Here is a 71,546-nt window from a genome sequence, read left to right on the forward strand (position 1 = left end):
CTCTAACATTCTTCTTTTCCTTCTGATGGTACAGAAACCTCCAGAAGCGCTAGAGCTCTACTAAAAAATATACAACTTTCCCACCCCAAGAAAACAGTTTGAAACTTAGTGGAAAAATTCAGATTGAAGGCAAATGATACATTTATATCAACACTTTGTTCTTATCCCTCTGAAGCAGTAAGGCAAATATTTACCCATTTCATTGGGAGATATGACTGAGACTAAAGCAAAATTGATTCCTTGTCTATCTATCTGTCAGAGAGATAAATTATAAAAGAGTAAATTGACAGGAACGTTGGGAACTTTGTAAACATTTGGAATAGAAGGTTATTTTTCTTACACAACATTCTTAGTTGGAGGACAGGGAGATTTCAAACGGCATAGAAAATAATTTTAAACATCTGGTGAAAAAATGGAAATGTCTACGGTAAATGATTATCTTGTGTGATTTACACATGACTCCCCCGCACAAAATACTGACCTAATCCAAAATATTTGCAGCCACAACAGTGTGACGCACCTGCAGAGGGCAGGGAAGAAAAAGACCTTATGCCCTTGAGCCGTTCTTCATCCTTGGCAACTTCCAGGAGTTGCCAGTTCTCGCTTTGAGTACATCCCGTATGAACTAAGCAGGCTGGGCACATTCATCTCCAGAGCCCTTCTCGGAACTCGGGGTTCAGAGGGGACAGAAGGTCGGGTCCCATGTGGGATGTTTTCAGGAGGTGAAAGGGGTTCACTGGTAGACTGGCTGGGAGAGAGTGTGGCAAAGAAGAACAAGCAATTGAAGTGGGTCCCCAGGATGGTGATGGGGACCAGGGGATCAGAGAAAGGAAAGGCCCCCGAGAGGAAGAAGGGTCCTGCCTGGTGTGTAAGACTAGGAAAGACTCCTGGTGCCTGTAGCCGTTCCTCAAGTCGAGTTCCACTGTGTGTGCAGTGACAAGCATTAGCACAGCATTTGGAAATGTGCGATTCTCCACCCTTCAGTTGATCATGGACGGGTCCTTGCCGCTCATGTTTGTTCACTGTCTTCATCACATTTCTTGTTCCTGGGACAAAATACCCAACTACTTCAACTGAAAGGAGGAGAGCTTGATTTTGGCTCATGTTTTCAATGCTTCGTTGGCTGTCTCCAAGGCAGGAAGGCCTGGTGGAAGAGCCAGGATGATGGAAAGTTGTTCCTGTCATGGTGGCCAGGAAGCAGAGAGAGAAGGGAGATGCACTCTTTCTGATCAGACCCCACTTACTAAAGCAAGTCAGCTATAGCTCCCATATTTCATTCACTTTCCAAGCACACGAGTCTCTTCCAAGCACATAACTCTCCATACCATTCTTGTGTCCATAGACCAGCCAGATGGGTGCCTGCAGATATTTAACTATTAAAGTCACACTAATGCAACTCTATGCCATCAGCAGAGGAATAAAGAGGAAGGGGATTCTATCCACCACCCACTTAACCAACACAGAATGCGACTGGACCAAGCTGGGGCTGCCAGCTCTAGGCACTCTCACACTACAAGGTGTCTTGTGCCTAGGGAAACCAGTATCCAGGTAACCGGGACACTGTTTTGGGGTTGCTCTGAACCTCGTCTCCCAGGGACAAGCTGTAGGAAAGGAAGACAAAGCTCCCAAACCTGCAGAAGCTGATTTTTTAAGGACTGGAAAAGCAAAACTGCTTCAAGAAGGACACTGTCAGTGATTGAGTTCTCCCAGGGAGGTTTGAAAAGGTGGTGGTATTCATTCAAAGAGACCTGAGTCTTCATTTTCAGACTGAGCACCGGAAGTTGAAAACCTGAAGGTTGTCGTCCTGACTGAAGGACGGGTGGAGATGTTTTTATCTCAGAGGAAATGACAGCTGTTGTTTGGGGGTTGTCAATGATGGGGTTCAACAAATGTGGAAAATGCAAAGTTAACCAAAAAGGAGGCCTGGAAGAGCACTTGAGAGGAGAGATGAGTGTATTGTGATGGAAAGCAAGCTTCACAGAGGCTAAATCAGAATCATAACTGCATCTGCTTCCCCTGGCTGTGAGGAAATCACTTAAAGGAGGAAGGTATTCCTTCTGGCTCTTGGCTTCAGAGGCTTCAGTCCAGGGTCAGGTGGCCTTGCTGCCTTTGGGCCTACATAAGCCGAACATCATGGCGAGGGAGTGGCAGACCCAAGCTGCTCACCTCAAGGTGGCTGGGAAGCAGAGGACAGGGAGGGGTGGGTCCCCTGGCCTCTAAGCCACACCCCTAATGACTTCACTTCCTGTTCCAGGCCTGACTCTTAAAGGCTCCACCATCTCCCACAGCACCATAGGCTGGCCACCAAGTCTTTAGCATACGAATCTTCAGGGGACATTTAAAATCTGAACCATAACATTAACAGATTTAGGTTGTGGGAGAAAAAATGAACAAAGTATGGGAGAAAAGTATGAACATTTTCCAACAAGCTTGATAGTCATTGATTGAACTTACTACGTATATTTCTTTAAAAATCAGATTTCTGGCCTAAACTAAAATCTGAATATAATATCAAGACAAAGCAAATTATTCAGAAGCAAAGATTCTCTATGGCACTTCAAATTCGTACCGGGTAAGAGACATGGAAGGTCCAGTTCCTGACATCAGCAAGTCTTTTCTTCCTGGAAAAAATGCAAAACCAAACTTGGACTGAATGGTATGGACAGAAACAGAGAGGGTTGTCCGTCGTGGGAATACTGGCCCTGCCACTGGCTGTGCAGATGACACCGGGTGAGTTTTCAGCTGCTCCGTGCCTGTTTCCTCATCCCATTTCATAATAAAAATAAATGTTGCTCACCTCTCTCATGGAGCTGTGAGGATTACATGAGATGTACTTACACCAGTGTCTGGCACATAGTAGGTGCTCAGTAATTTTCAATATTATTGTATCAGTGGTACTAATTAGAGGTACTAATTAATACAATATTATAGTATTAGTGGTAGCCTTAGAGACATAATCACTGTTTTGGACATACTAAGTACATATTTCTGCACTCTGGAATAGCATCTTTTGGGACATAAACAGAGGAACTGTGCTCTGTGTAGACTTTTCATAATAATCAGAGTTAGAATAGTGATACTGCATATCAGGAACTGTGGTGAGCACAGCACCTCCACTGTCTTACCTTACTGGATGCTCATAACCACTTCCCAGTGAACTTGTGTGGTTTAGTGGAGGCTTGGACAGGTTAAACCCTTGTGGACAGCCACAGAGTGAGGGAGTGGGGATGCTGGGGTTCGAGCCATGTTGTGGCCTCATTGCAGTCTGGTGACCACAGGCTTTCTGAGATAAGGCAGTGGTCATACATCCATCATTTCTCAGATTTTTAAAATTATAATCACAAGGGCAGAAAAGCTAAGTATGAAGGCCAGACAGGGAAGACACAATCTACTGGTGAGACTGAGATCTGGCTTAAGGGATGCATGTGCTTGAGAAAAGAATGTTCTTCGCTGGTTACCAGGGGTGCCGAGCAGAAGCACTTGCAGCTTGGCCTGGCCCTAAGCGGGTTCCAGATGTCTCTTGGGGATCGGGGCTGCAGTTTCCAGGAAGAGTGGAGCCTGCTGTTGACATTTTATTCTCTGGCCCTTCACATCAGGAAGTCTTTAGTCAGTCAGTCATCTGGGAAACTCAGTTAGATGGACTTTTTTTTTTTCTATAACACCAACAGTGCACAAAAGCAAGCCTGGCTATCCAAATTAAACAACAAGATAAAATACATTTTCTCCTAGTAGGTTTTGTTCAAAATATTTCTTTTGCTTGAAATTAGCAGTGCTCACACTTGCTAGTCTCAGGACCCCTTGATTTATTAAAACTCAGAGCTTTTGGATATTTAAGTTATTGTTTTGACATGCTTGTATTTATCAATATTAACTTTATTAGAAATTAAATTGGAAGAAGACTTAGTTGCAATGGATTTATTTCATTTTCAATGGCAATAATAAACCTATTACCTGTTGATAAAAATAATACTTTTAGGAAGAATAACTATGCTTTTCAAAACAAGAAACAAAGAAACAAGTCTGTTGCTTTACAATTTTGCAAACAACTTCAATGTCTTCAAAGGAAAACAGCTGAATTTTTTCATGTGTTCATATACATATATATTTATCCCTCTGTATCTCCAGGGGACTAATTCAAGGGCCTCCATAGATATCAAGATCAATGAATGCTTAAATCTCGTGTTTTCATATGACCTGTGCTCCAGTTCTCCTATACTTTAAATCCTCTGTAGATTGCTTTCAATACCTGAGACAATGTAAATGCCATGTGAGTAGTTGTTACACTGTGTCCAGAGAATAATGACAATAAAAAAAAGTTGGTAGTCTTCATCAAGATACAAATTTCTTTTCTCAGGTACTTTTGCCCCTAGGTTGGTTAAAGCCACACATGCAGAGAGGTGGATGTGATAGGAGGGCTGAAGGTTGATCGGTGCCGATATCACACATCCTGAAGCCACTGGAAAGCTTCAGAGTACACACATGAGAAACTGAGAGTGGAAAAAGCAAGTTATAGGGCCGGGATTTAGCTCAGTGGTTCCGGCGCCTGCCTCACAAGTGCAAGGTGCTGAGTTCGATCCCCAGTACCAAAAAAAGAAAAAAAAAAAAGCAAGTTATATTTTATCATCAGGATGAAAATAGTTCTGACCTCTCAGACTCCCTCGAGGACTCCTGGTAGTTTCTGAACCATACTCGGAAGCCTCTGGTGACTCAGCCAGCCTGGGTACATTCATCTCCGGGTCCTTGCATGCACAGAGTGTAGGCCTGCTCTGGGTAGCAGATCCTAAGAGGCTCCCTCGGTCTCTACTCTTGGAGGATGCTGCTGGGATGAAGTCATTTCACATGGAACAAAGGACTTTACCCATCTAATCAAAGTCACTAATCAGTTGACCATAAGATAGAATCTAACCATCCGGGCCTCTTAAAAGCAGAGAGTTTCCCTTAGATGAAAACAGAAGTCAGAGAGATCTGAATGTGAGAAGAAGGCTTTTATCTTTGCTCAGAAAGTCTGTCGTTATTTTTGTTTGCTTATTTGTTTTCCTTTAGTATAGCTCCTAAACTTACAGGGCAAAAATTTAGTTACATGTATCATATGATAAGCCATCATAATTAAAACTTTTAGGAAATGATAGAAATATAGAGTACCAACTTAACTCGTTTAAAATATAAAATAAAAAATAGTTTTTACAAATTAAAATTTAGTTTTAAATACAGGGGTTTTTTTTCATTAGAATAAAGGCAAAGATACATCCTAAGAGAAAAAATATAGACGAGGAAAAGAAAACTCAAAGACCCAAATGAAGAAGGAGGAGGCGGAAGGAAGCCCTAGAAAAGCACAGAGCAAAAATCACTCAGACAGGGGTTGGGGATTTAGCTCAGTGGTTTCGTCGCCTGCTGCGCAAGCACAAGGACCCAAGTTCAATTCCCGGTACCTCCCCCCTCCAAAAAAAATCACTCAGACATTAAGAGACAGAGCAGAGGAGAATCTGGAAAAAAAATTCTTAGCGAGTTTTGAAACAAGTGTTAATACACTAAGGAAAATTGCATTGGTAAGACTTTTCATTTCCTTGGCTTATATTCTTCTGAGATCCTTTTGAAATCCTTTCTAGCCAGTTAGCCATAGAATGGCTTTTCAGAGTTGCTCTTAACTGCAAGCTTTTTAAGGATCCCTGTCTCAGTTGGAGGCCAACCGGGAAGGTCACTGGATTCCTGTGTCTCGAGCTTTGACTGGGGTTTGATCGCATAAATGACTGATTTCCTGTGAGGCTGACCATTAATCTTCAATATCTCTAGAAACCAAGCTGATAACCTTGGTCTCCAGGCAGAGTGGATACCACATGATTCAAAGCCCATCAGAGGGCCGGGGATTTAGCTCAGTGGTTCTGGCGCCTGCCTTGCAAGCCCAAGGTCCTGAGTTCAATCCCTGGTACCAAAAACAAAAAACAAAGCCCATCAGAAATTGAAATGTTAGGTGACTGGGTGTGGCCCAAGGCCCCCAGGTAAACAGACACCTGCAAGCAGGACATCCCTAGGCCTGGAGGTCATCTTCAGTACCCAAGGACAATGGCCAGGTCACTCTTTGGATAAGATTAATTCTTTACTGTGAAGCCCTGAAATGAAGGATTGGCTATATCAATTTAGTATAACAACATAATGGAACACCATAGCCATTAAAATTATGTTTCAAATAGGGAAATTTGTTGAGCATAGTCTTGTGTATACCGTTTAAATTATGTGAGTTTGTCTGGGTGAGAGTCTCTAGGGTAACCAATGGTATATTTACGTTCTTCTACTTTAACATATTTTGTTTCTGTTTTTCATTTGCCCACAGTGTGTTTCCCCTGCTCCCTCCAATGCTATTATTTTCTTACAGAACAACAGCTTTTGCCTTCTTTCTTATTGCTTTGAGGCTGAAACCAAGCTTCGTGGCTGTGTTAGTTACTTTTCTTTCATTGCTGAGACAAAATACCTGGCACGAAAAGTTAGAGGGGAAGGGATTTATTTGGCTCACAGTTTGTAGAGGTTTCGGTCCATAATCAGCTGGCTCCAAGGCAGGGATGATGAACAGGCCACACAGAGGAGAAACAACATGGTGCGCACAAGGTAGTGAAGGTAACAAGAGGCCTTCATCGTGTCTTTCTGCCTCCTTTATCCCATCCAGACTACCAGGATTAGGGCGGTGCTCAACCACTCACTCACGTGTAGCGGTTTAGTAATTACACGCCCTTAATCCCAGCATCACACATTCAGATTCAGCTATCTCTGACCGAATGAGGCTTTGGGGGGACATCCAGACCAAACCATAACGGTGGCAATAGTTAAAGTCAAAGAATGGAAATCCTCCCTGGAGAGAGCTCCGTGGAAAATCATGCAGAGAGAAGAGAGTTTCTCAACAAGGCCTCTCTGGCTCCTCTGCCCATTAAACTGGGTCTCCTACTCCTTCCTTCCTTCTCTTGCCTCCTTCCTTCCTTGTGCACCCAGGGCTAAGATGTGGGCTGTGTTGATGAGTCAGCTGAGTGGTCCTCCACTGTCAGGGCTTGATCTGCTGATAGAAAGACATGCAAAGGACCAGCTGCCATGTAACAGGGGAGTCCTTCTCCTCCTCCTGTGGATCCCAGACCTGCCGTGTTCCAGAGCACTCACTAGAACCCTGGGGCAGGGAGGTATCAATAGAAGAACCCTCCCTCCTTAGGGGTCCTTCTTTCCAGGCCAAGAGCAGATCATGGCGTGTGGAATTAGGAGGGGGATTCGGTACTTGCCACCTTACTGATCCACAATCCCAATTCTCTTTCTTTCCACTCATTTTGGCCACTTAGTCCCCTTTCAACCCTCAGACTCAAAAGCACAGGTCACTGCTATTTGAGGCATTGGGATAGCAGTGAAGCTACATCCAGGATCTGCAGATCATCTTTGACTCCGTTTCTAATGACCACTGCACACCACATATAGAATCAATCAGCTGTTCCCATGCTGTGTGAGATCCTTTCTCACGCGCTCCACAAGTCAGCATTATTATGACAGAGCTAAAGACCAAGCTCAGCTTCTCAGCTCCACTTTCCCAGCTCCACTGAAAGCCCAGGGGTAGAGAAACCTCATCACAAGCAAGCAGGGGACACATAAGATTACACTCACACATACACACATGCAAGTTCACACTCCAATCGGGCTCCAAGAACACACATTCACATACCAAACAACCTGCAAGAAGGAAGGGTGTCTCGTTTTGGCCTGTCCAAAAAGGTTTGACAACCAAGCAAGAGCATGGAGGTAGAAGAATGTCAAAAAGCCACTCAAGAGCCCGCAAGTGTGTTTCAAGAAAGTCGGGGAGTTGTGAGGGGCTCTGGGTGGGTGTGCTGAGGGGACACACAGTCACACTACATGAATGGCCTGCACTTTCCTGTCTCTTCCACTCATATTTTCCTTGTCTCTCCCAGAGCTACTTTTCCTTAAGCCAGACTTTAAAATGAATGATATTGAAAGCAAAATTGTTTTCACCAGCTTGATGCTCATTTTTGAAATTTTGTTAAGTGGAGACGTCTGGCAACAACTTACTACTTAGGACTATGGTGGTCCAAGAATTAGTTGGTTAGTGTGGAGAAAATGCAGGTCAACATCTGTCAGCTTTTTCTCTAACCTTGAGCATCTAGATGAGACCAGCTCTTATCCAATCATCCCACCGTCCTATATGTAGACAACTTAAAGATAACACAGAAGGTGTCCAAAGTGAGTTAAAGCCAACCCTCCTCTTTAGAGGCCAGACATAATTCACTCCACACACATTCACAAAGGCACAGGCGTACAAACACACGGTGACTTCAGGCAACCAAGCCCGAGAATTACAACAGGAGGATATTTCTTTATTTCAAAATTATTCAGTTGATTCTTGACCTTTCCTGGATCATTTTTGGAAAACTGAAGTTCCTTGAGGACAAACACTGTGTTTTCAACTTCCTTTCTCTCCTCCACAGCACCATATCATTTGGGACAGAATGGGAACCCAGAATATGTTAACTGGCTATACATAAGGGAATCGGTACATAACTCAATTATTAGAAGTTTGTTAATTAGCAGATGAACAGGCCCATTTCAAACATATCTGTGCTGGTGTCTGGTGCCAGTGAACTGGCAAGGAGTGACCATACAGGTGGTAAAATGAGGCAAAAAAGCAGCAAGCAAGCGATGCCAAAGTTCCACAGCAGCTCCCCAAGTGCTCCACGGCTCAGAGGAGAGGACCTGATGGGCAGGAGTGGGCAGGAAAGGCTCCCTATGGGACACGTGGTGCCACCTGCCTCTTAAGGAGCAGTAGTAAGACCTGTGAAAGGAGAAGCATTGAGGAAAACAATATGGCAGGCAGTAAGTTCTCCTGCCAGACTGGAGCACAATGGCAGATGAGTTCTGAACTGTTTACTGGTGAGGCCTGTGGACTCCAAATCAGTAAAAATCAGCACCTTGGAAGACAGCAGAGGTTAAGAGAAAGCAAGAAAATACAGAGCAGACAAGTGTGGAAGCTGTAGCATGTGATGGGTTTGTAACCGCATGGGTACATGATGGGTGACTGACACCATGAAGACAGGCTCCATCTCCCCTTCATCTTGGTCACCACCAGACTCCCAGTGCCTAGAAGCGTGCCTGGCTCAGAGTAAGTGCCCAACCATTTTCTGTCAAATGAATGAATCTTGGAATACTGTTTGTAAGGCTCAGTGTGAAAACAAATCCATACAAGGCCAGGCAGAACCAAATCTTGAAGATGCAGTTAGTGCTGTGTTTACCTAAGTGAGTGAATGGGACATCAGTGGTGTTTGCCATTTTGCCATTAGAGGAAAGGTGAATGAACTCAAGGACTGTCCTCTTCCCTCCAGAAGCACAAGAAGGTAAGTGTCCTTTCTGACCAAATCTGCAACACATCCAAGCCCAGAAGTATGCGATCTGAGGGCTCATCCCTAAGCTTGTGTGACGTCCAACTTCATAGGTCATGAAGACACTCGGCCCTTTCCCAACAAGCTGGTCATTTTGTTGTTTCATCTGCGTGGCCTGAGAATTGGGTACATGTAGTGGAGCTTGCCATGAGTAATGGACTCAATCCCTTATTCAGCCTCAACTAAAGGCAGAAGAAAAATCTCTACCGAAGTTAACAGGACCCATTCAAGGGAAGGGAATGCTGCAGCCAAGGAGTGAGTTGAGCCATCACTTAGAGGGAGGTACAGAGGACGCCATGTGTCTTATCCTAAAATGAGGGACCACCTTGTGGTCTCTACCACCATCCCTGTGGCTCGTGTCTCATCCACACACGTCCTGGCAAGCACAGTTGTGACTGTGACATTTCAGGGCTTTCTGCAAAGGGCTGCTTTCCTCTCATGCTCCTCCCTTCCACCTTGACCTTTTGCTTCTGACAAACAGAAAATCAGAAAGAGCTTTTCCTCTGTATGCACCTCCCTTTCTTTGTGCCATGTCTTCAGCCCTTTGGGAAGGAATCAAGAGCCACTGTGTCTTCCAGGCTGCGGGCTCCATGGCTGCACTTTGTTGTCCTTCTAGGAATAGAAAACCCATCAGAACTTCTCACCACAGACTTGTAATGTCTGCAAGAATATCACTGACTTATTCTTCCTCCTCACACCCACATGCTGCCCAGTATGTTAAAAAGGTCTGTGTGTGTGTGTGTGTGTGTGTGTGTGTGTGTGTGCGCGCACTTTCTTTTTTTATTTGCTTGTCTATTGGACAGGTCTCCCCTGCTCCCATCTCCCCAGGGAGATGAGCTGAGAATGAAAGTGGAGGATTTCCTAGGGCACTTCACAGGCCACGTGTTCCCTGGCACAGAAAAAGCAACAGCTTCCTTCCCCTTGAGAAATCCAGCCTGTAATCCCACCACTGGGAGGCTGAGGCAGGAGGGTCATCTTGAGTCCAAGTGAGACCCTGTCTGAGAGAAAGGAAGAGAGAAACAGACAGACACACAGAGAGACAGACTGACAGAGATAGACAGAGAGAGACGTAGAAAGATGGAAAGAGAAATTCAGTCCTTTCTTCCTCTTTTCTTTTCTTTCTTTGTCTTCCTTTCTTTCCCCCTTTTTTCTCCTTCCTTCCTTCCTTCCTTCCTTCCTCCATCCTACCTTCCTTTTTTCAGCAATACTGGGGATTGAACCCAGGGCCTTCACATTGAGCTCTCCAGGCATCCCCAGGAAGCCAGCTTTCCTGAAGGTGTGTGTGTGCATTCTCTCTTTGGAGATTATCATTCTTCTTGATATTCTTGTCCCTGGGCATGAAGATCAGCAAGGATTGGCGACTTGGTGCTGAGGAGCTGCACAGAATACAGATGTGTCCAACAGGAAAGCCCCAGCCGGAACCCAGCCAGGATTCTTGTGGCCAACCCAGGGCCCTCTTGGAAGAGCTCCATGACCAAGCCGAGAGGACTCCGCTCACCCAAGTCAAAGGCAGTGGATCCAGGAAATCCTTCCCTCACAGCTGTCAGTGCTTCTTGCTTTTGGGGCACAAAGAACATGGACCTTGGAGTGCTGGGTCTTGGGTTTGAGTCCCATTTTTGTCACTATTCAGTGAACCTGGTCTCTACTTGCTCACCTGCAGGACTGAGAGGGGGCTGTAAGAATCTGGTGGCTCTACCCTGCAGAGAACCCACCCTTGATTCCATCACCAGGACATAGAGATTTGTACAGGCTCGTGAGCCCAAAAGGTGCAGCCATCTCCCAGGGAGGGGCTCAAGCCCATCCCATTCCTAGCAGCTCTGTGGTCTGACAGCAGACGCCTCTCCTCACACCATTCCCAAGATGTTCCTGACTGCAGCGGAGGCTCAGAGAGGCCCTGGCAGTGGAAAGTGAAGTCCTCTCCAACCCCGCTCCCACAGAAGAGAAGCTCCTGAGCCCCGTGAGCCCCAGGCTGCAAGCCTCGGGCTCCTACACGCCCTCTCTCCATCCTCTGGATCAGTCAGTGGTTCTGACATTAGAGCAGGCATCAGAGGTACCCGGAGGCCCTGTGAAAAGACAGGTTCCTGGGCCCCTTCTGAGTTCCGGGGTGTGAGAGTGGACCTTCCACTCGGGTGTGTGGGGGACCTGGTGTTACTGGTGGGAGGACATACCTCGAGGATCATTCTCCAGCCTGAGAGAAAGCAGGTTGTGAGCATCTCATGTGGTTGTGGATTTTAATACATAAGCAATTGCCAACATAAATTCTGGAAGGGATGCCATTTGTGTAACTTATTTATTCTTTTGCAAATGAGTTGGTGGGGATGGAGGTATTGCGTACATTTCCCACAATCAGGTGATAAAGACAGCAGATGGGGCAGATGCTCCTGCCTGGCCCAGTTCAGGAAACCAAGTCACTTTATCACCAGCACCAGCCGAGGTTCTCACCCTGCAGAGTTATCCTTGGCAGTGCCCACGGCGCGTAGTCATGGAATTTGAAGCTGCCGTGCCCAGGCCCTGTGGAGGGACTCGGCTGGGATCTAAGGACCAGGAAGCCTTATCCACAGAGCCCGTGTGTGCATTGGCAGCACATCACACCCAGGAGCCCCTCGGCTCCAGCTCCCAGCGCCGGGTCAGACCTCCACAGGGTGTTCCCTCCCGTTCGGCTGGCATGGCCTGCCTGTTGGCGATGCTTTATCTGCAATTCCTACCCAGCAAGATAAGGTCTTGCCAAGCCACATGCTCTGGATTCTCCTCTCCCGGGTGGGACCTTGGGGTTATCTCATGAACAGCCTGTGTGTGCACAGATGGGAAGCTGCAAACCAGAAATGGCGGGGCTGAGTGGGACCCAGGCCACCCTGGCCCAGAGGGGAGCCTGGACACCACTTCAGGGCACCAGGCAGGAAAGGAGCCTGGCACACTGGTCAGGGCGAAGCCAAGGGAGACGCAGTGCATTGTGGGAGAATTAGTGGTAATCAGGAACTGTGGGACTCTTCCCCACTACTTCCTTCCCCTTTGGTTTCTTTTTCCGGCAGTTCCAGCCCATCTCATCCCTGGTTATGAGGAGAATCTTCATCACAGACCATGGAAAGGTCACCTTATGTTAGGAATGGCGTTCTTTTCAAGATAATCTCAGAGTCTATTTTCCCAGGAATCTCTGTTGATTCACTCTGGTATGTTACTGCTGCCAGGAGGGGAGGCCGCAGGGAGGTTTGTGGAACCAGAAAAGGAGCTTGCTCCAGTGGCCCTGGGCCACGTGCCAGGCTGAAAAGGTAACACAAAGCTGCCCTGGTTGCTCAGGATCAAGCCTGGAGAGACTAGAAAATCCCAGGGATGCATGCAAGTCACTCTTTTGGGTTTGTTTTATTTTGTTCCTTCTACCCCTAAGACCTTGGTGCAAGAGAAGCTGGGGACAGTGATGCATTCCTGTAATCTCAGATACTCAGGAGGCTGAGGCTGGAGGCCAGGACAACCCTAGCCTGGGCAACTTAGCAAGGGCCTGTGTCAAAATACAAAATAAATAAAAGGAGCTGGAGATGCGGCTCAGTAGTAGGGCATCCTTGGGTTCAATCCTCTATACCACCGAAGCAAACAAACTAATGAAAATGAGAGAGAGAGAGGGAGAGAGGGAGAGAGAGAGAGAGAGAGAGAGAGAGAGAGAGAGAGAGAGAGAGAGAGAGAACAGGGTCACTCATCCCCAGAAGTGTGATGCAAGCCTGACACCTGTATAAATTTTTCAAAGAGAAAAGAGGTGAATTCAAAAAGCATAAGATATCTGAACCTGTTTTACTTGAGTTAACCCTGCACTTGCTCAAGGTGCCAAGGTATATATGCCACTAATGCCACTGAAATATAAGACAGGTGTGTTAGTCTTCCAGCAGGTGGAAATTGCTGCTGACCACGGCTAATTCCTGCTTTGCCTGGAAGCCGAGTAGACTGTTTATCAGCACCCTGAGCTGAAACCCAGGAAACAGGCCTGTGCACCAGGAAGCAGGGCTATTATGTTATTAGCTTCCTAATCTCTTTTATTATACACAGCACAGCAGCAACCATCAAATGGCTCCTAATTAGGGTAGTGGGATGAAAATGCTTTTCACACCCGATTTCCAGTGGTCCTCGGGTGTCTGAGCACCAAGCCGGCTGGCCAGCATCTGCTTCCTGGTCAGAGGCTGCCACCTGTAGCTGGATACAGGTAAGTGCAGCTCAGCTCCACCGCCTCCTCTTCCTCCACACAAGAACTCCTTGGCAGGAAGACACTGGGGCTTTTCCCAGAATTCATATCATGTGAGAACAACTCTGGGTGCTGCAGAGTGACTGCTTCTCAGACTTTTTGTTTGTTCTGGAAGCAGCTGAGAAACAGAAAATGAATCTTCCTAAAATAGCTTCCTAAAAGAGCTGAGAAGGCTCATGTAGGGCCATGCAAAGTCACACGCGGTTCCATCGTATGTGTTCAGCGGGATTTCTACTCTGAGGCCCTTTAGGGTCCAGACCCCAAATTTCAGACCCCAGGGTCATGTGGGGCCTGGCCCTGAGTCGGCAGTGCTGATCTCCTTGAGTCTGTGCTGAGCACTTGGATCCCTGGACAAGCTCCCCTGCACCCCGGGACAGGATGGCCCTGGGTCTCCTCTCACTCACAGGGAGCTCCTTCTCCCTCCTTTCCTGGATCCTCCCCTCCCATCCCCTGTGGGGTACACAGCTGGCTTTGCCCTGGTCAACGTGCCAGGCTCCCTTCCTGGCCTGGCTCTGGGAGGTGGTGTGCAGGCTCCCTGCTGGGTCTGGGCTCCTGAGGAAGCCTGGGCCTGCTCAGCCCTGCAGTCTCTGCATTTCAGTTTACCACCTGTGCACTCACAGACTGTGCTCACAAGAAAAACTCAAAGGTCCCGCCCAGCCCTGACTCCGTGGTGCTGGTGGCCACCCAGGACCTCCTCTTTTGTCCCCAGTGCCTGCCAGGTGATCCCATCTGGCCAGGGCTGGGCTAATGACCCTAAAGGGGGCCTCAGCCCACACCTTCCCTGAACAGTCGATTAGCAGCCACGCACGCACTCCATGTGCTGGGTTCCGTAGAAGGCGATGATAAGGTCCTTTCCCCATGCTGGCGGTGGGTCAGGCATCCCCCTTCTGTCACCATAGAAGATGGGATGAGGAGGCTTGCAGAGCAGCTGTGTCCGAGGCTACCTTTCTCATTAAATTCTCTTCTGGTTCTTGGATACATTCATGGGACATCTCACTTGACATTTCATCCATGCTGCTCCTTGGTGCTTTGCGGAAATTTGAACTCAAATTTTCTCTACATGTGCTTGTTTAACCCATGCCCATTAGTAGAAGTTCCCTGCAGTATCTTTATCTGCCTATCGTGAAGGCTTTGAGTGTTAGAAACTAACGGACACTCTTAGCACAGTAGCTTTCAAAACAGGCAGTGGACTCTGAAGCTTGGATCTTCTAGGCACTAAAGTGAGGGCTGATGCTGGGTTGAGCTCAAAGTGACAGAGTTATGGGAGGCAAGTGCAGCTTCTTAGCATTCCCTCACTTGCTGCTCTGTCCCTCGTCCTAAAGCAGCTCTGGCTATATATGCAAATAACTTCCAAAAAGCATCTTCAGGTGTGACAGAGACAATCGAGATGTTGCAGGCACAACCCTGGAAGCTGATAACCAAACTGTCCTTCCACTCCCCTCTCACATAGATAGAATCAGGGGAACCAACAATAAACCATGCATCGAATCTCATAAAGATTTCTTAGGGTTGTATACAGCATTCGAGGCTGTCATGGAGCTGCAGGCATGTGCTAGGACCCAAGTCCTAAAGTAACCCTGATTCTGCTGTACTGGCTTTGCTTTGGTGAATGACTTCACTTTCCTTATCTCTGCCCAAATTCCACCTGGTCACTTCAGTTTCTGGGTTGGAGACCACGTGAAAATACACTGTAAACTGTAAAATGCTCCGTTTCACATCAAATCACATTATTGTCCTTCCTCATAAATGGCTACAAAGCTATCGAAATGGAAATTTTTATTTTACCTCAGCTTAACTTTCAAAGTGAAGGGATTGAACCCATGAAGAAAAAAAAAAAAAAAAAAAAAAAAAAAAGAAGCATAAAGTCCAACTGGAAAATTTGGAAGGAAAATGCCTTTTCTTTAGGAAATACGCACTGAGAACCTTTTGAAAAGAAAGTCAACTCAGTCACTGAAGGTGAGCTTGTGAAGTTTCCTTATTCCAGTCCATGATTGGAAAGGCTGTGTGGACAAGGTCATTTTATGAAAAAGGAAAGCACATCTTGTGGTCATGAGAAGAAGGAGCAACTGACAAGATTTCCATCAAAACCAATTCTTTTGCATTTAGGGTGCAATGTGTTACACTCAAACCACATTGAAATAAATCTTCCATGAATTCAAGATAAAGGAGGCAATGATAAAGCTGCTGTGACCACCTTGTTCTGCTCCTGGGTCAGAATATCTCATCTGATATGAAGTATACTTTCTTCTCTGACATTTACCTCTAAATGTCAAGTTGCTCCAAACAGTGTTCTTTGATTTTATGATTCCTGGCCTTACTCGGTTGATAGAAACTGAGTTAACGTGATGTTGCTGGAAGAATCTCCAGTATGAGAAAGTGTATACTTGCCTGAGGGGGAGAAGGAAGATAAGAATTATTGTCACTATGTTGGAATCAAGCATGAGACCAAAATGAAAATCATCCTATGGACTTTCTTACAACCGGGGATAAATTTAGGAGACGTGAGGCCAAGATATATCGTGTGGTTGGTCAAAAGGGACAGCATTTCATTGATACCATAGAAACTGGCATTTGCCAGGCATCACTAGTTGGAGATGAAATACTGTGATTTTCAGAAGTTGCTGGGAAGTGAGATAAAGTAGATGTAGTATCACAGCTTGTTTTCACTGGAAGGAACCTTAGTGATCTCCTAGATTTTCATTTTACTAACAAGGAACACACGTCTAGAAAGGTAAAGAGATGTATAAAAGGCACCCAGGTTGTTTGGTGGCAGAGACAGCAGGGCTGAAGAGTTCTGGATGAGCACATTCTCCAAGCACCTAAACTTTATGTGAAATTTAAATGATTTTGATGGGATTGCCCATTTCCCAATCTTCATGATGATGTTCACATAATCCAATGTGAAATGGGCCTTGGGCTCTTAGTTATAACTTCGATCTAACTGGCCATGTAATGTGTCCTCCTCCCCTCCCACACGCCACCCTTCCCTCTAAGGGGACTGTGACTGTTCCCAGTGTTTAAATACTGGCCTTCCAGTAGCTGAACAGCATGGAGTCCAGTATCCTCCAATACAGGAACATGGGACCTATGGGGACAATGGTCTTCCACCTTTAGCAGGTGTGGCCCCTCCCTCCTCCGGGACACAGCACATGGCAGCAGTAAGGACAGGACTGGTATTGATGGTAACCATCTTCCTCCACCCATACCTGGATGACCAATGCCACAAACGTAGACCAAGTCTTCTAACTTAGCTGGGCTGAAGTTGCATAATGACACCCACTACCCTCAAAGCACCAGGCTCTGACACTGTTGTCCTTGAGCACAGTCCAGGTAAACTCTGGAGCCACAGTGGGCTAACATGGTCACACTTCTCACCTGGAATTTTTTAGGAGTTGTCACTGAATTTTATTCCTGTCCTGTATTTATTTGCCCTCTTCCCATCTTGTATAGCACTCGTGTTTATTGTAACTCACCTTTGTCTTTCAGTGGATGGAAGGAGTTTAAATATTTGGGTTTGGCAAATACATCTGACGAATTTTGCTGCACAAAAGAAAATCAAGTCATTTGACGTGAATAGTATTCTTCTGGTGACTGTCTGGGCTTCCTGGCCTCTTGATGTCATTAACAAAATGTTATTTCATCTACACATGGTGTGACTCTCTTTTCAAGAACTTAGAGTAATCACTCCTTTATTCCTGCTTCTATTACAATCCATTTGAAGTGCTTAAGAATTTATTTCTAAATGAATTTGCATTCCTATGTATTTTTACAATCTAACTAGAAAATGCTTTTATGGGAGACATTATCCTTTTTTATATCTGTGCTGACATTTCTTTGGTTCATACATCTGTCACCAGAAAAACTCATGGAAAATGAATATTCCCAATAAAAATGGTCTCTTTTAGATTGTCCTTTACTATCTGTTAACATTCAACTCTCTTTGTGAATTATCCTTTAGTTATTAGTGTAACAGAAGAAAACTAAATTATCAAACTCATTAAAAGCTGAATTATCGGGCCGGGGATTTAGCTCAGTGGTTTTGCCGCCTGCCTCGCAAGCGCAAGGACCCGAGTTCGATCCCTGGTACCAAAAAAACCCCCAAAACAAAACCGAATTATCAAACTGATATAAGATGTTTAAAACAAAGGTTAAACACTTATTGGAAAAGTGATTAGATACATCCTATTCCACTCATGAATTTGTCTTTAATTTAGTCATTAATTTAACCTCTCATATTGCTTGACTGTGTATGCCAGGCACTGTTTCAGGCACCAGGAATCCTGGAAGGAATAATTTCCAATTCCTGCTTTGGTCCGTGTCATAAGGAAGCTAAATCAAGATGGGAGGAAAAGGTTCTTATCACAAGCACTAGGTAGACCACTGAGAGATTCCCAGTTTTCACTGAAATATATATGTGCCTACCTCATTTTGATTCTCAAAAAAAATTGCATATAGGTAAAAATGACAAAGGCCTAAAACTTTCAAAGCAAAAGAATCGATTTTCCCAAATTCAAGACTCGTGTAGTGATATAACCCTAAACAGAATCTTAAGAGAACATTGCTTTTCAAACCGCAGCCTGCCCCTGTGGAGAGAGTAATCTTGGGTTGCAGAATACCCACGAGCTCTGTGTGCTCTTGGAAGAAGCAGCCTTCCCAGGCTGTAAAGTTGTCTGGATCTACATTGTCAAGCCACAGGATCTGAGTTCCCTGTTGGAACTAAGAAGTAGCTCTGGAAATTCAGTCTTTGTTCAGGAATGTCTACAGGAGTCCTTAAGATGGAGAGATTTTGAGGGCTGGGGATTTAGCTCAGTGGTTCTGGCGCCTGCCCCCCAAGTGCAAGGTCCCGAGTTCGATCCCCAGTACCAAAAAACAAAAACAAAAACAAAAAAGAAAAATACAAGTGCATTAACTGAAAAAAAAAAATTCTAAAGACAAACAGAAAAGATCTTCGGGGATTTAGCTCAGTGGTTTCGCTGCCTGCTGCACAAGCGCAAAGACCGGAGTTTGATCTCCAGTACCAAAAAAAAAAAAAAAAAGATGGAGAGATTTTGAGAGAAACCACTCTTGGGGTCCACACAGAGTTTGTGGCTTGAGGGATGGTCTTTGCTGAGAACATAGCTGGCTTCCGATTGGCTGAACACCATCTGTTCATGAATCTTTCCAAGATCCCTACCTCATCACCCCTTTGCTATCCCTTAATGGACTCTGAGCTTTGACCTGTGCACATTGCTGTGTGTCAGCTTGATACTTTGCGTGTTGAGAGAAGAGGCTAATCCCCATCTTCAGGACAGCGACTGACTATCTTCCCTGGAGTCCTCCCATGTCTATTTTGTTCTTATTTTCCCATCCATATGTTTCTAACCTCTGTCTTGGCTAACTCAGCCTTCCCAACACATGGCCTTGCTCACATCCTGGCAACCTAAGTCTCCTTCACTCCTGGTCCTGTGTCTCGTTCTCTTCCTCACTCCCTTCACTACCAAGTGATTTCTTAACAGTAATGTTGGTGTCCATATTTTCTCACCATCCATAAATTGGGTCCTTGCTTTTTCATTCAGCTTTTCATTCCTCAGACAATTACAAACACTCTCATCTTTTCCTGTGCAAAATGGATTTTTATTTTTAAAGCAAATGAGTCACTTAGCCAGATAACAAAATCTCATTTTTATCACCCAACTTGAAAACAAGACTGGGGAGGCAGCGTAAGAATCCAAACTAGCAAAGACCTCCTTGACCACTCTGTTTTCTGAAAAAAGTCCACCCCACCTTAGAAACAGGGAGAAGCACTGCCAAGGATTTTTGCTTCTGTTGTGATTTCACTGTGGGGTGTTTTTTTCTTTTTGATTTTTCAAATGAGAACAATTTTGACTTCCTGCTCTACAGGGTGGAGAGTATCCTGTCTTATTTTATTTACCAAAGGCTTTTCTTTTCTGTAACTTCCTCCTTTTCTTAAGAGTAGATAATTTCACATTTTCTAGTTCAAAAGATTTTAGTTCTTGAAAACATAAAGTCTCAGAATGTTAGAACTTCTTTGAGTTACCAGTTCAACACTTAATTTTTATGACTGAGGAAATTGAAACTCAAAGAGATGAAGGAACTTTCCTAAGATCACTCAGCTGCCTGGGGGTGAAGTCAGAATCCCAGGCAGGTCTGCTGGCCCCAGCCACCACTCCCTCCCTCTCAGCAGTCCTGTCTGCTATGGATGCAGACCTGGAAGACTTCGTTATACAGAGGACAATTTCCTCATCGACTTTTATTTCAAAAGCTTATATTGTTGTTGTAAAATCCTCTAAACACCCAGATTTGGATGCAGTTAAGTCAGTTGGCTAGTTATCAATACAGAAATCTCTACTTTAGAAGCTCGGTCTTGCTGAAAGACAAAAGTCTAAATCAACAGTGAAAACAGAAAACACACATGCAAGTACCTTTGCCTTGAACTCTACTATCCTCATGTGGATGTGCACTTCTGTGGCAAAGAATGAGACTGAAATCTACTCCCATACAAACTTGCCCAATCGTAGGTTGTAGAGTTAAGGGCTAAAGTTGCAAGAGACTAAAGCAAAAAAAAGCCTCACTCCCCTTGAGACCCACACACCTCGACCCTGAGGCCTGCTGTCAGCTCCATGCCTCCACATTCACCCACTCAGAGCACTGACTGTGCCAGGCACCCGGCCAGACCTCAGGAATAGGATAGCGACAGAAACGCCAGGGCCATGCACAGAAACAGGTCTGCAGCAAGACTGCGCATAGAAAAGTGCCAAGCTGAATCTTCATGCGCTGCAATAGGCAATAATTAATTACCTTTGATGTTTGCTTCCAATGGCTTAACAGAGACAACTTGTTGATCAGAAGTCGCCGCAGCTATAAGGACAACACAGAAATGTTGAAGAGATACACATATACAGTCACACATAAATGTGCTGAGACAAAACTGCAGGTTGAAATTGGTATTTAATAGCATTGTTTCCTAGAAGCACTTGATAAACCACGGGCATAAATAGTTGATAAAAGATTGTTTTCTTATCATCTTTACCCATAAACAAAACTGGAATTAAACAATAACCCAATCTATAGACATTAGTAATTGACAGTAATTGGAGTTTATCTGAAATGAAGGATTCCCTAAGCATGTAAGTGACAGAAGCCAGGCAATTATTTAGTGCAATTAGAGTGGCAAATTGCTTCTGCCTAAAGAGGATACTGTGATGTGTGCCACAGTTGTTGTAATTAGGAAATAGTCTCATTTCCTTATTAAAACAGTGACTCTGCACCTATGACCTTACTGCTTGCTTCTCTCAATGGAATTGCTCAAAGCTGGGGGGTGGGGGGGGGATAAAACAAATTTTTTTTAATTTTTTTAATTATATTTCACTTCAACTGAAAGTAGGAATTTTATTTAATGTGAAATGCTATTAATATTTAGTATATAAAACTGTAAAAATAAAGAATAGACATACTTTCAGCATATTCTAAATATTTAGATAAAGCAGGTGTGGTAGTACATGCCTTGAATCCCAGTACTCTGGGAAGCTGAAGCAGGAGGATTGCAAGTTGAACCACAGCCTGGGCAACTTAGTGAGTCTCTGTCTCAAAATAAAAAATAAAGAAGGGGTTGGGGATGTAGTTCAGGGTGAAGGCCCTAGGTTTTATCCCACTACCACACACACACAGAAATTTAAAAAAAAAAAACCAATTATGAGATCAAAAGGGAATTTACCCCTTAGGAAAGTGATTTTCCTCTTGAGTCACTGTCGAATCATAATTTAAATCAGGAAAATTAAATGTAAAAAGGATTCCCTTATTTTTCTATAATGTTCACATTGCATGTCAAAGTGAATTTTTATGGCTCTACCAGCAGGGACCTTGAGCTCCTCTGCCTCTGGATGACACTGCCTCCGGTAAAAGGATAGAATTTACTACAAAGTGCCTGTGGTCCAACCTGTACTACATGAAAAAGGCCTCAGAATGGAAGGATGAGGCTTTAGAGAGAGGAGAATGTAACCCACCTTGTTATCCAGGAGTATTCCAAAGCAGAAGATGAAAAACCCCTTTAACGAGAAAAGAAAGTCAGTCACATTTATGGTATTTTTCTTTTCCAGAAAAGAAAGTGTCCATAAGAGGCATTACCTGCTGTACCACCCAGCACTGGCCTTGCTTTCTGCTCCATCTCCCTGCAGGTAGGAGCCTCTGCATGGCCGCCACAACACAAGGACTCAAAGGTTTTTATACACAAAATGCATAAAGAAGCAGCGCTCAAGAGGACAACATTTCTAACACACACGGAGCTTCATTCTCCCCACTGGGTCAACCCAGGCCCCAGACAAATAGCTTCCTTTGGTGTCTGCAGGGTAGTTGTTCATACAGCAGGCATTTAGTAAGTGTCCTCTCTGCATCTCTGGTGGAGCCAGCACTGGGCCCACCCTACGGCCCTACAGAGGGAGCTGTCCTCTCTGGAAACCCTGCGAGCGGCACCTTCAACCTGGAGCTGCGACTCCCTTCACAGAGCCCTGTCTGGTACCTGTTCTGATGGTTCCCCCCCTCCACCCCAACGGGCACTCCCTGACCTGTGCCCAGGACACAGGCCTTGAGCTGTGACTGCTGTTGTACACCTCACATGTAACCAGTGGGCACAGATGTGTGCCAATAGAACTTTATTTACAAAAACAGACCACCAGTGGCAGGTTGCCAGCCAATGCTCCTCATACTGAAAGAATTTCCTTTGTGCCTTTCAGTGTCAACAGTACTTTTGATGGATTCCCCTTTCTTGGTGCTTTTTCAGAAGTCTGCCCAAGAGAAAGGGTATGGAGCCAATAGCAAGAGGGATCAGCCTGAGCTATGTGCACTCTAGCAGATTTAAAGCCCACCGGCTGGTGAACTCCTGGAGAAGCCCAATACTCTGCTTCACTAAATGTTGGAGAAGATGGATTTTTTTCCCCCCTTCTCATTGTTTCTATGCACTTTTCCTGACAGTCCTGCAGCAGCCAGGGAGATGAGACACCTCTGGAGTAGTTTACCACCCCGAGTTCTCTGTCACGACTCCAGTGACACAAGAGTGTAATAAAGCACACTCCCCAGTCTCACCTGGAATGCATTGAACAGTGCGAAGAGAACATGCCAGGCCGGGTTCTGGCTGTTGGCCATGGTTCCGATGCCAAAGCCCCAGGTAAGCCCCAGCAGAGGCGCCAGGATGAGGAGGCTCTTCCCCATGCGGATGACGGTGGCTTTGTCATTCTGGGTCACCCTCTCTCCAATGACTGGCCTCCAGAGTTTTGTGAGCACTAAGAGCACCACCACCAGGTTCACAGCCACAATAGCGAGCGCAGGAACAGCAAAAGCCAAGAGAGGTTTGCTCCCATCCGACCAGTTGAGCCAACACACATCCTTCCTGCTGTAGCTGTTGCTAGGTTGTGTGACCACAATGGTGACTATGGCTATGACCAGGGGGCACCCATAGCCCAAGCAGAATCCGATGGCCATCATCGAAGGCATGGCCATGTGGTGGAACACGAAGACGATTCGGTAAGACAGCAGGACACCAAGCACCAGCATCCAAAATAACAAGGAGAGGTAAAAAAAATGAGTGAAGAAGATGGCGGCTACACAGACTCCAGAGGGGCCGGCGGTGGTGTCTACAGTGACAGCGGTAACGAACCAGACATCAGCAATCAAGAGGGACAGGGCTATGTTCATCATGCAAATGTGGCGAGTGTGTGAGATCTGAGTGTTCCTGAGCTGCTTCCAAAACAGAGCCTCGATGATCAGGCATAAGACGAGACTTCCAATGGAGATGGCCAGGCCCACATAGGTGATCCATCTCACCGCAGGGACAATCACAGCGGGGACAGAGGGTGACATCAGTATGGAGAAGGAGGTCAGGTGAGTGCACCGACACAGCACTGCGTCTGGAGTCTCATTCACCAGGTGGCAACCAGCACTGGTCCAGCGCAGGTGACTGAAACTCCAAAACACACAGTGGGGCTGGCTCAGGTTTGCCTCGATCTTGGAGAAGCCCAGGAAGATTTCATTTATGGAATAGTTTGGGATAACTGTGGATATCAAGGGCCCGTTGACCCGAGCATTGTCACCCTGGGTCTTGGGTAAGATGTGCCCGAAGGTCACAGAGGCCATGCTGATGATAGTTTCTGGAGCAGAGACCTGGAATTCGTCTGGCCTAATAAAAGCGTGGCCTCTGATGGGAAGGGCGCGACCCTCTTGGAACAACTCAATCTGGTAGCTGTAACTGTGATTGCTGTGGGTTTGGGTCCATGGAATCCCTTGCCAGTTAATAAATTCCAGAGAAAAATTCAGAGGCAGAGCAGAGGGAGGTACCAGAAGGGTGATGTTTTCCAGTGTCTCTAGTAACTGGGAGCTGGCCTGCTCTTCCTCTTGCAATAAAATCGTCCAGTTCGTTATGGATGAGGAATTTAGGATGTGGTCAGCTATGCTGATGACATCCTGAAACACAAGGGTGCAAGTCAGTTTGCTTTCAGTGAAAGCTTACAGGACTAAGAGAGGAGGGTTGTTTGTATTAAGTGTAGAGAAAGTGCTCAAAAAATTGGCTCCGGGGAGGAACCCAGTAAAACTCATCAACTAATGTCACTTCTGTTTCACTGTACAGAAGCTTTGAGCAAAGAACTTGGGTCCAGGCTGATCCCCCAAGGCATTCAGATGCATCGTGGAGTTTTGGCACAGATAAATAAGCACCCTGCCAGGCAAGAGTGCACATTTCCTTCTGCCTGAGACCACAAAGCAACCAAGCGACTATGCATTCATACTCAGGTGGAGGCTCAGAGATGGGCATGCTACTTGGAACAGCTTTCTCATTGTATGTTCCTTCCTTAACATCAAAAGTCATAAAGACGTGTCATGGATATTCAAGTTTTAACTCATGTTTTGTGTTTGTTTCTCTACTACAGGAGAATACAGAACAATCCTTAAAAACTAGACCTAGAAAGAAACAGAAGCAGTCTTAGGCCTGGTCTGAAGATCCCTGTCCTAAGCTACCTCTTTCTGCCCCAGCCCGGGCACTCGGTTGTGGCTCTGGGTACCTGGTGCCCTTGCTGGGCCTGTGCCTTCCCACCTCGTCCCTCCACCCCCAGAACCTCCGCTTTCTTGGGCTACATGTTGCTGCTCTAGGTTCACTTTCCATTTCGTATCTTTTCTTTTCACTCTAGTCGGCTTCTTGTAAACAGCATGTGAACAATGAACCTTAACATCTTTTCTTTAATTCAGCTTTAATGTCATCTTTGACATAATGTTCACTCCAGGTAGTAAAGTATAAACATAAAATCGTGGAATTTATACTGCATAGTCCAATGTTGTGAAGTATTGGGACTTTAAAATATAAAATGGACTCTTCCAAACCATTAGGAAGGCCCCTGAGGGAGCAGGCACTGCACCTGTCCCAAGGAGACACCTGGGTATGGGTGTCAGCTGTTCTAGGATGGTGAGATTAGAGCTCTCTTACTTCTCCTTTTTTTTATTTGTATTTCTAATAGTGATTGTATATTACTGGTGTCCTGTTTAAGTGAATTTTTAAACATCCAAACTAAACCATGATCTCCCAGTTGAAAGAAGAGAGGTTTTGGCCCGACACTTGGGAGGCTGAGGCAGGAGGATCACCGCAGGTTCAAGGCCAGCCTGGGCTACAGAGTGAGTTCAAGGCCAGCCTGAGCGCCACAGTGAGATCCTGTCTCACAAAAAGGAGGTTTTGGGGTGCACACTGCTAAGGCAGAGCTCATGGCTGCAGAAGGGAACAATTGCAGACAGCAAGCAGGAGTTGAAATGTTGGGGTGCAGAAGCTCACCCCTCCTCCCAGCAGCCCAGAGGAGCTTCCTCTCCCTGTGGACCCACACTATGGAGCCCATGGCTCCTTGCACCCTGCAGAGAATGCAGCATTGCCCACAGGGGGACTGTAACAGGCTCCTCTGTCTTTTTCAAGACCCCCTAGTCATCTAGGCTTCATTCCTCCTCCAAAAGACACCATTCACAGTGAGCTGGGCCGGCCCCCAGGCCATACCTCCAGGGTCGAATCTGACACCATGAAACCCTTCTCCAGGGACAGGGATGAAACTGAGCTCAGAAGTGACACCACTGAAGCCAGGCTCCCTGCTGTGGTGGCCGGGCTCTGCTTCAGGATGCCCGAGAGCTCTCGCACCACGGACGACACGTCCGCCTGGGTGGCACTGTCTGCGATTGCACTGAAGTTCTAGAAATAAAGATGGTTATGTTTTAGAAAACAGAAACTGCTCAGCCAGGCTGGGAGCGGATGTCTTGGCCAGCATTTGCATGGTGCCGTAGATCGTGGGACAATTAAGTAGCAATGATGGCAGTGGTAGCCATGATTCAGCGTTTGCCTGTCCAAGACTGAGCTAAGTGCTTTCCCTGGAGTCGTTGGTTCAATCCTTTAAGCACATTGCAAGGAAGTGCTATAATTATTGTCATTTGTAGCTAAGGAAACTGGAACTGGAAAAGATTTGTTTAAAAACACTTTCATGTAAATCATCATCCTAATGATCCAGAAATGACATCACTTGGGGAGGTTTGGGGACCTTCCCAAGAGTGCTGAGCGAAGTGTCATAGCCCTGATCCTGGGTTAGATCCCCACAGGCTACTGACCTGAGTCCACTCCTCCCATGCTGCTGGATTCGGAGTGTCACCCATTCCTAGGGTCCCCTCGCTTCTGTGTGCTGGGCTGAGCTGGGAGCTGCAGGGGTGGGGGGGCTGTTCCCACCGCTCAGCTCAGGACCCCAGACCCACCCACTCACTTCATCCTTCTGGGTGGCTGTTGCTGCTCTCTGCCACCCTCAAACTCTGGGGTGAACAAGCTCCAACCCTGGCCCTGTCAGAACTCGGCTGAAGAAGATGAGAGCAAGAACAGACCACAGCGGCCACCTGGTGCTGTTCCTCTCCCCAGTCTACAGATGAGGAAACTGAGGCCCAGAAAGGGAGAATTGAACTGATCAGTGCCACCCGGGATCTCTACTGTGACAGCAAGGGCTCTGTGTGGACACAAGTTCAGCTCCGGGTGGAGATGGGCTCCAGGCTGTGTCCGGGCACTGGTCCCGGAGGCGGGGGGCACTGGTCCCGGTGTCCTTCTTTTCTGGGACTCCAGTCCTGATGTTCATATCCTTCTTCCAACCTTCCTTGTCCCAATACTTGAATGTTGCTGAGAGAGCAAGCATAGGGGCCACGGCATGGGGCGGAGCCCATGTGACTGTGTTTCCAGATCCACACCTTTGCTCACAGTGGGACCCTGGCTCCCAGTCCACAGAGGGAGCCTGGGAAAGGGTGACCCTCGGCCCCACTGCAGGTTTGTCGGTCTGCACAGCACCCTGCCTGGCCAGCCCTGTCCCAGCCCCGATATGTGCAGACCCTCCCTCACCCTCACTTGCATCTTCAATACCCAGGCCTCTGGGCTCCGAAGGCAGCCTGGCTGCTGTTCTGCCATGTGTCGAAGGCCTCAGGTTGGCTCTGGCCTCAGCAGCACCCCTCCCGGACAGGACAGATCCATCAACCTGGATGCTGTCACCTCCCCAGCTGTCCCTGCCAGTCCTGCCCACCCTCCTGGGCCCACTGGAGATGTGCACAGTAGAAACACATCACCTGCAGCAGCTCCTGCAGCTGGGAGAGCACACAGGACTCTCGCACCACCTGCCACCCCGAGGGCTGGCACCGGGCTGTGACATTTCCAGTGTAGCCGCTGCTGCAGGGCAGGGTGCACTCGCTGTCCTCAGCACCGAACCCAAAGGCCACGCTGTGACATGGGGCTGGAAGAGAATGGAAACAGAGGGAAGGGACCCAGGAGATCCCAGCCCTTGCATTAACCCTGTCCCAGGGGTTGGATGTTTTAGAAATCATAGGCAGTGAGCCATTCCTAAATTTACACTCAGAGATGAGATCTGCTCACCACCAGAGAAGACTTGCAAACATCAGCTGACACTGACTTTTATTGTGGTAGGGGGACAACTGCCTATTTCCGCTGAGAACACTTCTCTCCCGGAAGCACCTCCCCTCTATTCCTGAAGATAGGAGCAGCAGCAAGCTACTAACTAGAGGGCTCCCCGGTCGATCTGAGGGTGGGACCCAGGGTTACCTTTTGAGAATACCCTGAAGGAGCCAGCTTCCAGGGGAAAGAGGCTACTGAGCGCTGCTTGGACCGCAGCAGACTCCTGCTGAAGGGCGGCCAGCAGCTGGGAAGTGCTGCTGGAGCCGATGACTTCGAAGCCCGTGATGATGCTGCCAGCCCTGCAAGGAAGATGTGGACAGAAGGTGAACCAACTTTCCAGCCCTATAAGCATCCGAGGTCCAGTCTGCATGTACACAGCATCCAGTCCAAAGGAACAAACCAGATTTGGGACCTGGGCTGGTCAGAGAAGCTTCTCTATGCGAGAGGTCTTTAAAACCAATGCCTGAATGGCGTGAAGAACAGGCCCAGTGATGAAAAGAATATTGGTCTAACATTCCAGCATGTGCAAAGGTCCTGGGGTAGGGGGTGTGAGTCTAACTTAAAGTCTGGCTTGACCATCATTCGATGAGCAAGACAGAAAGAAGCAGGAGGTAACACTGGAGAAGCAGCCAGGAGCCAGATCCTTAGGGTTTGAGTTTCCTTCTTTATCAACAGCTTTATTCTGTATTGAAAGGGAACAGCAGGATCATGCTTACTGTCTAAGGTCATCACTCTGGAAATAAACTGAAAGGAGGCAGACATGGAAGCAGGAAGACCAGTCAGGAAGGAATGGAGTGGCTTGGACTAGTTGGGTAGCAGTGCGTGTGCGAGAAGGTGTTAAACCTGTGCTGTACGTGAGGAAAAAGCTGTCAGAATTGCTTGGTGCAGAGGACTGTAACACTGATCATGCCCAAAGCAGGCTGTGAAGAGCTAACCCCACAACTGGCTTGTTCACAGGCCTGAGTCTGGCCGAAGCCTACATGCCAAGGTCAGAGTCACTCGCACCCAAATTCTGTCCCCATAACTAAAACCTTCAGACTAGAAGGACAGTGTTCTAATTACAATAATATATTTTGTTGATTCTGTTCCTAATTCGAGACTGCTTTGCCTTGTCCTTTCTGAGCCTTGTTTACATTAATTTCCAAGAAACCACACATCGCCTTTACCCCAGTTGATTGCCAATAAAAGTCAGTGCCTGCGACTGGCCAGAGCCTTTGTCGGTTGCACTGGCGTTGGTCGTCCTGGCCCCTGCTTTCTCTCTCTTAGTTCTGTCTCTTAGTGTACTTTTTTCTCAGGCCTGTGTCGCACACTGGGCAGGTGGGTACTGGAACCTGACTACAGGCACTCAGGAAGCAGGTTGGGTGTGAGAGAAAGAAACCAGTCAAGAATGACTTCGAGGCCTGGAAGCGCAAATCTGAGGGTGTCACACAATGGAATATTACTGGGCAGTCGAAAGGGAGGAGCCGCAGTGCTCTGGAAACCATGGATCCATCTCAGAGATATTGTGCTGAGTTGAGAACCCAGGTTACAAAGCCAATGCCCCGTGACTGCATTTGCAGGAATTCTAGCCTACAGTGACGCAGCCAGGCCAGGGGGTGTGGCAGAGCACAGCAGGTGGACATGGAATCCTCTAGGAAGGAGCCAGGGATGGGAGTGTGTTGCCTCGGCCCAGAGGGCTGGTGCAGGCATTGGTCAAAGAGGGCTGAGCCGAGCCCTTAGGGTGTGAGCACAGCGCTGCATATAAATCTAAATATAAAACAAGGATGCTTCGAGGTTGGAGACTGCACAGGAACAGCAACAGGAGGGAGGGGGAGACAGTGAGGAATTCGGCCTGGGTTTCAAGTGGAGCATCCAGGTGGCCACACCGGAAGCTGGCAGCCAGGTAGCCAGGTCTGGCATTCCGGGAAGAGGCCACGCTCAGGTGAAGAGAGAGAAGCCAGCAGCCCTCAGATGGCACTGGAGCATAAAGAGCAAGCGAATTTCTGTATTGTCCAGCAAGTTAATCCTGCAATTACCCCATGACATCACCACTGCCTTATCCCCGCCTTAGAGATAAGGGAAATGAGACCCAAGGAGCAGTTGGGTCAGGAAATTGCCAGCTGCTAATTCACAGGTTAGAGCTGAGACTCCAAAGCTAAAGCTCTCGGCTCCTCCTTGAACTTCTGCTCACAACAGGAGTGTGAATCCAGAACTCTTTGCGTAGGGAGGGTCACAGTGCCTTCGCACCTATAAGGCTCTTCTGTTTGTTCACAAAACCCTTCCTGCCTGTTAGTGCATTTGACTTAAGGAGGATTAGACAGGCTCACAGCTGTGAGCTGTCCTGTTGGACAGATAAGTAAATTGGGACAATGAGAAATTAAGGTTTGTTTTAAATCATGTGCATAAGGAGGAAAACTTAATAAATCGTCTTTCCAGCCTTATGCCTACTTTGACTGTGATTGTGTACACGAATTACTGGGGACAGTTTTATAAGACATGCAGGATAAAATGTAAGTTGGAAATATAAATAGAAGACCAGGGAAAAGAAAAATATGAGTATTAAATATAAAAATGAGTGTGACTGTCAATTTTGTCCAGGAGATCTTACAACAAAGCCATTCAGGGAAATATGATCAATTACATACACACTATATAAGAAAACTGCATTGAAAACTAGCATTGAATTTTGAAGGAAAACATTCATGTGGAACTTTAGAGAATAAACACATAGGAAGACTTAAAGGACACGGCCAGGACAACATATTTATAGCAAATGTGACTGAAATTTTCCTGTGGCTGGTTTTAACTGCGAGTAATAATAATAATAATGATAATGATGATGGTGATAATAAGTCAAGTTCTCTGACCTCTAAGCTACTTCCTCCATCAAGCCGACTATGAATATGGAAATCAGGGTACACATGGTTAACTAACCAAGTAACTTTTGGAATTAAAACAAGAGTTTGAAACAACTCTTTATTTGCTGCAGATAATAACTACTGCATTTGGAACCATGGTACATGCATAAGATCTACACAAAAAGGTAATAATTCACCCAAGGCTCCCCGTTCTGGCTTCAAGTTATACAATATCACGTACTCTGGCTGTGAGGGAAAAACTTCACCCCTCTACGCCCCAACCTCCATCCCATGTGTTGCCCCTCCCCACACATCTACACCACGATCGCCTGCTTCCTTCCAGGATTCTGCCTTTGCAGGTTCTGTCTCATCCACAGCTTTGAGAATGTTCTTCACGCTCTAGGCTCTGAAACTCATCTCAATAAGAATCCAGGCTTTCGTCTTCATTCTTTTAAAGCATCATGCTTAGTAAGGGTCCTACGACAAACACTAGACTGCCCTGTTTTCTGCCAAGGTTGCCCCAGGGAACATGCTCAGAATTCTGCCGGGCACAACCCTGGAGATGACCTTCTAAGGCCATGGTGTTACTTACCGAAATTGGGTGACATGAACTGACTCAAAATCTTGAATTCTTTTGTATACTTCTTTGAGCTGAGGAAGAAAATAAAGAACATGCATTAATCTTTGTTCTCACACTTCAGAAAGACATTTGCAAAAAAAAAAAAAGATAAAAGAAGGATGAAGACAATAAATAAACCAACCATAGCAAACAGGCAAAGGAAAGGGATACTGCTAGAAGTAGTCACAATGCCATATAAATGCAGCTAAAATAGCAACTGGGAATGTACACATACGTCTGCATGCACACATATACAGAGTTTGGTTTTGAGGTTGCTAATAAAGATTGAATAACAACAGTTTAGAATCGAGGATATATTTGGTACTGGGTAATGTAATAAATTCACTCCAATCTACTTTCTTCTTATCCAAACCAAGCCGTTAATCTTGACAAGCACTCAACCACACCCATACCATCATCCTGGCAGAGGTGCTGATGGATCTGGTGCTTTTGTGACTTCATGACGAAGGCCAGGGCTTTGCTGGGTACCTGCCTTCAGCCTCTAACCAGGTAATCTTCTGAATGAAACAGATCAAAATGCTAAAAATGGAGTATAGGTACAAAAGCTTTCTTTTGGCAAATAAAAATCAGAAAATAATCCAGAGTCCTTAGCATAATAGTCAATAGATGACCAAAACGAAGCACAAAGGATATGGAAAGTCAGCTGATAAACTTTCCTAGAAAATTGTCCAAGGAATGTGAGTTGTGGATACAGCAAGTAAATTCTCCATAGAACTCAATGAGAATAAAAATGGTTAAGAATTTGTATTAAGTATCCACGCTGAATTGAAAACATCAGAACCCGTGTTTAGCCAATGACTCCCTAGCTAAGAAATAGAAATTTCTTACTTGTTTTTCACTTTCCGATGCATATTGAGAGTATTTAGCAGAAGATGAATTCAAAAGGTCTTTTGCAAAGGTTTCCTTAATCTTGAAAGTGCCCCAAACCTCTGTGGGAAACAGAAAGAAGTTTTGAGATGCAATACCTTTGTAACATGATTTTATTAGCAGGATAAAACGAAGAGAAATATAATTCAGTGCCCAGATATTCAACAGTGGTATTTCCACTTTCTGCATAATAAACATTCATCTAGAATAATACAGGAAGCACATATCCAGCCAGAATTTTCAGCTATAGATTTGCAACAGTGACGGGTAGAGCCGGTAACCGTGACAACCCTCCAAGTACAGAAACACGCGGCCGTGCTGTCAATGACTACGAACACGCAGCTCACCTAGGTGTGAAGCTTAAGCCTTGTCTTTCTTAGTTTCCAGCAGCAACATGCTCCTTGCTGACCTATCCACTGCCAGCGCCCCTCTGCATGGGAAAGGACCCTAGTGCATCTTTCTTTCGGGACCTGGTTAACTGTCATCCCTTCTGTCAGCCCCTCTCTGGTCCCCAGACGCAGTCTTTCCTGCTTTTGCATGTCTCCCATGCTTTACCTCTACCTCCCTACAGCCTCTTCGGCCTAAACATCTGTCTGTGCGGGGGTGACCAGGACGTGTTCCTGCAGTCCTGTGGGGAGCACCTTGCCAGTGTCACCCTGTCTGATCTGCTTTGTATCTTCTCCAGATGAACCAGGCATGAGCCATCTTTGTAAAGAAAGCCTTTCCTTTATATTTGTTGGTGAAATTACAATGTTTTCTTTCTTGTATTACAGCCCAGCCTCTGCAGCAAGCCTGGGAACTCATATATGACAACAATAAAATTGGTTCCGCATGTTCTCCTAGAATTTAGCTCAGCACTGGGTGTAGAGACGGTGCTTGGTAAACATAGGTTGCCATGCCCTGAATGGCTGAGGTCGTGGAAGGGGAGCCAGGGACACCAGTAGGCTGACCCATGCCAAGCTCCCTTCACGTCTTCCTCAGCTCCACTAACATCCACAGCTTCGAGAAAACTAGGGTTGCCTTCACAGAAGCTTTGCAGTCCCTCAAGCCCTGGCGTCTGTGTCATCGGCTGACCTCAAGGTTCACAGAGCACAAACCTAAGTCAGCAGTAGCTCCCTCCGCTGCCTCTGGTTTCCTAAGCTGGAACTTTAACATCTGCCTCGTTGTCTTTACTTCTCAGTGATGCCCTAGTGCTGTATGTGCTGCCACATCAGAGCGGCTCTCTCAGTGTCATCAGAGCACAACCCTCCTGCATTCACACCTCCAGCACTGACCTGGGCCATGAGTGAGAAGGGAGCGGGAGGAAGTGTTGCTAACTCAAACAGTCACCTGCTTGGGACTTGAGCGAATCTCTCTACCTCTCCGCTTGACATCAGATAAGTGCAGAGCTGGGCTGGGGGTCTCTAGAATTTGCAATGGCACCTGAATGCTCATTGCCTATCTGGGTCTTTTGTGCATGCGAAGTCCATGCTGAGTCTATACAAGCCTAGAGGGTTCGTGGTCACCGCCCTGCACCTCCCTTGCAGGCATCAGCCTCCCTTATGGGGGCTGTGGGCCAGGGAAACCTCCCTGTGGCCTATGGGGTGAGGATGCCCCCACCGGTGGCCTCACTGCTTACTCGCTCTCTCGCAGAAGCTGGCACTCTGGCTGAGGTTGCTGGGACGGCAGTCGCAGCTTGGGTGGGATCCGGCTGAGTTCAGGTGACAGTGCTGGGGATCGAGGCAGGAGGGGGGGAACCAGGTGTAGGTGTCCTCACAGACACAGCGCAGGGCCCCGTCCTGACCGTGGCAATCTGCACAAAGACAGAACCTGCTCTCATGGAGCCCGATTCTAAGCTGACCCCACAGAGCTCAGTCCTCAGCACGGACACAAAACCTGAACTTCATATTTTTCAGTAAGAGCTAGAAGTATGAGTTAGGACACAAAACTAAACAGCCAGGCTTAGGACCCAGGAAGGACATGTGTCCCCAAGATGACACTACAGCCGGAGAGAGGAGCAGAGGCCTTTCCAACACTGGAGCTGTTTAAAGCATACTAGAGGACATTGGCCACCACCTTGTTGGAGTCTCCCCATCTACCCTCCAAGAGAGACTCTAAGCACAAGATGGCATGGAAACCTTTGGGGATTCCTGGCATGATAAGAAGCTCTGTGAACCATCTTGTATGTTCATTCTTTCACATTCTTTTGCACTGGACCTGAAACTCCCCCAGGAAGCCATTGCTTTTCAGAGGACAAAGCAATGCGGCAAAGTCGCCAGACGGCTTTGTGAAAATACCCATGGCCGTGAACAGTGAGCAGTTCCCCAACTTTACCACTCCTCAGACACCCTGGAATTTGGGATCTGGTGAGTCCGAAAGAGTTCCAGCATCTGCGTTTCTGTGAAACTCCCACTGCCCCTGCTGTGGCCTGAGCATCACTGGTGTAGGCGGAACATCACACCACTCTAAATTCCAGCTCTGTGGTTGTCAGTGCCCTTGGCCAAGCCCTTCCTGCTGCTGTCCTGGCCCATGGCAAGAGTGCGAATCAGGCTTCTGGGGCCTGGTGTCATTTCTGGCCGCTACACTGTGAGCAGAACTAGTGCCTTTGAGAGGCCAGCTGCCCCTGTGTGAACCCTGACAGGGTTCTACTTGCTTATGACCCAGGATCTTGCATTTGGCATGGGGTGTGGTCATCAGCCTGGGACACGGTGACTACCACAGACACAGCCTCTCTGCCCTCGGCAATGAACAAGCAGCATGGAAGGGAAACAAAACCTTTGCTTGTTTTGCAGTGCTGGGATGGGACTCAGGGACTCTGACCCCTGGGCACGCACTCACCACAGAACTGTACCTGGCCCTTACTCTCTGAGACCACAGTGATGAGGGTGATGCTTCCCGCTGCACCCCCTAAGCACCCCAACAAGCACACTCCTCCCCACCACGCTGGCCCAGAGCTGACTCACACGTGGTGGCCTTCGTCCCCAGGATTCTCGAGGGCCCCAGGAAGCAGGCCGACGGGGGTGCCAGAGGGAGCTCCAGCAGCCTCCTCCGCAGGAGCTCCTTCTCCCGGGGGTTTCTGTAGGGCACCTGCAGCAGCACCTCAAATTCCTGGGCTGGGCCTGGAGGGAGAAGAATGGTCAGCTGTCCCCTCTGTCATGGGAAAGATGCTGAGAGGGGTCAGGAGCAGCCGTCGGTTGTGCTGGGGGCCACGACTCTCTGTGCTGCTTGTTACTGCCATGTGGACCCTGTCTGAGCCGCCTGTGCAGTGACACAGCAGGCAGGGCGACCCGCCCCAGCGCACGCCTCTCCTCCCACTTCCCTGGCCAGGTCTCAGTGCTCTGTCCCACCCCCAACGGAGGTAGGAGACACATTCTGTAAGAAGCCTCTCTTCTCCTGTAAAAGAATCTTCCAATAATTAGCCAAGATTTGAGGATTTCTATGAAATATGAAAGCAAAGCTACACTAAACCTTGAGTCTTTGTGCACACTAAGCTCTGGCTAATTATTTCTGAAAATAACTTATTTTTCTCTCCCCAAGAACAGATCTCCTGAACTTCTGGGTTCTGGTGTTCTCACTCTGCCTTCATAGACAGGCAAATTCCTACCCTAGGCATTTGCAAGTGCTGGTTCTGGAGCCAGACTGACTGGGTTTGAGTTTCACTAACTCAAAGGTTTCATAATGTACTTTAAACAGCACCTGGCATGCACCAATAACAACAGCCCAATACACACTTGGTGTATTTTTATTGTCATTCTTGCTGTCAGGGAAAAGGTGTGCATGACACTCCAAGCTGCAATACTGACTTCATTTTCCCGGAGCACTGTAGCCTGGCATGGGGAAGTTCCACGGCACCATTAGCACTCAGTGCATGTGCGAAAGACATCTGTGGGCCGGTCCTGAGACCTAGCAGCCATGGGTGTACACCATGCTTTCTAGGAGGAAATACATTCAGCTCTTAAAACATTCACAACCTAGCACGTTCCTAGACAAGTTGGTGACATGTTAGGGTGAATGCTGGGAAGGAAAGGAAGTCTATGGACACCACGGGGTGGGTTTGTTGCAAGACACGACTACATCATTTACTCCTCACAAATGCCTCGCTCTCAGGAATTGTTGCTATTCCCACATTACAGACTTGGGGTGTTGCAAAATGCACATCCAGCTGCACAGCCTGTCAGAGGCGCTGCTGAGCTAGAGCCCTGCTGCCTCAGCTCCAAAGTCCATCGAGCAGAGTCTCACCTGGAGGCCTTGGCTCATCCACCCTGAGTTCTCTTTTGTCTCTGAAGCCTTCATTTCTCTGTACAAAAGAAAAGATGTTGACGTGAGGCTTTGGAAAGTTGTATGCCATAGGCCTTTAGGGTTCCCAGGTGAACCGAAGGCACAGATCTCAAATCCAAGCCCAGGGTGGTAGAGGGGTCAGGAGAGGCTGCACTGAAGTGCTGTGGAGCAGGAACCAGATGGAAGTGAGGAAGCGAGCATTCCTGGAGAGACAGCTTTCCAGAGGAAGGGACAGCACGTACCAAGGCCCAGGGATGGGGGTTCGTAGCAGAGCGAGGACTCTAGAGCAGCTGAGAGGTGAAGAGAGGGCAGGACAGGGGTCAGAGCCTTGGGGGACAGGTGGTGTGGACCTGTATGGTCCCCAGAAGGGCTTCTTTTTGTATTTGAGTGGGACAGAGGAAACGCTCTCTGATGCGCCGTGTAGCAGCCTCAATCCTGAAGCCACCCTGAGAATAAACAAGCAGAAAAGCAAGGACAGCATGTCAGGGGTTACCGAGGCACCGTAGGTGCCGACAGTGCAGATGTGGATCCAGGTTAGGGTTAGGGTCAGGGCGGGGAGGGTTTGGGATCTGGACAGGTTTAAAGATACAGCAATAAAGAAGTGGTTTAGATTTAGAGCAGGAGAAGAATCAAGCACACGGTGTTCAGGGCTGAGGTGGCCATACCGATATCTAGAAAGTTTCCAGCCTGTGATCCCGGATGGAAGTGGGCGGAGATCGGGAGGAGCTCCCTAGGCTGCTAATACCAACCCCAAAGCTCTTCTGCACCCATATAGAGCACACGCCAAGCTCCACAGGGCTCCAATGGCTCCATGGCTCAGCCTTCTGAGCGCCAAGAGATGAGGGACTTATCCAGGTCCCCGGGGAGGCTGGTGAGGTGAGACCAGACCTCAGGACTGAAGAGCTCATCGGGCTATGCTGTTCCCTTCATCTTGAGAAGGATGGATCTTAAACGTGCCAGGAGCAGAAAGAGGGGCCTTGGCCAACTCACCCCCAGGGGGCCAGCGTGGCCCTCAGCAACGGTGACAGAGAAGCAGATGAGACACAGCACGGCAGCCCTCATTCTCAGCAGCCCCTGGGCAGACCATGGGCGGCTGGGTGCTCGGCTGGGCAGGGGCAAGTGGGGCCCCATGGGAGGCTCTGGCGCAGGAAGGCAGAAAGCACAGGGTTGGTGATCTCTCCACTGCACAGCGGTGACACCATTTCTCCTGCTGAGCTTTAGGAACAGTACCTTCCCATCTCTACAAAGTCGCTGTAGAATCAAATTTGATGACAAAGAACCTCTTTAAAATCGTGACTTGCTTAGCCCTGCAACAGGGTGAGTTTAATACCAGCCCTTTAGGTTTCACTGAAGTTTCCTTTCATCTTGGGAAAGGTAAACATTAAAATAATGGGACACTCTAAGAGGATCAGTTTTAAGTGTTTAAACATAAAACAATACTAGGCCAAACCAGCACATTTCCTTCTTTATACTTGATGCAATTAGCAACAAATCATCCCCAAGCATGCAGCTACCTCCCACAACGTGGATGAAACTCAGAGCCTAGACACGGTCACAAAATCCATCTCTACACCCAGGTGACTTGGCGTCCAAGAGAAATCACAGTCAGTCAGAGCTGTTCTGCCCAACATGTGGCCGCCAACCTCTGGTGGTGCTCTGAGTATAATTAAAATTAAATTCAATTTCAGGTTCAATTTCCCAGTTGCACTGATCATGTTCCTACCACTCAGGAAACACATGGGCTATGGTGGCTGCCACGCTGAATAGCAGATCACAGGACTCTTACATTATCACTAAACCTATATTGGACAGCACTGATAGAACATGAGCAAATATTTCCCCACAGTCTTTCAACATTTCATCTACACCTCCACAGGAAAAGCTTTTAAAAATATGATTCTCAAACCCAATGCTCCCCTTTGGTCAGCAGCACCAAGTACTGAGTGAGCCAGTCCCTCCAGCCCTCACCTGGCTTCCAGGTGCACTTCGAGCTTCCAGCTGCCTCTGCCATCCCCGCCACTGCCCAAGCTCTGCTCTCAGGTCCAAGGACGAGACAGGGTAAGGGCTATGGCTCGTCTGCAGAGATCTTCTCAGAGAAGTATGGAAAAAAGGCACGATGACTCAATTTTTTTCTTGGTATGTTTGTATCCGTAACAATTATATTTATTTGGGGAAATTTATATGTATATAAACCTTGATCATTTTTGATCTTCATTTCCACCCTTCCCTATGGTCCCTTCCTCCTATTTGGGCAAAGGAAGGATACGTGTTTCGAATCAAAAAGGGTCAGTACGGTTGTGGCAATCTCTCTCCTGGAGCAAATGGACATGGCTTCTCATTCATCACCGTGCTGATAAAGCTTAATTGTTGCAAATCTACCCAAAACTACTCATTCTTTTTAAAGTAGCATTATACATAGGAATAGTATTTTCACCACAATTTCCTAATGAGTAAAAGCAAGTTTTTCAATCAAATTCCCTAAATGATTTTTCTAGATGCAAAACCAGCTGCCCTGAAAATATCACATCCGGTTCACCAGGACACCCGCAGGGCTCCACGCTGGGAGCAGCCTGAAGTGCAACCTGGGTACCTTGACTCTGCGAACTCCCAGGGTGCCCTCCAGTGTCCCTTGTGCTGAACTCCCTCTCCTGACCCCAATCCAGTCAGGCAGGCTTCCTCTGGGTTGGAGAAACTCACAGATCTTGAGCTCTGATGACATGGCCAGTGGGCCCCTGGCCATACCAGTTCTGCACACTGACAGGTGTGGAAATGCCTGCTAGGTCACCCTGCCCTCTCCCTCTTCTTGCTGTTGACAGACAGTTAAGCAAAAATGCTTTCATATTGCTTTAATTTTTGTGTCTGATTTTTAGCAAAATGAAGCCCTTTTTTCAGATGCTTACGTCGCTGTTCTAAGTTTCGTATGGGCAGAGGCATCTTTCTCTGAAGAATTGTGTCTTAGGAGCTCTTCACAGAGCTTGGACCTTAGGGCTTGGTCACGGGCTATTCATTTTGGTGATGGTTGAGATGGTTTTTCTTTTCATGGGAAAAAGGAATATGACCAACGGCTTAACTAATAACCTGATAAGCCGCAGGATATGCTTTCGTCTATCTGTGTGGTTCCTGTCTCTGCCATGCCCAGCCTGTGGCTTGGCGCACTCACCAGGACATAGTGGGAACCAGAACATTGGGGACCAGGACATAGCAGGGAACTGTGTGTGACCCCTCTTGCCTGTTTCTGCAGCTCCCCATCACCGGTCTCTGAGGGAGGGGGTGACATGGTAAGTCACGTTTACATAAGTGGATTTTTTATGAAGAAGGAGAAAAGCGGGGGGAACCATGAAGTACATAGCGAGGAGCAGGGGAAGTGGTCATGAGAGTTGACATTTGGATTTTCTAGAGGCTGAGAAGGGGTTAAGCTGGGAAATCCTGGGGCTAACAGGGTGCAGGCAGAGCTTGAAGGAATTCACCCTGAAGAGAATTAAGGAACGAACGTGGTCACACAGGACTCTGGAGATCGTTGTGGTTTGAGTGCCAAGTCTAATCAGTGGTCACTGCATGGCTGGTGGTTTTCGCAGATGCCCATAAGGCATCCTCATTACTGTCCCCTCCCTGGCCACCAGAGACCACAGCCTGCATCCTCCCTGACAGGAGCTGTGCTTTTGGGGTTAGAGAACCAGGTTTTGGTCCCAGCAGAGCCCCCAAGTTACACACTGTCATTTCTACTCACCACTTTCCTGCCTCCATGCCTCTGTAACCTTCTTTAGGAAATGAGATACTGAATCAGAATTCAGTCCCTGGAGGACTAGCAAGCAGCCCTGGTGACAGCACCCTGCAATCCAAGGAGTCACACCCCAGCTATTGCTTACCTTCAGGCTCCTCTCCATACACTGCAGCCCCCTATGCAGTGCCCTTCGAAGGTACGCTGCTGGTGGGAACACAGCTTGTTCTGTTTGCACACAGGTGTGTGTGGTGTTGGGGCAGCCACACCATGCACTGAATCCCCGTGGCTGGGCATGAGTTGGTGCCTTGGCCCACGGCCCAGGCCAGGACACACCCCTCTGAGAAGGAAGAGAGTTTTTTCCTCCAAATCTCCCTCCCCTAAGGGCTGGGGAGGGGAAGGAGCAGTGACCAGGACTCGAGGGTCCTCCCAGCAGTGGTGGACGCTAGTGTCTGAGATCTCAGGAGAGACACTGCTCAGGGGAAAGCAGAACGCTCTGCCCAGGGCAGCTTAGTGTGCAGCCACCGGGCACAGCCCTGAAGTCCTTCGCTGGTCGCAGTCACGCCTGTAGAGCCCAGGAATGTGGCCTTTGCGTGGGAGAGCGGCCAGGAGGTGGAGGAGGGGCGGCCCTTTCCCAACTTCCCCCACTGCCACCCCAGGCTGAGGAATCCCTTGTTCCTCTCCCAGATAAGGTGCCACTGGGTGGGGCAGAAAGAAGGGGGCGCTGGCCACGAGACCCCGGGCAGGTACTGGGGATGAGTGTTTCCCACGTTCTGTTGTCCTTAGAAAGCCTTGAGCTGAATCCGATTAACTTCTTTACTGAGGGTTGATTTCCGGAGCCGTCCGATCTGGAAACCATGGAAGGTCAAGTTACATCATGGGTTACATCGACTTCTAACTCACTTTTGGACAAGGCAGCTGCAGATGCTCACAACCAGGTCTAAAATCAGCTAGATAATAACCTTCTATTGTGGACTGACAGGGGCAAGGATGCATTAATTCTCACAGATGTCACCAGAAAGGAAGGAAAGGATGTCTCTGAATCCAATCAACATATTATTTTATGTGGCTTCCAGCAAGCACTCCACATTCTTCCAACAACTTGAGGGACTTACAAAGGCACAAAGAAAAATAGTAATAAAACATATAAAGAGGAAGCAGCAAGGGCCAGGGATTTAGCTCAGTGGTTTCGCCACCTGCTGCGCAAGCACAAGGACCCAAGTTCCATCACTGGTACCAAAACAACAACAACAAAAAAAACCCCTTGATTTCAGCTTTATAAAGAGGAAGCAGTAGACGGGTACACAAGACGTCAGTGGGTGTGGAGCTGGGCATGAGGAGGGCCAGGAGCTCAGATGGAAACCATGTTTCTCACCTTCTGCTCTTCTTGTCATGGAAACCCAGCAGTTCCCTAGGGGCTGGAATTTGTCCCTCAGACCTGAAGGGAGCCCTGCAGTTTGTTACTAGTCCAAAACATCTTAGCAGTGACTAGAAAATAAAACAAACAGTAGGCATCAATGATGCCAGGAGTGCATTGGCTTGGAGAAAATCTGAATCTAATCACATGAATGCATGCCTTCCCATATTTAATAGAAGAAGGTTACTGTGCATCCGATATTTCAGTTCATAAATAGGGTCTCTTTGAAGCTGGTGACTCACCAGTAAGCCACCATAATCTCTTCTAGTTTCCTGCTAGAATCTATTAACAGGCACAGTGCCAGATTCCTCAGTACTTCCTGGTTAGGCTGGAGAGCGCCTGACCCATGCAGCTGCAAAGGACCATTCGAAAGGAAGGCATGGGGTTGAGCACTGTGGCTTTGGGACCTGTCCTTACCGAACAGCCCAAAGCCAAGCAGACCTCCTGCAGGAGCCAAGCCGAGGAAAGGCTGCCCCTCTCATCTGATTGTAATGCTCCATCTGCTGCCAAATGTCACACAAGAGCCATGAGGCAGAAACAAGGCATTCACCGGGCACACAGAGCCAGCTAAACAAAAGTGTCCTGGTCCATCTGGTCCACTGAAACCTTTTCTTTGCTGACCTCAGCCTCGGTGACTCTGAAATACACAGAAGCAGAAGAATAAGAAGGAAAACCCAGGGCTGAGGAAGAGCTCCAGCCTTCTTCCTTCATCTGCCCAGTCTGCTGGTTCTGGTAAGAGTCTGCTTGCCTGGTTTCCCAGCAAAAGGACAAGGTCATAGAAACACAGCCACAAACCTGAGCCCCGGGGAAAAGGAAATGGCAAACAGAATCCTATTACTGGAAGGAGTTCTCTAAAATGTAACATAAACATAATTTCTCTGAGTGCTGAGGGGTAGGAGGCAATAACTAAATTAGCAGATCGCAGGTGGACCAGGGAAAGACATGAACTCCATAGGACAGCCCAATGGTGCATGCCTTTGTCAGAGGGCTGGGTATCCCTGAGCTGGCTCTCAGAGGCACTCACCTAGGGCTGTGGATACCAATAGCACACTCGAGTGACACACGAGGGTGAAAGACCTGGCACTTGCTGGAGGGTTTATCTCATCATTTCAAAAGGTTTGAGGACAGTAAAAAATATTTCAGTATAATTATTTTTTTTTAAACTGGATCTTAGAGAGGGGATGAGTTGGATATACAATGTACATTACAGTGAGGTTTTCCTGGCAAGTATGCTAAGACTTCCACAGAGCTGGAGAAGGCTCTGAACTCTCACAACTAGCACTTTGGCAAAGGCAGTGAGGAACGTTAGAGAAGCCTTGGTCAGTGTGATTTAGAGACACTTGTTTTTGAGGGATAGGCACTGTGTAGTCATTGTATTGTTATTGAACATTAAAACAAAGGAAGTGTTCACAGAACTGGAAAATCTGTACCATATCATCCGAGTGACAAGGACAGCCACGTGGAAGACAAGGTGACTACAGAAAACCGAAGGAGGAGATGAACCTGGCACCTGGATAGGCCAGCGTCCTGAGCACTGGCTGGGTTCTGGGAACTGTCTTGTCCTGAGCTGTGTCCATGATGGCTTGTTCCCTCCGCAGCCCTGGGAGGCCACTCACAGATGAGGAAGTTGGGGCACAGAGCAAGCAAGGAAGTAAACAGCAAGCCAGAAAGCAACCCAGCCTGGCTGCAAAGTCTGCTTTGCTATCTCCTTCTCAGCTGGTTCTAAAAGGGGTCAAGAAAAACACACACTAAATAATCCCAAAAAAGGTGCAAGCAAAGCCAGCTGTCGTGAGAAGGAGCATTCTCACCATCTGGATCTTCCATCGCACACTGGAAGCCACTGAACCCGTAGAACCCTCCATTCTGGTTCACCCAACTGAGAAGCTTCCAGGGTCATTAAATTCCAGCCCTGGGTAAACCTGGCAGAGCCGGGCAGGGCGCCACCTACTGCCTTGATGGTTTCAGAATGTGAAGGGTTCAAATGTGATTGATAACAGAGGACAGAAAGTGTGTGCTATAAAATACATGAAGGCTTTCCCTCGTGCCACCTGACCCTCCTGAGGGTCTGGAGACGAGCAAGTCTTTGAGCACCTGCTGAGTAAGAGGCTAAAACCCCCAGCCTCACCCGGCACAGGCAGAGGGCATTCCTGTGGGTCACAGAACAAATAAGTCAGGCTCTGACCCTGGCGCCTTCTGTGACTCTGTGGCTGTGCTCCGCTTCCTCATGACAGCCACCTGACGACCACGTGGCCCGAGATAAAGATACTCTTACGCCTTGCTTCTTGGCAGCAAAGCTCGGGCTCAGCGCCATACCGCTGGATGTCCCTTGAGCAAAGGGCGACATCTAGTGGGCTTAATTCACAGTGTAGGAGAGGCCACCTGGAAACAAAACACTGCGGGATACACTGAGAGACTTGAGGTGGGACTAGAAGGGGAAGCCATCCAACCAGGTAACCTCTAACCTGAGCCACCTGTCCAGTTCTTCAGAGCAGAGGTCAATTTGGAGCCGAGTTCATTCATTCACCCACTTATTCACTCAACACATGTTGATATTAGATGTCTACTGGGACAGGGCCTTGAATCTGTGTGTATTCCTTCAGGGCTCCTCTAGTTCAGTGGAAACCTAGGCCAGTGCGTTCAGTGAGAATACATTGATAAGAGCTGCAGATGCTGTACTGCAGAAGGCCCGGAAGAGATGCATAAATGAATCTTTGAGTAAGAGGAAGATGTGTCTAAACCATAGGTCTCACACAGGCACCAACATCTGGCCTGCAGATGTGTTTTGTTTGGCCTGCCCAGTGTTTCCAAAACCTTGCATTAGTTGCCAATGTTTAAACATCTGGGGATTTGGCATGAAAATTCAGATTTCAGCTTCCTTCGGAAAAGAGGAAGACCTGACCACACTAGTTCCCTGATCCTGCCAGGTGACATTCAGCCTGCCCTGGGGGAAACATCTTTCCTAATACTTCCTCATAACAGCCAATAATCTAATTACTTCAGTGACTTTGTGGTAGATTTCACATGAATAGGGTACAGATAGTCATTGAAAAATAAATATACTGCTACCCTTATGCCAGACCAACCAGTTTTCCTGTAGAAAAACACCCACTTGTCAGTTAGAAATTGTATAATTATGTTTCCTGCACACACACATAATTTATACCAAAATTAATTTTATCTATATTAAAATTGTATACATGAAATACAAAACTATAAACACACTAGAAGAAAATAGAGCATTGTGAACAAAAGCATATCTAAAGTACAATCAAAAGCCAACATCCCAAAAGGACAAGTTGACAGTTTTTTTGTACCAAGATGAGTACAAGTTGCCCTAAGAGACTCATGACATTTGCTGCTGGTCTAGAAAATGGGAAACAGAAAGGAGGTGACCTATATAATAAAGTGAAACATTAGTGACAGAGTTGCATCTCATTCTGTTTTGTGCTGCTGTTACAGGTTATGAGAGACTCGATAAGTTATAGAGAAAAATGTATTTCTTGCAATTCTAGAAATGGAGGGGCTGGCATGTTGAGGGCCCTCTTGCAGAATTGTTGCGGGTGAAAAGCATCACACGGATGGGGAGGGGTCCAACCAGCAGCCTCAAGTCCTTCTCTAATTGGCACTGACCCAGCTGGGAGGTCAAGATGATCCAGAAGCCCCATAGAACAATTCATGTCTCACTCTCAGTACAGAATACGGTAGGTAAATCACATGAGATGCCCGACACTTTATGAAACACATCTCATGTTAGAGTTTTGTCCAACTGTAGGCTAATGTAAGTGTGCTGAGCCCACCTACCTTAGGGTATGCCAGGCTAAAGTAGGTTAGATGCATTAAGTGCATCTTGGACTTCTGTTTGCAATGATGAGGGATTTGTTGAGATATAATCTCACAGTAAGTGGAGGAGCACCTGTGTGGACGTGAATACTTCATGGAATAGAGGCTTGATCATGTGACAGAATCTGATTATGAGGCCCCGAATTTGTAGACTAACAGTGTAAAACGCTGGCAAGGACTCTGGGCACTAGAACTCTCATGGCATTGTTGACAGAGATGTAAATTATACGGCCACCTTAGAAAACAGTTGCCAATTTCTCATAAAATTAAATATATGCTTACCATGTGACCCAGCTACCCCACTTATAGGTATTTACCCAGGTGAAAAGAAAGTACTACATCAACACAAAGATGTATACACAATATTCAGAGTTTTGTTCATAACAACTAGAACCTGGGGACAATCTAGATGCCCATCAACAGGTGGAGGAAAAAATTCAGACACAGCCATATTCTGGCTACTGTCCAGGAAGCTGTGTGACGTTCTTAGCAAACCTCCCTGGGCCTGCAGGAGATCACAAGGGCCAGCACTCTGGGAGAACATTGCTGTGCAGGTGCCATGTGTTACATTCCATGCTTTAAATCTGCATTCTTCCTGTTGGACCTGATCACTTATGCACAGCCTACTTTAAAGACATGGGCTAGTGCGTTTAGTGCCTCAAAGCCTGTTCTCACTGTGGTAACCTCAGTTTTATTCAACAGGATTCCCAAGTGCCGCTGTCCATAGAGCGCAGAACCATGGTAAGTAGTGTCATGGCGACAATAAGAAGTACATCTGGTCCCTGGACACAGGGATTTTGTGGGAGATGCAGTAAGAACGCTATTGAGAATGCCATTACCATGTTACAGTAAATGTTTCCAGTGCCTGCTGCCTACTCACATTTAATAAAAGCCACAAGGAGCAGAGCCATAAGGGCACAAGAACTTCATTAAAATCTTCAGATATGCCATGTCTGCTGGTCCTCTGTAGCTCTCATTACCAGCACAAAGGATGTGCAGTGAGAGCCAATTTTCCCTATGATGTCACCCTTCAGAGAGGGGTTCTGCTTTTGATTTCTCTGCTGTTCGTCATAAACCATCGTGATGTCATCATACACTAAGTTTTAAACATTTGTTAAGCATTTTTCTGTCTTCAGCCTATAGCAGCATATCATAAGTGCTTCTAACTTCTCTTAAAACATTTCTTTTAATTTGATTTCTCAGTAATTTTTAGGCCTCAAAGCAGGCTCTTACACAGATCTTTCTCGATCTCATTGCTTTGGTCACAGATTTTGCAAGCTCTTATTCATGAAGTTTGGTCAAGCCTATTCTCATACTCCATGTAATCATAATTTGTCATCTGCAGACAGACTGGGGGGACTTTGCTGAGGTGGTGCCAATGTGCATTCATAAATGCTTGTTCTCTTCCTGGCCCCTCACACCTGTGGTAAGGAGCATGCGGGGTGAGGGTGCAGGGGTGTCACTGTAGGACAGAACACTCAAATGGCCCTCATGGCCTGAGAATGGAACAGGGCCATGTGCCAGCCTGCTTAATGTCCCAAGTACCCGAGAGGGGCTCTTCAGAAACAGAGAATCAGTATGAGAGACAAGCAGACAAACATAAAGAGATGATCACAGGCAGTCAGCTCACAGGGAGCCTCCCAAGATCCACAGTCAGCAAGCTGAAGACCTACTGCAGGCTTGGAACCCAGACAACCAATGGCATGTGTTCCGTTCCAAGAGCTGGTAAGCACAGGACCCAAGAAAAGCCAGTGTCTCCGACTGCCAAAAGCCAGTATTTCAGCTCAACCAGTTAAATGCACAGAGTTCTTTTCTATTTGAGGGAAGGTCACACTTTTTGTCCCACCCACATCAAGAAGACAATCAAGTGTTAACCAAATCCCCATGTGTTTTCAGACACATGCCGAAAAGTGCTTGACCAGATATCTGGGCATCCCATGGCCCCGTTAGGGTCTAGCATACAATGAACCATCACACCAAGCTAACTAGCCACAAACCATCCAGCCCTGAATACTCCAATCTATGGTTCTAGATTGTTCGTGCTGCTCTCGAGAGGTTCCACATGGCTGACTTCCATCACATACTTTGAGAACTGCACAACTATACAGTTTAGTGAGACCCATTCATTTAATCAACTAGGAATCAGGCAAAGTCAGTGAGGGGTGAACCCTTATGCAGCATTGCTGGCGGTGAGTGAGGCCTCATGTCTCACAGTGAGCCCACCAGTGGGTCCAAGAAGCATTAGGGCTTATGTGGGGGCCACCAGGGGTTTGAGCCTGCCATCCTTTCTCAGTGCTATGAACAATTTTGGCACTTTCCCTAGGTCACCTTGGTGTCCATGGGCCAAAGATGTCTCCCATGACCTTGGGAGACAACCTGATTGGACACCCACTCCAGGAAGACCCAATACGGAGTCCAGCTGGTCTCCACCACCCTACCTGCTAAAGCTCAATCCTTACCCATCACTGCTGTGTGACCAAGCCCCCACCCCAGGATCCCATCCTCTTGGAGTGTCGACTTGGGAATTGGGAATATGCTGAGATTCCTAATATCAGGTCTTCTAGTCCTCACAACCCTGGATGGATTTGGCTTGGATAAGAAGAACAAAATCTTTCAAAGGAAAGAAAAGAAGCTTTTGCTAAGGGCAGAGTATTTGGAGAGGTGTTGGGAAAGAGGTTCACACAGCAGGTGGGTACACTGACTCTGGAAACCTAGTGGAAAATCCATCCACCGTGGGCTCCTGAGAATTTCATTATTAATCCTTGAATCATGACCTAGTGAATCTCTGTTCAGATTTTGACATCTCAAGGCCATAAGTGTGTGATTTAAAGCAAACTTGACAAGAAACCTTAGAACATTTGAAAGGGTGAAGTTCTCCCTTATCGTGTTTCTGGGCCTCTTGGTTAGAAGAAATGTCCCTGTGTCGTTTTTATTTGGGTCCTAGAATATAAACTTAAATTATTTTAAATCTGTTTTAGATTCTAAGGAGGTAATGAAGGTCTTGAGTCTGGCTTCTTTGTAACTCAGTTCCAAATCACACGACTGGAAATAAATGTGATTTAATCAACTTGAGAGCCGGAAGGGAGGATGGTGGGATTGGAGAGAGTTCAGCTCAGCTGGGCTACACAAAAGCAATTTCACTTGCATTGCATGAGCAGACACATAACCACTCCTCCCGTGGCAGGAATGCTGCTATCACTGCACTGGGGATGGCGAACCTGCCAGCCTCCTGATGACCTTTTCCTGGATCCCCTGCAGTTTACCCGGGGGTGGGAGGATCCTATGTGCCGTGTCCCCTCAGGTTCTCTACATCAACTTAAGGGCAAAGGGTCCTCATTTCAGCAGATAAACCACAGAGCACCCACTTTCTTTCCTGCCCACCCACGGAAGCAACACACACCAGGCGTTAAGAACAGGGCAATAGGGCCAGGGATTTAGCTCAGTGGTTCCACCACTTGCCTAGCAAGCACAAGGACCTAAGTTCAATCCCCGGTACCAAAAAAAAAAAAAAAAGAACAGGGCGATGCCAGGCTGCATCCAGCTCCATTTTACCGGCTGGCTCTGGAGAAGGATCCTCATCATAAACCAAGAATGCTCATCACCTCCCTCTCAAAGATCGAGTGCAGCCAGAGATGCAGATCCTGGTGTGATGACCAGCACACAGAAAGTGCTTTTTAAAAAGTAGTTTCCTAGAATCTCTCTCTCCTCTCTATGTCCTCAAACCCCTGAGATTTTAGAGGGCTGAGACTTAAAGGCTGAATAAAACTCCCTCCTTGCACAGTCTCCGTGACTTCTCACAGGGTAATATTGACGTTTCCGTCTTGAATCTCCAGAGCAGGGCTACAGGACCAATGTCCAAGGCTGTGGGTCGGACATAGCTGCCCTAGGTCACTAAGGCAGCTCACAGACACTTGGGAAAACAGGCTTCTCAGCCTCGGCGGGCAGCGCCTGAAAAAGCAAGGTGGTGTGGGGAGTCAAGGGGACAGGCAGTGCTGAGCCCACTGTGCTGGCCCAGGCCAGCCAGGTAGTCAGTATCCCCAAGAGGCACTTTCTGTCTCATCCAGTTTCCTCTCAGACTTGTTGCTGGTGACAAAACCACAAGTCACCTCAGGCCTCGGCTTCCTCTTTAAAAGGAGTCAATCTAGTAAGAAAGCTCCACAGACTTAGGCCTTTCCTGCTCCTGGTCTGGGCTCCTCCTGTCACCTGTGCAGGGTGTGTGAGGGCGCCTCACCTGGAAGCCAGGTGACCTGCATTGAAGCCTCCTCATACCCTTGGAGTGAAGGGAACATGCTGTTCTTCCTCCATCCATCCCTCTGGAATCTGGAACCTCTGCCCATCAGGCCCTGAGCCAAATGCTCCCATCACCCAGCCGCCAGCAGGGCCATGCCCAGGGCTGTCTGAGGAAACACTGATGAGGAACAACTGAAAAGTGGCTACGCCCAGCCCTTTCTGTGGTATCTTCAGCCAAAGGCCTGGAGGCTTTCATCGCTGGGCCAGGCAGTGCTAAACAACAACAACATGACTCCCCTTCCTGCTTAGGGTCCCACCCCTGCTTCTGGCTGCTGTGTCAAAGGACAGAGCCAGTTAGGACCAGCAGCTCTTGCCATTAGGCTTCTGGTAAAGGGAGGGAGCTGGAGCACACAGCCAGACCTCGGTTTCCTATAACCCAGGTCAGAACTGTCCCAGGGAGGGGAGAGAAAAGGCAGAGGGCAAATGGGAGACTTCTTTTGGCTTCTTTCACATTGATTGGATGTTGAATTGATAATACTCTGAATTGATTAGGTGAAATTAAGGACATTATGAAATTAAACTCACCTGCTTCGTTTTACTTTTTTGCAGCATGGCTTCTAGAAAATTGTAAGTGACATATGGCTATGTGGCTGACATTGACTTTCTATTAGGCAGCACTATTTTAGGTGATTGTGGGCTTTCCCTGTTCAAGAGCATATGATTTCCTTAAATAGCAAACCTTGCAGATAACTCTATGTGACCTGCCTGGCTTCACACCTTAGAACACACCCTAAGATTTGTCTTGCAGGTAAACAATGCTGGTGCTGCTGAGATCGCTTCCGGGATGCAGCTAATAGGAGATTTTGTTATAACTGCTGAAGACAGACATTCCCTAAACCTTTCTCAATATCCATTAATATAGATTGGCTTAGAAGATGAGTTTATTTGACGTTGAAAAGAAAACTCTGGCTCTGGTCAGGTTTCAGAGGTGTTAAATTTCAGAGGACAAAATGAACAGTCATGTAGTCAAGGGAGCAAGGAAAGGGGTGGTGTCAAGAATCGGGGAGGAAAGAGAGGACCCGGCCTTGACAGAGCGGTGATGGGGGGTGAGGATCTGGGGCAGGGGGACCAGGACGATGACCAGAGGGACTGAAGCAGGGTGTGGAGAAGCTTCATAGCAAACGCCTTTGTGGGGCTCAGCAGCAGCACAGAAGGGCCTTCCATGGCCAGGCGCATGCTTTATCCACAAACGATCCCTGCATCCGAGGGCTGTGGGAAGATAAATGGGATAATATGGAGGAAGAGCACTGCCGGCTCTACAGGTTGCCTCTGCCGTGTTCCTCAGAGCCCCCTAAGAGTGAGGCCCAGGGTTGCAAAATGTAAGAGTAGACAACAGATTTAACTAGATTGCCAGCATGTAAAATCCAAATGCAAACCTATTTCCAAAATATAGACATTCAAATTGCTATTTTCTAACCCCAAAGCATAATTTTATCTTTAAGATATTAAGGAACATTAAAAGCAAGTATCAGGCTGGGGATTTAGCTCAGTGATTTTGCCGCCTGCTGGGCAAGTGCAAGGACCTGAGTTCAATCTCCCCCCTCCCCCCAAAAAAACCAAGCATCTCAGCAGAGCTATGAACAGAATGGGATGTTCCTACCTCACCCACTGACCATGGCCACTGCACAAAGGCTGACCGGAAGGAAGCCCAACTCCTGATTGTTAGAGGTCACAGGCAACCTAGGCAGCATTGTCTTCTTCCTCACAGAAGGCTCAAATCCTCTGGGTAAAGCCACATGCAAGTTACACAAAGAAGACTGAAAGTAGGAAGAATCCCTTCATTCATTCAGAGAAGCCGTTCTGCCCTGGCTCTATGGTGGGTGCTGACAGAAAATGACCGATGTGGATGGCCAAGAGCTCCAGGTCCCCATGGAAGAGGAGAGGGCTGTGCTTGACCATCAAGATAGGGTCACATCAGGAAAATCTTCCGTGGGGTCAGAGATGAAATTGCCCTGGAACTGGCTGTTAAAGAGATCTGTGGCGTGAAGAGGTGAGAGTCGGGGGAAAGGGGTACCAGGGGAGGAACAGCAGGTAGGTGTGGAGCTCCTGTGTGTGGACTGAGAGAGGGTGGGAGGTTGGGTGGGGGGCGGGACTGGGGAGCCGAGGGGAGGGTAGGAGGTGCCCAGCTTTACTGGTCCTGCCGTGGAATACAGACCTTAGCTCTAAAGCGATAGGGGGGCCAGTGCAGGAATCTCGCTGCAGTTTGTGGACGATGGATCACAGATCAAAGCACTGGGGACAAAGAGTCTTTTAAGAATGCAGGGAAAATACAGGAATGGGGAGAAGGAAAGCCGCAAATACTTGTCGGAGAAGCAGGGGAGGTCAAGTCTGCAACACATGGTCCTGTGGTGGCTGCAGAAGGAGGAGGAAAGAGAGAAGGGCAGGGCAGGGAGATGGTATCACTCTGTGCCCTGGAAAATAGGTTTTATGGGAAATGTAAGTGTGATTTGGGGTATGGCAGAGCTGCTCATAGCCTCGAGGGAGAGAGATCTGGGAGCAGGCAGTCAGAACTTAGGGGGAAGCCAGGGTGGGGATGTAAACATCTGGTCATCAGTGTGCAGGGAGAAGATGGAGCCTCAGCCCCAGCAGAAACTACCAGAGGGTGAGAAGGGCTGAGGCCCAAGTCCCCAAGGAACCGTGCATTTGTGAAGGGAGGAGTCACTGGAGAGCATCGTGTTGTGAACCAGGTTACACACAACACAATTTATGAAAGAAAAAATAAATGCCTTTCGTGCCCTATTTCAGAGCCATTTCACTGAAATTGTAGGCTTGGATGGGAGAGTTGAGTGTTTAAATCATAGTTATGAAAGGTCTGGTGGGCTAATTGTCCAGAGAGGAAGGGGTGTCCAAGGTTAGAGACCTTCTGGAGAATCTTATCTGAGAAGGGAAGAGAGAAGGGAAGGAAAATAAAAGGAAGGAAGGGAGGGGAGAGGAGACAAACAGAGGGAGGGGAGGGATTGGAGAAGGGAAAAGAGAAACGGATTGAGGGAGGCATGTTTCCAAAGATTGGAGGGACCTGAATATTGGTATAGCACTTAGGAATAAAGTACACTGGTACCTCAGTTCATGAACTTAATTTGTTCTATGATTTTGGAAAAGATGGCCACGTTTGTGTTTGTGTGGGAAAGATGGCTGCGGTCATGTTTGTCACCCAGTGCAGAGTTTGCAAACAAGAACAAAATTTGGCCAAATGCTTCTGTTTGCAAACCAAATTGTTTGCAAACAAAAGCATTCACGAACCAAGGTTCATGGAGAAAAGGATGAGACCATAAGAGCAGAAATAAGTTGGAACAAGTTCCTGCAGGGGACACTTAGATGGGGGCCCAAGAGGAGAGACCAGTGGTTCCCAGAGAGAGGCTGCCCTGCCTGACCGAGGAGGAAAGGAGAGGGGTCCCGGCTTCTCCTTGATGCCCCTGAGGCTGGAGGCTGCCTGGCTGATGGGGCAGGGCCCACGGGGACGGATGGCGGTCTGGGAGGAAAGAAGGATGTGAAAAGGACGTGGGAAAGACAACATGGCCACTTCCCTGATGGCGGGAGGGAGATGCTGTCAACACACAGGAACACTCTGTTAGGAAGGAAAAAGGAATGTGTTTTGGCCCCAGCCCCTGGGGAGGGTGTTTCTCAGAAGAGACAACCAACTTCCTCGGAACCTTTTGCCCATTATTTCTTCACACTTCTGTGCTCCTTTTAATTAAATCAGCCTTTATTCTTATGAGCACTCAGGGAACTGGGGGACAAAGCTGTCACGACACGCCTCCCCATGGGTTGTGTCAGCCACTGCCCAGGGCTTAGGGCCTTCTGCCCGCTCAGTGATGGATGGGGGTGACAGGAAGTCGAGGTTGACAATCGCGGAGGTTCAAGGACCTTGTGAAGGGGCAGGGCTCTTGCTCTGTGCCACAGAACATCAAGGCAGAAATCCCCAACCAGAAAGGGTCCCTTGAGCCTTGCAGACCATGCCATGGGGCCAAGCGAGATGCTATCTGGGCTTGTGGGACTCAGAAAAAAAGACAGTCTTGGAACAATTTGGGCAGGGAGACAATGGGATTATTTATTTCCTGGCACGGGAATGAATGAATCTTTCTTCCAAATGCAAAGCAGGCATTAAATTCAAGGACATTACATGGCCTCCGTGAGACCAGCATTCCAGTAACAAGCATAGGCTTTCTCTCTGCACAGTGAAAACAGCCCCACGGGGCTTCAAAGAGACATGTGGATTTCTTTTTCTCTTCTTAAATAAACAAAATTAAGAGCGAACAAGCACTTCTACAGCTGTGATCTCCAGGATTTCTCTGTACCCTGTTCCAACCCTGGCCCAACCCAAGGAGCCCCATCTCCTCTGGCTTAAAGCAGCACGTACACAGCGGCCCAGAGCTGACCTTGAACCCATCCAGGCATCTCCATTAAAAAGCCAGGCTAGCATATTCTCCAAAGACTCAGAGTTTCCAAACCCCTTGCACCTCATAGCCTTGCGGTGTTGCAGATACACACATATTTCTTTGAATAAGCCTGATGTTTCACATGTTCACATGTTTACAGAAAGAGAGGAAGTCCAGGGGGTCAGAGAGCTCATGCTGCAGAAGTGTTTCCTGGGCTGCTCTGGATAACAAGCTCCTTGGTGAATTTTTAAAAGTCAGCTATAAAAGCAGCATCCAGGGCTCCTCTAGCTCAGCCCGCAGCTCCTGATGAAGCTTCCTGTTGAAAACAAGTGTGGAGAAAGAAGCTGGTGATGGTCAGTACACCCAGAGCCAGCCTCTGGGCTCCCCACTTCCTCCTTGGCAGGCCCAGTGCCAGCCCCATAGAAGGTAGTCTCTGGAGGGGCAGCAAGGCTCTTTGTACTGTCACCTCTTGTTAGTTCCCAGAAATCCTCTGGAGCCCAGGAATTGCAAATGGAGCTCTGCCGCAACATCACATGATGCCCTCCACCCACAGACATCCCTTCTTGAGCCCTCGGTTTACATATTCCCACAAGGTCAAGTCAAGGACATTTGGTCACCCGAAGTTATGAAAACAATACACATGCGGCCAGTCATGCACCAGGCTCAGGGATTAAAAATTCTGCTAATACCACGTAGACTTTCACATGGGACGACTTCCTTGTGATATAGAGCTGTCCTTTTCCGCCAAGTAAGACCAAAGCATAACAAATCCTTCAGGCCAGACAACTGCTGTTCAGTTCTGTGCGGGTTTCTGCCTTAAATCTAACATTTGCTAAGCATAAGGAGGATCAAAGAAATAAAAAACAAGGTCTGGATTAATGACCTCACAACGGACACACAGGATACGCACTCCTGCAAAATAATTCATTGATGCATCTGCACCATCAACATATTTTAATCAATAATATGCCTCATACCAGGCACCGGAGAAGATGCTAGAGATTAATGAATAAGCAAGTGCTGGTCCTGTCCTCAGACGCTGGCCGCCAGGCCAAGGGCACAAATGCATCAGTAAACACACACATGGTGTCTTACTAGAGTGAGTCGGGGCTCATGGTGGCAGGAATTGCTAAGAGGAAGAAATAACTTGTGTATCCAAAAAGTACTGTAGAAATTCATCACAGAATTAACAATTAGGTGTATCTCCCCCAGCCCCTGGCACCACCTAGTTTCCATGAAGAGCAGTCTGGATGCTCCGGACAAGGAAAACCATGCCATATTTGCCCTTCTACAACTGGCTCATTTTACTTAGCACAGTGTCTCCTGGGCTCAGCCATGTTACTGAATGTTTCAGAGGTTCCTCTTTCTTAAAGCTGAGTAAGATTTCACTGTGTGTGTAGAGCACATTAAATTCCTTTGTCCATGGATGGATATTTCACGGCTACAACATTTTGGTTACTGTGAATTGTGCTGTAATTAACACGGGGGCAGACCTCTCTTTGGAGAGATAAGATTCAGTGTGAATCACAGTTAGGATCTGGACAAGAGAAAAGAGTGAAACCATTCCAAGAAGAACCACCTGAGAGGGGGGTCCCCAGGACTCGATGAGCAGTGAGCTTCCCGGGATGAGGAGGGGACTGTTACTCCTCAGATGAATTGCTGCACTGACTTGTAGCTCTTCACAATGCAGCATCGTGTCCTGCCCTGTGCTTCAGCATTTGGCCACAAAATCAGTGAAGCGATGCCTAAAATATGATACAGACAGATGTACAATGTGCCCAGCTCTGTTGCTTATTTTCTGAGTACCCTTGGGTTGTTATTAACGCCGCTGACACTCAGCAGTCTCCTTTGCAACAGAACCCACTTGATAGGATTGTTCTGAGGACTGAGTTACACATGAAATATACTTAAAGCAGTACCTGACCCATGGTATGTGCTCAATTAAATTTTTGTTAAGTAGAGAAAAAAACATTGGGGATATGATGGCAATGGCTGGGCCTTACTGAGGGTTTACTGTATGCCAGGGAATGTCCTAAAGCTCTGAAATATTAACTAATTTCATGAATGCCCTGATATTAACAAGACATCTCTGGGCAGTGGAACATCAACAACTGGCTGGGAAACTTTGCCCTGACTTTGCTTAATAATTTCCATTAGTGCCTGTTTTGGTCAGACACCAGGGGCAGAGCCTGAGATGGGGATTGTAGCACATGGATCCATTGGGGGAGCTCTCTGGGGAAAGGGGGAGTGGACAGGAGACAAGGCAGGGAAGGAACTGAACAAGGAGTAGGCTTGCCTGAGCTCTGCATTAATCCAGACTCTCAGGGAGCTCTGGCTTGTGAACCGCGTGATGGAATTGTTTCTGCTTAAAGCCAGGACCACTTTTATACCCATCAGGCATGAGTCTTAGGCAGCCCCTGGGGCAGAGGAGCAGGATAATCCCTGATGTTCCAATTAACCTGGGCCAGTCTCTGAGGGAGAAGGGAGCAGGTGTCATGATTAGCAGCCCACACCTGCCCAGGTGACCATGGATATGTGGGTTCAGTAAAGGGACCTGGGGCTGCTTAGTAAACCACCTTAAACCTAGTGGCCAAGATCAAAAACATTTATTTTCTTTATGAATCACCATTTGAGCAAAGCTAGACTGAGACTCTTAGTTCCCGTGTCACATGGTTTTAGCAGGAGCCTGAAACTGGAGAGACTATCTTGCAGGAGTAAGGTTCCCAAAGTTGGGAAGTGGTTCTCTTTAAAAAAAATCTTTTATTGTCTTTATTTAGAAATTAATATATGCGATGGCACTCAATGTTTAGCCCCTTTACACAATCACTATCTTTTTTTAAATACAATTTTTAAGCTAAAAACATTTTAAATTTAAAACAATTAAAGATGAAAAATAAAACAGCATAAAATTATATACATTAAAAAATCTACTTGCTGCTCTGCCATCCACCCAGTGTTCATCACTTTTCTTAGTATACATTTCCAGAATTTTGTGGCTATCAGGCAAATAAAAATATATAAGGCAGTTTATTTTCCACATTGGCTACATCTTGCCTTGTTACTTTGTTTCTGGGAAATGTTTTAGAGGCCTCAAATGTATCTGCAATGTAGGGAAACATTCCATACTCTCCCTAGAACCATAGACTGGCACGATACAATGTATCATCAAACTTCAGTAATTTGACAAATTAGATTGTCAAAAAATTGTATCTTTGGGCCATCTCCACTTGTATTTATCTTACTCTGAGTGATGGTGAACGTTATTTTACATGTTTAGAGATCATTTGAATTCCCTTTTTTATGAGCTGTCCATTCTTTTCCTTTATCTACTTATTTCTGTTGGATTTTTGGTCTTTTCAAACCTGTATTTTTAGGAATCTTTTTATGTTTTAGAAAAATTACCCTTTTGAAGGGAAATGAGGACCATTGTTTTTCTGAACCCCAATTTTGTTCAAGTATTAGACTCCTTAAAACATCCTGATACACGTTTACTATAGAAAACTTAAAAAATAGAAAGAGACAAATATTAATCAGCATCATCTCACATGACAGATCTCAAAGTTGATTTAAGCAGAAAAGTTTTCTTGCTCCATTTCTTCAAGGAGATGGAAGTTACAGAAAAAAAGGACCATTGTTTACTGAGCACCTGTATGCACTGTATTACATAATCCCATGTATGATGCTCACCACTTCAGTGGCGAGGTGCTGTATTTCCTTAGTTTGGCAAAGAAACTTGAAGCTTAGGCAGCTGGAACCCTGGCTCAGGTTATGCAGCTATGAGAGGAAGATGTGGGGTCCCTGAAGTTCTCCCTGGTCCCCTCCTCTCATGTCCCCTATTACCTGTATCTTCAGAGTAGACTGTACACCATCAAAGGTCTGTGGCAGTTGAGGAACAGGGCCCATGGTCAGGATGATGACAACCCTAGTGCAGGTGAGGGGGACCTCACTGTAGTTGTAAAGACCATGGGGACCTCCTCACTCTCAGTCCTAGGACATTTCTCAGGTCTGGAACTGTCACACATCAGGAGGTTGAGCCCAGCTGGCTGCCACTGGCTGCCGGCCCTGTGCAGACAGCCCCAGTCATTTGTCAGTGTCCCCAGGGCGCCTGCTTCTTGTTAAAGCCTGGCAGTGAGCCCTGTCCTATGTGAACTGAACCAGCCAGGCAAGGCTGATGAAATCCTCCTGCTGCTTCTGCTAATCCCAGGGCCCTGCAGGCGGGAGGGGCCCGAGGCAGAGGTGGGCACACCCCGAAGCTCAGACAACTGCAGGAGGCCATTGATGTGGGTAAACATTTCAGTCAGATTTCAACATGCAGCACAGGCAGGGTTTTCTCCTGGGCCGGAAGAGAACATCAGAACCAGAATGGACATCCATCTTCCTTTAATTCTGTGTCTCCAGCTATTTTCTGAGGAGTGTTGTGGAGGAGCGGTCCACAGGGGTTGTCAGGGTCAGCAAAGCTCACCAGGTACAGGACTCAGCTTCCCATGCCGAGTCTACTGGGGCGGCTATAACAATGTACTGTACATAAACTGGGAAGCAGATGAGGCACAAGTATTTTTCCCAACACCAGAGGCTAAGCAGGGCAAAGTCAAGGGTTACTGAGAGCTGCTTTCTAGCCCCTACCAACTTCCTGCCACATCGTCACAGGGTGGAAGGGACAGAGGCCTCCTCCAGGCCTCTTCATGGGGACACTAACCCTGCTTATGGGCCTCCACCCTGGAACCTCATCACCTCCTTAAGACTCCACCTTCTAATACCATCGCCTTGAGGGTAGGATTTCAACACATAAATTCTGGGGGAGCCCAAACATTCAGACCAGAGCACACACCCCAAGTTCAAACAGATCAGCCCTGCTTCTAGCTATGGCTTCCACATAAGATTTATTCGGACAGGGGGCTCCCAGCAAAAAGTCTGAGAACCACTTGGTTTTCCTGGTGTAGAAACTAAGGCCAGGGTCTCATGGGAAGTCAGGGGCTGATGGATGACAGGCCTTCCTTGTCACCTCATAATATAGAGTCATAAAACAAAGAGCCATAGCCTGCCTTGAAGGAAAATTGTGATATTTTATTCATTGTGGAGTTCTATATGAATTTTGATTTTACAAATGTTTATCTTGATCACTGTGGGGTTTTTTGTTTTTCCTCTTGTGTCCTTACTCCTCTGGCTCAAGGACCAATGAATAACAGCCAGAAGAGCCAGCCAGTACTGTACCCTTAGGTCTGCCCTTAGCTGGAGAGTAAGCTGATCACCAATGTCCAAGGACATGAGCACGATAGATCATGGAATCTCCTAAAAAACCCAAAAGGAGGGGGCACAGGAAGCCTCTGCAGACCTAATCATGTGGAGGTCCCTGAGGTTGGCACAACCAGACAGGGCAGGGAAGCCCTGCAGCCCTCCCATACCCCACCTTACCCACCGCTGCATCTGTATCTTGTACATAGACTGGTAAGCATTTGAAAACAAAATCCTGAATCCATGTTGTTACTTTATTGTGTCTCCCAACCCTCTCCCCCAACCCAGATCTGAAAACGGCGCTCATTCTCAAGCCATAATCCCTCCGGGAAGGGCACACTTGCTCTGGGTGCTGAGTCAAAACCGGGCCAAATGTGGTCACCTTTAGGGTTGAGTTGGGCATGCCAACTCCAGAAAACCACAGGAAGGAGTTTCAATTTGCTTCCATATGGTTTTGAGTTCGGTATAATTTGTATCCCTCAAACTCCTCCAGTCTTTGCAGTTGCCTAAACAAAATGAATGTGGAATTTGTGGCTAACGTAGTATGTTCTTCTTGGGTACCTTCATGCCTTCCTGGCTATCGATTGTGAAATAGTTGCAGCTGGCTTGGAAATTGTGTCCCGGGGGAGTGTGTGACTACACTAGGGAGGGACTGCAGCCAGGTTACGACACTTTGCTCCTCCGTGACGCACCAGCACACATTGACGCAGAACACCAGGTAAGACAACGGCGATGTGGCTTGCTCTTTTTCTTCCTTCTGCAGTAGCTGGAAGTGTAGAAGTGTAGTTAGCAACACTCTTAGCCACTTGTTTACACAAATTAGTTTAACATGCTGGTAGCAGTGGGCCTCACTGGCCCTTGCCCGCCTCAGCCTTATGAGGCACCTGCTGCACGAAGCAGCCTCATACCTGCCATTCCTTGTGTATTTCCAGTCATTCCACCCAGTAACTCTGCCCTTTTCTGCTGCCACCAGGCTTGCTCATGTCCCTGAACCAGGATGTCCCTCCTGAATTCCATTTCTTTGCTTCTTGTTCTCATTAAGGTTGGAAAGGTCATGTCTCCATGGTGACACTGGAGCTTTCACATCTGGATTGGGCTATCCTTTTATTCTGTGGTTTATATCTGAAATATATCTGAAAGGGGCAAATTGAATGAAGCTGATATTCCATTTTATTTATTTATTTATTTATTTATTTATTTATTTTACTTTTTATCCATGTCGATTTGTAGGATTACAATATACATTCTTAACTTTTCACAGCCAACTAAGAGTTAATATTGTATTAAATTAAATTAATTAAATTTAATATTGTCTTAAATTTAAAAGCCCATGACATTTAGGTTATGGTTCTAATATCTATGCACATTATTAATCCCATATTATGTTGTTATAATTTTTGTTTTTCCATGTGAACATACTATGTCTTCCTATTTTTTCACACAATAATTAATTTTGGATTATGTTCCAGACATTGTGAAAAATATGTTATAGAAACTTTGGATTCTGTTATGTTCCTCTGAAGAGTATTGGCTTTTGTTTTGTTTTTGCGGCAGTTCCCTGTGCACATATGGTTCAGAGGTCAGTCAGAGATTCAGGCAATTTATGAATAGATTTCCTCTGGCTTCTTCCTTTTCAGGATTTTCAAGAGCTTCGATCATCTTGAATTCTGTCCTTTGGCTCTTGAGGCCAGTAACACATAATTTTCCACTAGTTAATTCACCCTCAGGGTACAAGCTGGAACTTGCCCTCATGTGGAAAGCTGAAAATAACTTTGAAAAAATATAGAAGGACAATGTACCCAGCACTATTCACATTGAATCAACTCTCCCCCAATCCCTGAGTTTTTCTTTACTCTTTCATGCCTGCAGGTAATTGGTTAATAAAAGTAATTGCTATGAGTTGTGTCTAGATGTCCCCCCAAAGCCTCATGTGGTAATAGGTGGGACTTCTCAGAAGTGGCTGGACCTAGAGTGTGTGATGCTGGGCTCAGGGTGTGTGGTTACTAAATTGCTCTCTGATTGGTTTGGCCTAGTTCTGGGTAGGATTAAGGGTGCTACCCTTAGCACTCTGGCTGTGAATGCTCCCTGCCTTAAGGGGAGGTAGCCTGGACAAAATATGAGGGACAGAGGAGGGCTAGTGTTGCTGCTTGCTGCCTTCTGCCTGCCATGAAGTGTTTCCCCTCTGCTATGCCACCCTGTCTTGGAGCCAGCCAACTATGAGCTGAAACCTCTGCAAACTGTAAGGTACAATAAACCTTTCCTCCTTAAACTTTAGGTATTGGGTATTTTGTCTCAGCAACAAGAAAAGTAATCAAAACAGTAATGTTACCACTATTTCTGGTCTTATCTTTATGAGAGTCAGCTCAATAGAAACTACTTGACCAAGCAGAAGTAGAACTCTGATAATGTTGAGATATTTCTTCCAGTGTAGGGTGTATAGGGAAAAAGGATGAAGTTTTATTGACAACCCAGTCATATTTTCAGCTTAATTAATATTTTTTGCCCTGCCTTCTAAGTTCCAGGCATTGTGACAGCCTACCAGACCTGCTTTTGAAGGAGGTGACAATTTTCTTCCACAACAAGAGGGCTATAAAATTTTCCCTTCCTTCTATCCTGGTAAACATAATCTGCCTATTGGCTTTACCCCGGAAAAGAAGGGGTTCAAATCATTAGCACAACTGACAGGAAAAAGGAGAAAAATGCTCAGGTCTGGACTCAGTAGCATCCTCTACTTTCACTCTACTGCCATGCCGACCTCAATGACACCACGGGTGTTTGTTCTTATCCTCCAGCTCAGAAAGGTTCAAAGTAATTTGCCTGAAGTGGCACTGCTAGGTAAGGGAAGAAATAAACGTCAAACTCAGTCTCTGAGGATCTAACCCTTGTTTCCTTTCCACTTCCACTGACCAAACTTGGAAAAATCTGGTCTTCTTCACCTCTCCCTTTGTTTCTAACTCTAAACTTCAGTGAACTCTAATTTTCTTGTCTGTGGAGATGTAACTAACATGTATTTTTGCTATCCAGCTCCCTCTCCCAAACTAGAGTAGGTGGTTTAAGGCCCTGGTCTTCCTATGGGGTCTTCTTGAGAAAATGCATCACCTTCAAGGTTCTTTGTTTTAATCTAGAAATCTCTTCTCTCCAGGCAACCTGGGGCACTACCCTGGAGCTCCCTTCTCTGAATTTCCATGGCTCTTGCTCTCATGATGCTTTCTGCATCTGCCTTCTAGTATGAATGACCTTTCTTCTCTCGGAATGGACTCTGCCCCTTTAGATGCAGCTGTGGTCTTTAACAATAATAAAAGCAACCCTAACATCAACAAAGCAATACCAATACAGCCTCGAGTCTAAAGTATGATTTTTATTTTCCAAGCTCCTTTTAAATTCATTTTGTCTTCTCAGTGCTCTGGGTTCTCTTTCTATTTTCCTTCCTCCTTCTCTGGATGAAATACTCATTCAATTTTAATGTCATTTTATTGTAACAAGAACATCACTTCTATTTTAGGAAGGGAATTTTGATGTGCAAAAGAACACAGGATCCTTAATAGATTTCCACTCCCTCAAGGTCAGAAATTATTTCCTATTTTCTTTGTATTCCAATCACTCAGCCCTATATTTAAAATATAATCAGCACTTCCATACATTGACTATAATAACAGTAATAAAACTAGCATTTATTAAGTTCTAATACCACATCTTATTCAGTAAATGCTGTATGTAAAAATACTAACAGATCCAACCACCAATTCTAGTCCTGCAGTCATTGGCCTTATGATTTGGGCCATATTCCTTAACTTCCCTGGGATTCCATTTCCTTATTTGTAAAATTCATTATATGAACATCAAGTTGTGAGAATTTGTGTTTCAAGAAAACTAATACAGCGTGTTTTCCAAAATACTAATTCATTGATCTTTAAGTGAAAATGATACTTTTTGTAAGATATAAAAACTAAATCTCCTTCTCCAGCAGGCTACCTTGTCCAAAGTCACAAAAATCACCAGTGACAAAGATTTTCACTGCCTCTTCTCCACTACCATTCAATTAGTCCCTGGTTACCCTAATCCTGACCCTTCCGTGACACTTAAAGAATGTCAGTGCAAAGAATGTGAGCTGTCATATACAGAGACCCTGATGCTGTGGTCACATTATTCAATGTAACAGTGGCCCTGCAACTAGTTACTGTACCTGATTTACAGATGAAACCCAAAAAAAGATTTTGAAAAGTTAGCTGCCTCTCTAGGGTTTTACAGTCAATCTACAGCAGGACCGACCTGGGATTTGAAACCACATTCTAATGCCACTCTTTCCATTGGTTCTATCTCCCCAGGGGACAAAATTACCTTGGAAAATGGCAAATTTGGGTGGGGGGACAATTTACACTGTGCAGCCATTTGACTCAGTATGCAGAGAGCAAACCACCAAACAAAGCCTTCCTTTCACTCCAGCCTGGTTGCAGCCATTCACAAGTGGTGCATCAGCAGCACTGTTTCTGTCCTCCCTGTGGTACAGAGCAGAAAGGCAGTTCACAGGGTGGTGATGGGCATGGTGGGCCCCGGTGACAGATCCACCCTGTGCAATGAAAGCACATATTTCCTCCAGACCCCCTCAACACCCCCTATTCCCCGCCCCTCACTCCCTGCAACAAGCTGCCATGCTTTTTCCAACTGAGCCCCCAGGATCACACTTTGTCATCTGTATTGTGCCCCCAGGATGAATCTGCACCAACCATTCGCTGGTAAGGGCTACCTGTCAGCTGGTGGGTTCTTGCATTCTCAGCTCTACATACAAAAGGCCAGAAGGGGCCCTTGCTGGAGCATCCCCAGCTTGACAACCAAAGCTCCTGGCTGTTTACCGGTGAGCTCAGTCCTATTGGTTATGTCAGGCTCTCAGGAGAGATAGAAGCAGAGAGGCAAAGGAAAAACCAGGCAGTGGGTGGTCAGCTTCACCTGGTGACAATTAAAATGTATGCAGAATTGTTACCTGACCCCGAAATGCATAAGAAGGGATGAAAACCTTTCTGCCCTCCAGATGACTTTGCTTCCATGCTGATTCAGGTGTTGGGCTCTGAGCTTTAGCATGAGCACTTTCCAGGTGGCAACTTCAATAACTGTGTCTGAGCAGTCCTGGTGGTCACATGTCGCTGCCTCCACACTCTTGCCTTTGAGGATGTGTCCAAAGGAGGTGGCCTGGGGACAGACCAGGGCTGGTTGCACAACTCTGAGATCCACACGCCGTGCACTTACAGACCCATGAGCTCAGAGGCCACCTGGCCATGCTGGAAAAGCAAACACCATGTCTAACCTCAGCGTTAACTTTGTATCCGGAAGCACCGTCCTCAGCTTGCCCAAGATGGCAAGAACATCCTGAATCGCCTAACGCCAGGAGACCCGGGTTGTTGCTGAGCTCCTCATTGTCCTGCTTTGCAACTTAGTGGCCGCATTTTCCTGAATTTTGGGGTTTGGGGTCTTGACACAGAAAACAGAGAGGTGGTGCGGCCTGAGGAAAAGTACATGGATTTGAACTCAGAAGGCTGAGGAGGGGCACTTCACTTTTCACAGCCAACTTGATGCTAAAGATTTTTTTCTTTTTCTTCTTCTGTTTTTCATATTTATTGCTGGAACATTTACCAGGCTCAGGAATGTGTCAAACAGCAAAAGAGGTAAACTGCATGCTCTCATGGAGCTTATCTTTTAGCCTGGCAAACAGACAATAAAAGAAAACAAGTATGACAAATAGGACATAATGGCTATTGTAATTAGCTGTATGAAAAAAATAAATAAAGTCAGAGAAGGAGGAAAAGAAGGGTTAGCGTGGCCAAGGGAAAAATAATATTGACCTCAGAGAGTTATTTTGAGAAAACTAAAAGGTCATGGATTTTAATCTATTGCGCACAAAGCAAACGTATCATAGCATTGTTACTTAGTTGTTTTCAAATGGCTTAAAAGACTTCCCACAAGAGTGGCCAAATCGGGTCACATCCATGCCTGCTCCTTAAGCCTTGCCATGCTAAATTGCTGCTATTTCATTTTCTCTGCTTCCTTTCAATGCTTCTTCCTAAGGTTTTTGTTTGTTTGTTTGCTGTTTTGTTTATGCAGTAGGAACTTGACTTTTGGTAGCAGAACTTAATGTGTGCAAAAGCTCCACAGAAGCAGGGGTGCCGCTGGCACTGACACAGAGACCTTGGGTCACTTCTCTTCCCAGCAGCTGGGACTCAGCACCAGGCCTGAGGGACCTGAGAAGAATCGTATTTATTTTGGAGAGACCTGTCACCAGGTGGTAAGGCCTTCCCATCCAGGAAGTGAGCCCTGAAGCAATCCCTGTGCCCAGGGCAGCATAAAGGGCTCCACTGTGCAGCCACATCCTGGCCCACAACATGCTGGCAGGTAGCAGTCCTCAGACCTGCCCTGGCCTGACTCTTCAGCTCAAGGTTCTGGCTTCCATGCCTAAGAACTAATGGAGTGGATTTTAGCATTTTAGTCAAAGGCTAGCCATCTGAGAGTGGCCCGTCCCTCAGCAGAAGCAGATCTGTTTTGCTGAAGTACAAAGTGACATACACATTTCTAAGGAGTTTCCAGGTCTACATCAAGGCCAAACCTCACTGTGGGTTGTAGACTGTCTGACAAAAAGATCATTTCCTGATGTGGTAAACAGCTTTATGGGAAATAACAGAATGAGAAAAACATTTTAAATGTTTCTGGTAATCCAATCAACAGCCACTTCCCAGTATAATTTGAACCCATTGTTGTTCCATATATTTCTCACCTAAATTTCTTACACAGTGTAATTTTTCCTAGACCCATGGAAACCAACCTCCAAGATGTCATCTCCTGATCCTCACTTCCTAGGATTCATGCCCTTGTGAAGTTACCACCAAGATGGTGCCTCCTGATCCTCACTTTCTGTGCTCATGCCCTTGGTAGTCTCCTCTCTCACTGAATTAGGACTGATGTGTGTGACCAACAGGACACAATACAGATGACAGAGTGTGATCCTGGGGGCTCAGTTGGAAAAAGCATTGCAGCTTCCACCCTGGCCTCCTGGCTTGCTCACTCAGAAAGGGAGCTGCCATGCACTAAAGGCACTCAGCGGCTCTGCAAAGAGGGTCACTGGGCAGCTCACCTAGGGCTGCATAAGGAAGTAGCCCTATAAGTGGCAACTCTGCTTCAGGGAAGCCCCTCAGTGACTGGAACTTGCCCAGCACCTGGCTCTCATCTGATGAGAGACCCTGTGCTGCCACTCAAGTAGGCACCTCAGAATTCCTGACCCAAAGTTAGCATGAGAGAGTAAATGACTATTGTTTTAAACCACTAAATTCGGGGGGATTTGTTACACAGCAAGAGATTATAGTATAAAACCTAACCTTTGGTACCAGGGTTGAGTGGAAGACGTCAGGGTTTAATGCAGTCTGCTGAATGCAACAATTTGAATCTCCTCAGACTGAGAACTAGATTGCAGTGACTGCTGTTTCACCTGCCCAGTGCAATGATTGTAGAGAATCCTTTTCCGTAACTGGGAATGGATTTGGAGAACTCGGCAAGGTGCCCTCTTGGCCCTCATGAAACTTGTGATCCTTAGAATCAGCAATGAGACTGCTGAGCACTGCCTCTGAGTGTGCTCTTCTGAGTGTGCTGGGTGAGCTGCCTTCTTTGAGTGCTGTAAATGGCACACTGGGTTTGGTACCGGTCAGGGCTGAAGGGTGCTAGAGATGGGACAGCACTCCTGACACTTCTGGCTTGCTGTGCCTGTGGCCAGAGTGGGTTCCTGCCTCCAGAAGGGCCAGAAAGCAGACAGACACAGGTGCTTGCAGGGACAACTTGAACCCACAGACTGGAACCTACATAGCTGGAGAGGATGTGGGTGGTCTGTCTGTTTCCATTACCAAGCCAGGGACTCGGATGCGGGAAGAGGGCAAAGACCCAGGCATTGAACTGTGGCTGCAACATGGTGCCTGTGGTGCAGGTATGAAACTAATGCTCAAGTTGGAGCCAACTCACAAAGGCTTCCTAGACTCAGTAGCACAGCCTAGCTTCCTAAAGCACTCAAGGTTGGGAGCCTCGGGACCCACTCCTGCTGCTCAGCACTAAGCCAGGCAAGAGACTCACCAGGCTAACTCTGTCTGGATGGTGTTGCCACTTCATGTCCTCGCTGCAACTCTTTCCACGATGGGCCAAGGAACACCAGTCATTTACAAATAAACTTAACAAAGGGCTCAGAAATAAGCAAAGAAGAGAAAAGGAAATCAGTGAGCTAAACCAGAGCCCAGCACAGGTGTTGAACAAATGTTCAGCTTCCTTCCTCACCCCTGCTAGCTGAGCTGTATCTCAACACAGGAAGCCCAGGAAAGGTCCGAGTCCCCATGTGATTGGTTCCGCCTTTCCGTAGGAAGTCCATGGTGCTGGACTGGTGCTGGGGCCCCATTATCTCAAGAGAGTGAAGCAGGATCCAGCCACCCTAAAGTCAACCCTGGGAACAACCAGCATTTGCAGAAAGGGACTGGAGTCATGCACTTCAACACTGGCCTAGGGCTTTGTGACATTTCACTCTCAGAGCTGCACTAGAAAAGACATTTCCCCGAGGCCCACAGTCCTTGCGTTTAATGCACTTTGCAGCAGGGACTTAGATGAGCAGGGGCAAGAGCGGAAGTAGGCCCTTCTTCCCTCACACTTCGGCTTTTCTGATTTCAGCCTGCAGAGGGCGCTGATCCTCAAAAAACCAAACACACCACCGTGGGGCCTGGGAGCACCAGCTACCTGCCCACAAGAAGGGAATCCTGGGCTGCTGTTGATAAATAATTCATTCTATGAAATCTAATCATAGCTGGTGTTAACATTTATACACGGGGTTTCTTCTCCGGAATAATAGAAGGAGCCTCAAAGCATGGCATCTACTGCTCTTCACAACTCCTCCTGCTCTAAACTGCTAGTAGCCTTTCCCTGAAAACTAACCCAGGATTTCCCAGATGTGTTCAGTATGTGAGTAATACCAGAAAACTGAGAGAACACTGGTATCCCAGGAGGAAGGTCCAAGATTTCAGGCCATGTGGCTCAGGACGGTAATAATAGCATGCAAAAACTTTTGAGTTTACAAGACTTTGTTTCAAATCCCACCTCTGCCTCTTCTTAGCTGTATGACCCTGGACACAGTATACAAATGCATTTCACCCTTACCTGTAAATGGAAATGAGCATTAGTTTCATAATATTTTGGCATTGAGTCCATTCATTTGGACGTGTACAAAACTAGCACTATTAGCCAGGCATGGTGGTTCAAGTCTATAATCCCAGAACTCTAGAGGCCCGGGTGGGAGGATCACAAGTTCAAACCCAGCCAACCTGAGCTAAGTAATGAGATCCTGTCTCAAAAAGAAAACAAACAGGGTGGGGGATTTAGCTCAGTGGTTCCACCACCTGCCTTACAAGAAGGTCCCAAGTTCGATCCCTGGTACCGAAAAAGAAAGCAAACTAGCACTGTAAGCCTAGCATAGTGGCTCTTGCCTGTAATTCCAGGACTTGGGAGGTTGAGGCAGGAGGATTGTCAGTTTAAGGCCAGACTGGAAGACATAGCTCCTTATCTCCAAAAACAACAACAGCAACTAACACTGTGCTTATGTGCCTTGCACAAGGTAAGTACTGTATAAAGGTAATTACTTCTCCATCCTCTCTACTTTACTAATACCATGCAGGTTGGCACAGATTCTTGGAAATTTTTCTGTAAGAAGCCTCATCACTCACTTGAATTCAGTTTTCTCTTTCTAAAAAAATAAACTTTTTTCCACTTGTCTGACTTCCCCCTAAACAATAAGGAAGACTTAAGGCCACGTAACAGTCAGAAAGCAAGCTAACAAAAAGGCCCCAGGGCTCTCTTCACTCTTATATCCTGACATCCAGGACTTATGTCCTGATGTCCCCGGGACAGACCAACCTTTGGAGAATTAGGCTAGAAGCTGAGCTGGCTGAGTTGGCTCCTACAGTGTGAGGCTCCTATCCCTGGCCACCTCAAACGCCTAGTGGGTTTCGAGGATGATCCCAAAGCCCAGTTTCATACTGCGTGGAGGAAGATCAGACACTAGTCTCAAGTCTATGCACATCCCTGTATCCCGAGTTGAGGCAGGATCATGGAGCAGACCCAGTTCTAAGTCCCAGACCTCAGGATCCTTGTCCTCAATTATCTCTCTGTCTAGCCAGGAAGACACGCAATCAACAAGTGGTTACAACATGGCGAAATAAGCATCTTGGGCCAAGCACCACATGGCCAGGACTGAAACTGAAAGGCATGGGGATCTGGCTGCACTGAAGAGGGCCCACATCCTGCCCCATTCGCAGTGTGTGCATGCCAAGATGGCTAGTCTGGACTACACCTCCTTCCAGTTCCCCGTCCCTGCCTTTTCATGCACCTTCTGTGCCTCGGCTTGTCACTAGGAAGGGCAGAAACTTGGCTTCAGGATGCCAGGGGGTGGATTAACCATAGCCTCAACAGTCAGGAAATTATAATTTTTAAGTTTTTTAGAAATGTTGTTCAAGAATTTCTGGGATCCTCATTATAAAATTGGAAATACTTCAAACAAAATCTGGCATTTACTGACTATCCTCATTTGCCTAGAACTGTCACAGGTCCAGCGCTGAAATTCCCACACCCTAGAAAACCCCTCATTCCCAGACAAATGGAAAGGTTTGGGTTTTTTTTAGCCCTGTTCTGTGATAGCAGGACACAGAGAAAATGGATCAGACCTTGTACATAAGCCCTTGGGCAGAAATGCAGAAAGTCATCGTCCATCCACAAGGCCCACATCGTTTTCTGAGGCTAAATGGAAACATGTGCAATATCTGCTACACAGGAACATGGCTAAGTCATGAAGGAACATCCAACTGTATGAAAGGACACAACAAGGAATAGTTTTTATTCATGGGCAAAATTGCCTCAAAAACTGCTTCTAAATTTGCAAGAGTGATTGGGGTTTACATTTTCCTGGGAGCCTTAACAAAACAGCACACAGTTTAACAGCATGGGCATTTATAAAGGACAGATTTGGCTTTCAGAGAATGACTTCACTGCTATTCTGTTCTATTACTGTGTGATTCAAGAGAAACTTCATAATCTCTGTGCATTAATTTTCTGTAAAATAATGCCTACTTTGAAGTGCTATCCTACAACAATAAAATTATTCAAGATGCACAATTAACACAAAATTCAATAGCATTCCTATACACCAATAATGAATCCATCAAGAAAGAAACTAGGAAAACAATTCCATTAATAATACCTTAAAAATTAAACACCTAGAAAGCAACCTAATCAAGGGGTGAAAAACTATAGAACTCTGAAGAAAGCAATTGAAGAAGATGTTAGAAAATGGAAAGACTCACCCTGTTCTTGGATGGGCAGAATTAATACAGTTAAAATGGCCTTATTACCAAAAGTGATCTAGAAATTTAATATAATGCCTATTAAATGTCAATATTCTTCACAAAACTAGAAAAAAAATCATAAAATTCATATGGACTCAGAAGAGACTCAGAATAGCCAAAGTAATCCTGAACAGAAAGAGAAATCACAATACTAGATTTCAAGTTATATTATAAAGCTATAGTAACAAAGACAGCATGTTACTGGCACAGTAATACGAGACATATAGACTGGTGGAATTGAACAGAAGACACAGAAGAAGACCCATGCACCTTCAGCCATCTGATCTTTCACAAAGGAACCAAAATCATCACTAGAGAAAAGACAACCTCTTTGAAAAATGGTGCTGGGAAAATTGATTATCCACATGCAGAATATTGAAACTAGATCCGTATCACCCACCCTGTACTAAAATCAAATCAAAATGGATCAGACACCTAAGTTTAAAGCATTAATTTCCAAATGCTGAAAGATAACAGGAGAAACTCTTGAAACCATAAGCACAGGCAGGGATTTCCGGAACAGGACTCCAACAGCACAGAAAATAATATCAAGAATCAGCAATTGGGACTATATCAAATTAAAAAGCTTCTGCACAATAAAGGAAATAATCAACAGAATGAAAAGACAACCTACAGAATGGGGAAAAATTGTCAGCTACTTATCTGTTAGAGGATTAATATCTAGAATATATAAATAAATTTAAAAATTAACCTTCAAAACACAAATGACCCAATCAAAACATTGACAAATGAACTGAATAGAGACTTCTCAAAAGAATAAGAACAAAGGGCCAATAAGTAGATTTAAAATGTTCATCACCTTTGGCCATTAGGGAAATGCAAATCAAAATGGTGGAATTCCATCTTACCCCAGTCAGCATGGCCATCACCAAAATTCAAAAAGCACCAAATGCTGGTGAGGCTGTGGGGAAAAAGGAATCCTTCTACACTGTTGGTGGGAATATAAACTGGTACAACCACTGTAGAAATTAGTATGGAGATTCCACAAAAAGCTAAATGTAGAAATTCCATTTGGCCAACTATGCCTCTTGTGAGCATATTCTCCAAAGAATTAAAGACATCATAT

At 46.7% G+C, this 71,546-nt stretch overlaps 1 protein-coding gene across 4 annotated transcripts; it reads right to left on the reverse strand.

Moving 5' to 3' along the window:
• Positions 1-11,657: 11,657 nt before the first annotated feature.
• Adgrf1 (adhesion G protein-coupled receptor F1) lies at positions 11,658-40,569 on the reverse strand. Of its 4 annotated transcripts, none has more exons than XM_087184650.1 (16): positions 40,051-40,568; positions 38,153-38,270; positions 37,175-37,435; positions 36,146-36,203; positions 34,870-35,025; positions 33,546-33,719; positions 31,889-31,989; positions 31,013-31,071; positions 27,731-27,882; positions 27,241-27,404; positions 25,655-25,843; positions 22,717-24,090; positions 21,642-21,683; positions 20,437-20,496; positions 17,112-17,178; positions 11,658-16,026 (listed from the first exon to the last, which is right to left on the reverse strand). In XM_087184650.1, exons 3-16 carry the CDS (start codon positions 37,313-37,315, stop codon positions 15,953-15,955), a joined length of 2,811 nt encoding a protein of 936 aa, XP_087040776.1. In that variant the 5' UTR covers positions 37,316-37,435; positions 38,153-38,270; positions 40,051-40,568; the 3' UTR covers positions 11,658-15,952. The 4 variants fall into 4 exon arrangements, with proteins under 4 accessions (XP_087040776.1, XP_004846457.1, XP_087040777.1 ...); XM_004846400.3 differs by having other exon boundaries at positions 37,175-37,323; positions 40,051-40,567; XM_087184651.1 differs by lacking the exon at positions 40,051-40,568 and having other exon boundaries at positions 37,175-37,491.
• Between the last annotated feature and the right edge of the window lie 30,977 nt (positions 40,570-71,546).

This window comes from Heterocephalus glaber, unplaced genomic scaffold (assembly GCF_053883595.1).
Source record: "Heterocephalus glaber isolate CG9 unplaced genomic scaffold, H.glaber_assembly_v1.0 deba00001497, whole genome shotgun sequence".
Lineage (NCBI taxonomy): Eukaryota > Metazoa > Chordata > Mammalia > Rodentia > Bathyergidae > Heterocephalus > Heterocephalus glaber.

Bases quoted from the DNA above. Each gene is read 5' to 3' on its own strand.
- Adgrf1 (XM_004846400.3), bottom strand. From the start codon at position 38,195: ATGGCAGAGGCAGCTGGAAGCTCGAAGTGCACCTGGAAGCCAG. The intron at 36,204-37,174 runs GTGAGTTGGCCA...TCTTTTGTACAG, and splicing joins GCCACGCTGGCCCCCTGGGG to AGAAATGAAGGCTTCAGAGA. The intron at 16,027-17,111 runs GTGAGTTACAAT...TCTCCCCCTCAG, and splicing joins CCATCCACTGAAAGACAAAG to GCAAGTATACACTTTCTCAT.